This window comes from Triturus cristatus, chromosome 9, assembly GCF_964204655.1.
Source record: "Triturus cristatus chromosome 9, aTriCri1.1, whole genome shotgun sequence".
Lineage (NCBI taxonomy): Eukaryota > Metazoa > Chordata > Amphibia > Caudata > Salamandridae > Triturus > Triturus cristatus.
This window is the reverse complement of record NC_140592.1, coordinates 833,668,268-833,740,356: the sequence shown is the minus strand read 5'-3', so window position 1 is coordinate 833,740,356 and position 72,089 is coordinate 833,668,268.

Genomic DNA, 72,089 nt, shown 5'->3' with positions numbered 1-72,089 from the left:
GTGAATGACTGTCTCAATAGTGTCTTTATGAGTAACTACATATGTTTTAAACTAGTATATGTGACTATTGGTGTATGTAAGTGAGTATATGTGAGAGTGAGAGATTGGAAGAGTTCCTGTATGAATAAGTATGTGTTTCTATAAGTGATTGTTTAAAATGTGTAAGTTTCTGTATAAGTAAGTGTGGTGGTGTGTGTATAACTGTATATGCAAGTAAATGGATGTTTGATTCTTTAGTAGCATGAGTGACTATGTGTGTGAGTAACTCTTTGGATGAGTGGCGTTGTGTAACAGGATGTATAGGTGTATGAGTACATATGATGAGTGAGTACATGTATGAGTGACTGTATAGGACTGTTGGTGAATGAGTGGATGTGTATGTGGATCTTAGAATTACTGAATAGGTTGTTGTATCTGGTATTTGTATGTCCATTGCTTTGAAAATTTTAGTTTCTATTTTTGAATGTGTGTATCAAAGGTTATATTAGGGTGAGAGGAGGTCTGCCACTCTATCACAAGGATGATGTCATCAGTGATGTCATTTGAGATGACATCAGTGATGTCATGAGTGATGTCACTGACCATGTCATGAGTGATGTAATATGTGACGTCATCAGCAGTGCATTGCGGGCGCGCGAGTTATAGTTAGCTGTACGAGTGAAAAGTCCAGCTAACTTTAACGCCCCTAAAACATATGGTTTTTCTCAGTGAATTTCTAAGGTTTTTTAAATGCTAATTCCTAAATATAACGTGCCTGAAACCTGTGGCTTTGTCAGTGAATTTCAAAGGCTTTTTAAATGCTAATTTCTAACAATGCCTACAGAGATAGGACATGTGAAGAAAGAAGAAAAAACGCACAGAAAGAAAAAAAAGAAATGCAGAAAGAAACAACAGAAGTCCTCAAAGACGAAGAAAAGTGCAGGAAGAAGGATAACGTGCAGAAGAACAACCAGAAGAGCAGAAAGAAGCCTTGTTGCAAAATCATCCTGTACCCTCAACTTTTTCAGACGGATAATGGTGGTAACTGAGTCTGACTAACCGGTCCTAGAGCCAGTGCTATGTTAAAAGACACTTAGAATACAGTGAAACACCTACATACACTAGGGAACACTATGCGTTTGGGTCCCCCTGTGATTAGCAGGACCTCCTCTGTAAGCCCCTAGTATATAATAGGGCAGGGGGATTAAAACTATATCTTAAAATGCGCCACAGGGCGTGTTTGCACACGTCACCTCAGGCCCCGTCCCCTCCCTTCCCCACTGTGTAAACACGCCGTGGCCGTTTTAAGTTGGCAGAATAAGTCCCCTTGAATCCTGAGGATCCCTAGGGTCCAACTAGCCCACTAGATACCTCCAGAAAGCACCACAAAGCTGCGTTGCAGAGAGATGTAAAAAGGGGCATGGCCTAGACCACCTCTCTGCAGCGCAGTGGCACTTACTGGAAGCACCTGGTGGGCTAGTTGGCCCCCAGGGTCCCTCAGGATTGAAGGTGAATTATTTCCCCAACTTAAAACGCGCCACAGGGCATGTTTGCACACATTAACTCAGGCCCCGTCCCCTCCCTTCACCACTGTGTAAACACCCTCTGTGGCCGTTTTTAGTTGGGAGATTAAGTTCATTTGAATCCTGAGGGTCCCTAGGGTCCAACTAGCCCACTAGGTACCTCCAGTAAGCACCACAGAGCTGCGTTGCAGGGAGGTGTAAAAAGTGGCATGGCCTGGACCACCTCTCTGCAACGCAGCGCACTGGCGCTTACTGGAAGCACCTGGTGGGCTAGTTAGCCCCCAGGGGCCCTTAGGATTGAAGGGGAATTATTTCCCCAACTTAAAACGCGCCATAGGGCGTGTTTGCACACTTCACCTCAGGCCCCGTCCCCTCCCTTCCCCACTGTGTAAACATGCCCTGTGGCCTTATTAGCATGAGTGACTATGTGTGTGAGTATCTCTTTGGATGAGTGGCGTTGTGTAACAGGATGTATAGGTGTATGAGTACATATGATGAGTGAGTACATGTATGAGTGACTGTATAGGACTGTTGGTGAATGAGTGGATGTGTATGTGGATCTTAGAATTACTGAATAGGTTGTTGTATCTGGTATTTGTATGTCCATTGCTTTGAACATTTTAGTTTCTATTTTTGAATGTGTGTATCAAAGGTTATATTAGGGTGAGAGGAGGTCTGCCACTCTATCACAAGGATGATGTCATCAGTGATGTCATTTGCGATGTCATCAGTGATGTCATGAGTGATGTCACTGACCATGTCATGAGTGATGTAATATGTGACGTCATCAGCAGTGCATTGCGGGCGCGCGAGTTATAGTTAGCTGAACTAACTATAACGGGGGAATTTCAATGGTTTTGTACGAGTGAAAAGTCCAGCTAACTTTAACGCCCCTGAAACCTATGGTTTTTCTCAGTGAATTTCAAAGGCTTTTTAAATGCTAATTTCTAACAATGCCTACAGAGATAGGACATGTGAAGAAAGAAGAAAAAACGCACAGAAAGAAAAAAAAGAAATGCAGAAAGAAACAACAGAAGTCCTCAAAGACGAAGAAAAGTGCAGGAAGAAGGATAACGTGCAGAAGAACAACCAGAAGAGCAGAAAGAAGCCTTGTTGCAAAATCATCCTGTATCCTCAACTTTTTCAGACGGATAATGGTGGTAACTGAGTCTGACTAACCGGTCCTAGAGCCAGTGCTATGTTAAAAGACACTTAGAATACAGTGAAACACCTACATACACTAGGGAACACTATGCGTTTGGGTCCCCCTGTGATTAGCATGACCTCCTCTGTAAGCCCCTAGTATATAATAGGGCAGGGGGATTAAAACTATATCTTTAAATGCGCCACAGGGCGTGTTTGCACACGTCACCTCAGGCCCCGTCCCCTCCCTTCCCCACTGTGTAAACACGCCCGTGGCCGTTTTAAGTTGGCAGATTAAGTCGCCTTGAATCCTGAGGGTCCCTAGGGTCCAACTAGCCCACTAGATACCTCCAGTAAGCACCACAAAGCTGCGTTGCAGAGAGATGTAAAAAGGGGCACGGCCTAGACCACCTCTCTGCAGCGCAGTGGCACTTACTGGAAGCACCTGGTGGGCTAGTTGGCCCCCAGGGTCCCACAGGATTGAAGGTGAAATATTTCCCCAACTTAAAACGCGCCACAGGGCATGTTTGCACACATTAACTCAGGCTTCGTCCCCTCCCTTCACTACTGTGTAAACACCCTCTGTGGCCATTTTTAGTTGGGAGAGTAAGTTCATTTGAATCCTGAGGGTCCCTAGGGTCCAACTAGCCCACTAGGTACCTCCAGTAAGCACCACAGAGCTGCGTTGCAGGGAGGTGTAAAAAGTGGCATGGCCTGGACCACCTCTCTGCAACGCAGTGCAGTGGCGCTTACTGGAAGCACCTGGTGGGCTAGTTAGCCCCCAGGGGCCCTTAGGATTGAAGGGGAATTATTTCCCCAACTTAAAACGCGCCATAGGGCGTGTTTGCACACTTCACCTCAGGCCCCGTCCCCTCCCTTCCCCACTGTGTAAACATGCCCTGTGGCCTTATTAGCATGAGTGACTATGTGTGTGAGTAACTCTTTGGATGAGTGGCGTTGTGTAACAGGATGTATAGGTGGATGAGTACATATGATGAGTGAGTACATGTATGAGTGACTGTATAGGACTGTTGGTGAATGAGTGGATGTGTATGTGGATCTTAGAATTACTGAATAGGTTGTTGTATCTGGTATTTGTATGTCCATTGCTTTGAAAATTTTAGTTTCTATTTTTGAATGTGTGTATCAAAGGTTATATTAGGGTGAGAGGAGGTCTGCCACTCTATCACAAGGATGATGTCATCACTGATGTCATTTGAGATGTCATCAGTGATGTCATGAGTGATGTCACTGACCATGTCATGAGTGATGTAATATGTGACGTCATCAGCAGTGCATTGCGGGCGTGCGAGTTATAGTTAGCTGAACTAACTATAACGGGGGAATTTCAATGGTTTTGTACGAGTGAAAAGTCCAGCTAACTTTAACGCCCCTGAAACCTATGGTTTTTCTCAGTGAATTTCTAAGGTTTTTTAAATACTAATTCCTAACTATAACGTGCCTGAAACCTATTGTTTTTTCAGTGAATTTCAAAGGCTTTTTAAATGCTAATTTCTAACAATGCCTACAGAGATAGGACATGTGAAGAAAGAAGAAAAAACGCACAGAAAGAAAAAAAAGAAATGCAGAAAGAAACAACAGAAGTCCTCAAAGACGAAGAAAAGTGCAGGAAGAAGGATAACGTGCAGAAGAACAACCAGAAGAGCAGAAAGAAGCGTTGTTGCAAAATCATCCTGTACCCTCAACTTTTTCAGACGGATACTGGTGGTAACTGAGTCTGACTAACCAGTCCTAGAGCCAGTGCTATGTTAAAAGACACTTAGAATACAGTGAAACACCTACATACACTAGGGAACACTATGCGTTTGGGTCCCCCTGTGATTAGCATGACCTTCTCTGTAAGCCCCTAGTATATAATAGGGCAGGGGGATTAAAACTATATCTTAAAATGCACCACAGGGCGTGTTTGCAAACTTCACCTCAGGCCCCGTCCCCTCCCTTCCCCACTGTGTAAACACGCCCCTGTGGCCGTTTTAAGTTGGCAGATTAAGTCCCCTTGAATCCTGAGGGTCCCTAGGGTCCAACTAGCACACTAGATACAACCAGTAAGCACCACAAAGCTGCGTTGCAGAGAGATGTAAAAAGGGGCACGGCCTAGACCACCTCTCTGCAGCGCAGTGGTGCTTACTGGAAGCACCTGGTGGGCTAGTTGGCCCCCAGGGTCCCTCAGGATTGAAGGTGAATTATTTCCCCAATTTAAAACGCGCCACAGGGCATGTTTGCACACGTTACCTCAGGCCCCGTCCCCTCCCTTCACCACTGTGTAAACACGCTCTGTGGCCGTTTTTAGTTGGGAGATTAAGTTCATTTGAATCCTGAGGGTCCCTAGGGTCCAACTAGCCCACTAGGTACCTCCAGTAAGCACCACAGAGCTGCGTTGCAGGGAGGTGTAAAAAGTGGCATGGCCTGGACCACCTCTCTGCAACGCAGCGCATTGGCGCTTACTGGAAGCACCTTTTGGGCTAGTTAGCCCCCAGGGGCCCTTAGGATTGAAGGGGAATTATTTCCCCAACTTAAAACGCGCCATAGGGCGTGTTTGCACACTTCACCTCAGGCCCTGTCCCCTCCCTTCCCCACTGTGTAAACACACCCTGTGGCCATTTAAAGTTGGGAGATTAAGTCCCCTTGAATCCTGAGGGTCCCTAGGGGCAAAATAGCCAACCAGGTACGTCCAGTAAGCGCCATTGCAGAGAGGTGTAAAAAGGGGCACAGCCTGCACCGCCTCTCTGCAACGCAGCGCAGTGGCGCTTACTGGAAGCACCTGGTGGGCTAGTTGGCCCCCAGGGTCCCTCAGGATTGAAAGGGAATTATTTCCCCAATTTAAAACGCGCCACAGGGCGTGTTTGCACACATCACCTCTGGCCCCGTCCCCTTGAATCCTAAGGGTCCCTAGGGTCAAACTAGCCCACTAGGTACCTCCAGTAAGTGCCACAGAGCTGCGTTGCAGAGAGGTGTAAAAAGGGGCGTGGCCTCAGAACACCTGTCTGCAACGCAGCTCCCTGGCACATACTGGAGATACCTGTTGGGCTAGTTGGCCCTCAGGGACCCTCAGTATTGAAGGGGAATTAATTCCCCAACTTACAACTCGCCAGGGGGCACATTTGCAGAGTGCTGCAAGGAGGGGGCGTGGCCTCCGGCGCAATGCCGGTCTTTTATTTATTATTTTTTTAAGAAGGGGGGCTTTGTGGCCCCCCTTCTTTTTCCCATCCCCCGGGGCCGGCCATCTTTTTCATTATTTAAAAAAAAATATATTTATAGAAACACCTAGGACATGCTGGATAAACCGTATGTACCTATCACCATGATGATTTGCGTGATATTCATTAAAAGGCGACTATGCATCCAATGAATCCACGTGGAATGTATTTACACCGCTAGTGAAGCTGTGACGTGTCTGACGCCCTACCGTGCCTAATCCCGGCGCCCCCGCCGGTGGGTACTCTCCAAGTAGACACCCTTGTCGTTTATTTATACAGGAGGGCTGTGTGGCCCCCCTTCTTTTTCTAATTTACTGGCCCTGGGGACCCCATCACCCTGGGCCTTCACCCTAATTTTTTTGGTTGAAAAAAATAAATTTGGCCCTCCCAAGGACTTAATCGGCCCGGGGACCCCAACCACCGGGTCATGGCCTTTTTAAAAAAAAAATTCTTTAAGAGGGGGCTGCGTTGCCCCCCTCCTCAGGCCACTTATGGCCCCGGGGACCCGATCCCCCGGGGCCGGCCTTTGTTTTTTAATAATATATTTTTTAATATATTTATAGAAACACCTAGGACATGCTGGACAAACCGTATGTACCTATCACCATGACTTCCCGGCGCGGTCTGTTGTGAGGCCCCTTCCCCTGAACTCTCTTGTCTGTGCCCAGGTCCTGACCCTCGCTCCCTTCTATCCTCCATGGTCCTTTGTGCATGCCCCTGCTCCCTCCTTCTTGCCCATCATAGCCATTGTGCTGCCACTAACCCTCCCGCTTGCCATGCATGGTCTTCTGTGCTGCCATGGCCCCTCCCACCTTCCCTGTGTGGTCAGCTAGCTCCCCCTGACCCCCTACCACTTTCCCTCCATGGTCTGTGTGTATGCCATCATAGTCTCACTGTTGCTCTCCATGGTGTGTCTTGTTTCTAGTACCCATCCTGCCTGACCTCCATGGTTATCTTGCTGCTCCTGCCCTGACCCCTTGCCCCCAGCCCTCTGTTTCCATGTGCAGACACCTATTCCCTCCCTCCTGGCTTGTCTGTTCCATTGTTATGCCCCTGATCCGTCCCTCCTGCCCTTTATGGTCTGTTATGCTGCAGCTTTCTCTCCTGTCTGTCGATTATGGTCAGCTAGCTACCATTGCCTCTTTCCCCTCTGTTCTCTGTTGTCCATGTGCATGGTCCTGTCCCCTCCATATTGCTTTATATGGATTGTTGTGCTGCATGCCCTGTGTGGTGTATTGTGTTCTGCAAACCCTGATGTCTGCCCTGTAGGGTCAGTTTGGTGCACCTCTCCATGTCCCCCCTGTCCTATGTTATCCGAGTCCATGTCCCTACCCCAATTCCTCCTGCCTACCATGATCCAATGTACCATACTTGCGAACATTTTGAACTTGGTAAGAGGGAGATTTTGAAAAAAAACTGGGGTATTGATTATTTGTAATCTTTATGTTTTTTTATCCAGTTGACCACTTGATTAAATGTTGCACTTAGGGGAGAGGTTGTGGTGTTACTTCCAGAGCTGCAGACTTTGCAACTGGGGAACCAGGTTGGAGTTTCTGCTTCAGCTCAACATTCTGTGATTCTGGTCAAATCACTTAATCTCCCCATGTCTACAACCAAAATTAATTTGATCTTGTGTGATGTAACCAATGTTCATGTAAAGCACTCCAATACCTGACAAGTCTGCACTATATAAAACTGCAAATACACAAAGAATAAGTGTTTTGCACACTTCTGTCATTGGGCTACATGTGGGCTACATCTGGGTGATATTTGTGGAGCATTTGGGCTCTTTTGGCTCTGGTGGCCATCTTGGGAGATTTATTTGTTATGAAGTTTCCTAATTTCCTCATTTACTGCAGTCTCCTCAGTAGGAAATGCTTTCAGTTTTTTACTTTGATTCCATCAAGAAGGTATTGAGATATGTCACACATTTGCCATAAATTCTGAATGTTAGCACTCGAGTTGCTCATTAGATCACTGTAGTAAAGCTACTGCTCACCAGGGAAGTCTGCTGCTGGTATTGAAAGTGAATGTTTCAGTCTGCATGTCAGAATTTTTTAATGAAATAGAAGAGGATTTGAGAAGTCACTCAAAATGTGCCCTAATTTTTCTTTCTGCAGCACTAATCATACTTTCTATGGCAAAATGAACCCCCTCATTTTGTTCCTTTTTAAATTAAATGTTTTAAGAGTTACCACTTTATTCCAATCAAGATGGCTTCAGGTGTGAAATACGTCTGTCATAAGTAGGACTGTTAGCGCTCTAGTTGTTCTTTAGAATACTCTGGGAAGCTGCAATAGAACACAAAGGAATCAACTGACAGTCTCTGCTCTTGTTGGATGTACATGTTTTACTGAGACTTTCAGACTTCATTCTCACATGACTGAGAAAGATAATGTGAATTTACAGAAAATATGCTCTCAAACATGATTCATGATATCGCAGCAGAAGGCTTTTTCACATGGTAAAATCACCTTAGAACACACCACAATTCCTAAAATGAGTATGGTACCATCAGCAAATGATTTATAATGTAACTAAAGTCTTAAAACCTTCTATTAACTGCAATGCTTTTTAATGAGGTGCTATCATGTATATTGGTCCCAAGATGGCTGCCAACACTTCTTGGATAAAGTACTGACATCCAATCAGATCTCACGATGAGATGTGTGGTTCGGCTCCGCCCAGATCTATCTATCTTTTTAACTGTAATTTTCTCAGGAACTACTGAACAGATTGACACCATATATGCAAAAGGCACATGCCTGACCTGAGGACTACCTCTTTGCCAAATTTCAATTAATTCTGTTCAGCCGTTCGGGCTGTACCTTCGACTAAAGGTCCTATGGGAAAATGCATGGGTAAAACGCGTTTTGGGACCCCCCCTTTTTTCTTAGCCCCCGATTGACAAATCACTGTGAAATTTTCAGGATAGGAGCGGACCGGAGCTGGCCAAAAGTTTGGTAAATTTCGCGAAGATTCGTCAATCGGCGCCAACGTTATTGCAAATAGAGTGTTGCAGATTTCCTATGGAAAATAGGTCCTAACTATAACTACCTACTTGCGACTGCCAGTAGGTTTTATATATATATATATATATATATATATATATATATATATATATATATATATATATATATATATATATATATATATATATATATATATATCACAGCAACTCGTGATATTCACCCGCTTGCGCGCGGAAATCACCAGCGTAGACCAACTTTGTGCAGCATTATTTTATTTCCTCTGTGTCAGGACACGTTTCGGCCGTCCAAGCGGCCTTGATCACCTATATTATATACTGGCGGTCGCCAGTAGATAGTTATAGTTAGGACCGTGTTTCCATAGGAAATCTGAAAATTCTATTTTTAATAACTTTGGCGCCGGTTGACGGATCCTCGTGAAATTTTCAAAACTAATGGGGCGCTCCGCTCAGCTCCTACCCTGAAAGTGTCGGGGTGATTCGTCAAGCGGGGGCTGAGAAAAAAGGGGGGTCCCAAAACACGTTTTCCCCATGCTTTTTCCCATAGGACCTTTAGTCAAAGGTATAGCCCGAACGGCTGAACAGAATTACTTGAAATTTGGCAAAGAGGTAGTCCTCAGGTCAGGCATGTGCCTTTTGCATATATGGTGTCAATCTGTTCAGTAGTTCCTGAGAAAATGACAGTTAAAAGTACATAAATATCTATAAGCGCGCACCGTGCGCGCACCGTGCGTGCACGGTGCCGTGCGCGAGCGTAATTCTGATTGGTGGTTACATGTCAGTCAACATTCGAATCGGTCGAAATCAGGAAGTGTCGGCCGCCATTTTGTGTGTTGTGTGTGTGACAGGGAAAAAGAAAGGTGGAGAACGTGAAAAGGGGGCAGGGTAGAGAGCTCCTGACCCCCTAGCCTTTGTCAGGGGGTCCCTGAAGGACCCCAAAGGGTGAAAAAAACATTTTCTTTTTTTTCGAAAAATCGCAGGGTGCGCGCACTGTGCGCGCACCCCTAGCCGCCATTTTAAGTTTTAAAGGCAGAAGAGAGTTAAAAACACAAGTGGAGAGCGTTAAAAGGGGGCAGGGTAGAGAGTTCCTGACCCCCTAGGCCTTCTCAGGGGGACCATGAAAGACCCCTTAGGTCCCAAAAAAAAAAAAAATTTAAATATCGCGGAGTGCGCGCACGGTGCGCGCACGGCGGCAATAAATTCATAAAAAAAATAGAATTAAAAATCAAATTTAGGTGTTTAGATGTTGGTTGGCTCGAAAAAGAGCCGTTGTGTTCATTGAGTGTTTTTTTGTACCTACAAGTAAGTACCGATGCAGAGTCTAAAGTTCAAGAAGAAGACTCTGTTGCCTTCATCTGTGAAATGTACACCGTCTCCTCTATAAATGCCTTGCATGTTGTAACGCAAGTTGTTGTGGTATATAGAACCCATACCATAGTCTCTGAGGAAAGCAGAAACAGACTTATTGGTGTGCTTTCTTCCTTTGTCAATCTGCGGACAATATTGGTTGGACCAGTTCCACTTTTGCCTTTGGCATATATTAGAATATACAAAGGTAGTTTGTGGAAAAAGTGACATCAATTGCACAAAGGTGTCCTTAACAAGCATTTCCAGACCTACCCCAGTTAAAGTGCCTAGGTCATTTCCACCACAGTGTACAATTATAAGGTCAGGCTGTGGGAGATGTAGAAAGGATTTCACCAAAGGCATTAATTGGTGCCACTTTAACCCTCTCTGACCAATCCATTTAATGTCTACATTTGGCAAAGCAAGGTCTTTCACAATACCCCTTTTTTATGCATACTTTTCACTCCAGAAGACCTACAATCCACACTGTGAACATCTTTCAAGGAGATCTGGATGCACTCAGAAGTTGTCTTTCAGTAGAATGGCAATATGAAAAGAAAGATAGTTGTAAAATGGAGGCTTACATATTTTTTTTAATAAAAAGAAATCTTTGGCTGTTTCAGACCATTCAACACTAAAAACTAGGCTGTATGTTTAAATTTTTAAAAGCATGTTTTTTATTGGTTCAGAAAAATGTGTTCCCCCAGAACATTACTGTTAGGTTTGAAAAGTCAAGCACTCTTGCTCTTTGGATTAGAAACATTGTGTGCTGAACTTCTGACCTCTCTGCTCACACCAGTGTTTCATGACCTGTTGACCTATGGTAGCAGGCAGAAGTCATGTTGGGGGTAGGGGTCATTTGGAAAGGGTTGAAATTTGCAACCAATAGAAATGTGTGTTTCCATTTGAAAAAATGTGGGAAGTACTGTGATTTGAAGTTAACATGTATATTTGTGAAAAAAGAGAGGGAAAGTTTGCCATTTACTGGTTCTGGTGAGAGGTGTACAGCTCATAGATTCTGGCTCTGATAATCTGCTGTGTGAGTGCCACATTTCTTTCTCAACTAACTACTTTTAAAGGTGAGTTATGAATTTAAGAGGGGATGTATGTGGTGCATTTTGATATAAATAATAGAAATGTGATTCTTCTTTTAAAGTTGTGTTTTACATTTTATGTTTTGGAAGATATTTAACTGCCTTGAACTTGTAAGATAGTATGGAGTATGTCTTCACCATAATTTAAGGTGTACTGGTATCACCCAGGAATACTGTTTTCTGCCTAAAATCACACCATGAGTCTGTGTGCACAAAGGAATTGTTGTCAGAGATTTAATTTGTGTTAGTCTGGTTCTGTAAGACTTGCATTCGTAGGAAAGGGGCAGCTTGTTTTTTTGAAGTGTGATGGCTAGCATTCAGCACAAATCAAAATGAGAGGCAAATGCTAACACATTTGAAATCAACATGGTAGATTCTCCTTACAGTCCTGCAATGGGTGAGGTAGATCCTACATGTTCAAAACTCCAATTAACCCTTACCACACATGTACTCTTACATACATCTCTGCAGTCTTCATGCAGTTGTGCAAGCGTCCATGCAGATCTCTCTTGCATCTGACAATACACAGTCTCCAGAAGTACGCTCTTAGCACACAGCCAGCTGCTTCTCCTGCACTCTCATGCTTACTATTCAGCACTGTGTGGTATTTCAGATGGCAGTGGGTAACTTTAACACATTCAACGTCACCAAAGCTCATTTCCTTTGCTGTAGTCTAATCACTCACCCAGGTTACACATGCTCATAGTCTCAAGTAGCTGGTAGGACATGTGCTCTTTTCTGCTTCTCTAAACTATAAGGAAAATGTGTCAGGCTGTTACAGTAATTATCACTTGCAAAACCACAGTAGTAAATGTGCTTTCAAATTGCCAATCAAAAATCGTTTTCTGTCTAGAATCACACCATGAGTCTGTGTGCACAAAGGAATTGTTGTCAGAGATTTAATTTGTGTTGGTCTGGTTCTGTAAGACTCGCATTCGTAGGAAAGGGGCAGCTTGTTTTCTCGAACTGTGATGGCTAGCATTCAGCACAAATCAATATCTCACAAATGAGAGGCAAATGCTAACACATTTGAAATCAACATGGTAGATTTTCCTTACAGTCCTGCAATGGGTGAGGTAGATCCTACATGTTCAAAACTCCAATTAACCCTTACCACACATGTACTCTTACAAACATCTCTGCAGTCTTCATGCAGTTGTGCAAGCGTCCATGCAGATCTCTCTTGCAACTGACAATACACTGTCTCCAGAAGCACACTCTTAGCACACAGCCAGCTGCTTCTCCTGCACTCTTATGCTTACTATTTAGTACTGTGTGGTATTTCAGATAGCAGTGAGTAACGCTAACACATTCAACATCACCAAGGCTCATTTCCTTTGGTGTAGTCTAATCACTCACCCAGGTTACACATGCTCATGGTCTCAAGTAGCTGTTAGGACATGTGTTCTTTTCTGCCTCTCTAAACTATAAGGAAAATGTGTCAGGCTGTTACAGTAATTATCACTTGCAAAACCACAGTAGAAAATGTGCTTTCAAATTGCCAATCAAATATCGTTTTGTGCCTAGACTCACACCATGAGTCTGTGTGCACAAAGGAATTGTTGTCAGAGATTTAATTCGTGTTGGTCTGGTTCTGTAAGACTTGCATTCGTAGGAAAGGGGCAGCTTGTTTTCTTGAACTGTGATGGCTAGCATTCAGCACAAATCAATATCTCACAAATGAGAGGCAAATGCTAACACATTTGAAATCAACATGGTAGATTTTCCTTACAGTCCTGCAATGGGTGAGGTAGATCCTACATGTTCAAAACTCCAATTAACCCTTACCACACATGTACTCTTACATACATCGCTGCAGTCTTCATGCTGTTGTGCAAGCGTCCATGCAGATCTCTCTTGCACCTGACAATACACAGTCTCCAGAAGTACACTCTTAGCACACAGCCAGCTGCTTCTCCTGCACTCTCATGCTTACTATTCAGCACTGTGTGGTATTTCAGATAGCAGTGAGTAACGCTAACACATTCAACATCACAAAGGCTCATTTCCTTTGCTCTAGTCTAATCACTCACCCAGGTTCCACATGCTCATGGTCTCAAGTAGCTGTTAGGACATGTGCTCTTTTCTGCCTCTCTAAACTATAAGGAAAATGTGTCAAGCTGTTACAGTAATTATCACTTGCTCTACCACAGTAGTAAATGTGCTTTGAAATTGCCAATCAAATATCGTTTTCTGCCTAGAATCACACCATGAGTCTGTGTGCACACAGGAATTGTTGTCAGAGATTTAATTTGTGTTGCTCTTGTTCTGTAAGACTTGCACTTGTAGGAAAAGGGCAGCTTGTTTTCTTGAACTGTGATGGTTAGCATACAGCACACATCACCATCTCACAGATGCGAGGCAAATGCTAACACATTTGAAAACAACAGGGTAGATTTTCCTTCCACTCCTGCAATGGGTGAGGTACTTCCAACATGTTCAAAAGCCGAATTAACCCTTACCACATGTACTCTTACATATATCTCTGCAGTCTTCATGCAGTTGTGCAAGCGTCCATGCAGATCTCTCTTGCATCTGACAATACACAGTCTCCAGAAACACACTCTTAGCACATAGGCAGCTGCTTCTCCTGCACTCCCATGCCTACTATTCAGCACTGTGTGGTATTTCAGATAGCAGTGTGTACCGCTAACACATTCAACATCACCAAGGATCATTTCCTTTGCTCTAGTCTAATCACCCACCCAGGTTCCACATGCTCATGGTCTCAAGTAGCTGTTAGGACATGTGCTCTTTTCTGCCTCTGTAAACTATAAGGAAAATGTGTCAGGCTGTTACAGTAATTATCACTTGCTCTACCACAGTAGTAAATGTGCTTTGAAATTGCCAATCAAATATCGTTTTCTGCGTAGAATCACACCATGAGTCTGTGTGCACACAGGAATTGTTGTCAGACATTTAATTCGTGTTGCTCTTGTTCTGTAACACTTGTACTCGTAGGAAAGGGGCAGCTCATATAATAGGATTTGAAAAGCTCAAAAAAAATATAGTAATATATTTAAATTACATGAAGGTATATTTTTTTAGTTTCTTTTAGGTATTGGTGAACAACACTGAAATAAATTAAACATGCCTATAAAATCAAGAAAGAGAAAAGAACAGCAAAAACACCTATATTTGAAGACAACTGGACAACAAAAATTAGTTGAAGATCCTCATGTTGGAAAAAAGAAAAAGTCTTCTGGTAAGCAGACTAGGGATTTTTTTAAAAATATCTTCAAACATGGAAAAAATTTAAAATATAGCTATCTACTGCAAATAGTGTTTCAAGTAGAAAACAACAAGACAATCGACAGAAAATACTAAATGCTGTGATGTTCAATTTGCTAAAGGATGTGAAAAAATATAGGAAGAAAGCAACATTTTATAAGAAAAAGAAACATATTGAATCAATTGTTGCAAAGGCTTTGGATTTAAAAAGAAAACTATTCATTTTAATTTTGAACAGGATCCGTACATTAGATAAAATAATCAATACAATGAAGTCAAAAAGCAAAAGGAAAAGAGTAGTGAAAAAAACTAACTTTTGTAAAGTGTTCTTAGGAGAATGGAAGCATAGTTCAAGTACTGAACCAATTTTTAATGAAGAGAGTTATCTTCAAAGTAATAGTTTGTTGCATGCAGTTGACACCAGTGGTTGAGCTTATGAAGTTAAGGATGGTTGTGTAATAGAAAAGGAGAAAATGGTTCCAAGAAAAGAGGAAGAAGTGTTAGCTGATGAGGTTATGGGGAAACGTCCTAAAGCCCCAGTGTACACTGGGAATTGTAGTAGTATTTGTACTGTACGACAAGAATCTATTGATAAATTACGTGACTTTCTAAGAGAATATAGTAAAAAAAAGTGTTAAACAGAAGATTAAGGTGCTTCAAAGACTAGATCCATGCAGAGTGAGAAAGAATACTGGTTTGCAAGGACATTCTCTGGCTTGTCTTTCTAGGAAAGTTTGTCAAAGTGTTTTTCACCATTTTAGGATGCTGGCAGTTCATCATACTGAAATGAGAAAGTTTGTGAGAAGATTGTATTTTGCTAAAAGTCCAGCACTTAAGTTACATGAGTTGAATAGTGCTCTGTTCCGTGGATCTGTATCAGATGTGAAGAAGGTTTGTGAGGATATTGAGTTTTGTTACTTTGGTCCAGAGCAAGAAAGTGCAGGAAATGACACAGTTATTGAAGAAAATGTGGAAGAGAATGTAGAACCCACTGTTAGTAAAACATTTGAAGATCAAATGACAGAATTTACTATCATCTCTAATGAAAGACCAAATATTACTTGTATTTGTTGCCGGAGAGGCCAATATAAAACACAAACAAGGAATGTTGATCTCTATAAAAAAAGTGAAAAAGAAAATAATTATGAGTGGAAGAATTTTGCTACATATTTGTTTCTGGAAAATTGTTTTGATTTGGGTGAAGATCAGCGTGTTTGTAAATACTGTTATAACAAGTTAGAAGAAAATAAAATGCCAGCTAGAGCTGTACATAATAATTTAGAATTGGTTGATATTCCTGCAGAACTTAGTGATTTAAATACGTATGAGTCTATACTCATTCAGTGTGTCCATCCGTTTCAGACTATAGTTCGTATGGAGCCCAAAACAGGTAAATTACCTCCTTCAGATTTACAAAGAGGTTTAAAAGGAAGAGTTGTCTATTTGCCATTAGATTTAAAAAAAAAAATATTGAAACAATTGATGCAGATAGTTTGGAAACTGAACCATTAGTTATTCTGGTTAATGGTGTACCTACAAAGAATAAGAAAATTTGGCTGGAGCTAGTAGATGTACGAAAAGTACAAAGAGCAAATTTATATTTGTAAAGAAATAATAAGTACTATGAATCAATATATATGGATGAAGATGAAGAAGTTTTACTAACAGACACAGGAATACCAACTGGGCAAATTGAAAAAGTGGATAAGTCAAAAGAAGAAGAAAATTATGAACATTTCAGCATACATCCTCTTCATTCTAAAGAAGTTATGGGAAACACTGTTGATCTGTTTCAGATGAAAAAAGCAAAAGGAACTCCGGTGAGTGTATGGGAGGAGAGCTTGGAAGCTCGTTGTTTTCCCCAGCTGTTTCCTACAGGAAAAGGTGGACGATATGATGAACGTCCAGTACAGATTCCTGCTTCTGAGTATCGGACTACAAGATTATATGCAGAAGATCCAAGATTTCGTCAAAGTATTCCTTATTTGTTCCATCTTTTATTTGAAAGTGACTTGTCTGCACTATCTTATGCAGTAAATCACATTTTAAAAACTGGAGTACATCTACATAATGTGTCTGCAAAGGATTTTATGAACAAAGTGCAACAGCGAGATGATCATTTGGAATCTCAATTGATTAATCTGATGGCTTGTCAGCATGGAACTAATGAATATTGGTACCGACACCATGGAGAATTGAAATGTATGTTATGTAATTTAGGAACTCCTACATGGTTCCTTACCCTAAACTGTGCTGAGTACGCTTGGGATGATTTACTGAATTTTCTTTGAGAGGCAAATTCAAATATTGAAAACATCCAATACAAGACAGCAGGAGAATTGTGCTCATTGGATCCGGTTAATGTTTGCAGATATTTCAATCATAGATTTGAGGCTATGATGTCCTTCATCTGCAATAAAAAAAATCCACCTCTTGGAGAAGTTGTGGATTTCTTTTGGAGAAAAGAGTACCAAGCAAGAGGTGCTCCTCATATTCATATGCTGTTGTGGATCAAGGATGCCCCAAAATTTGGAACAGATTCTGATGATGCAGTTTTATCTTTCATTGAAGAATATGCAATATGTGCTATACCTAAAAGCACAGAAGAAAAAAACTTAAAAGAGCAAGTTTTACGTTTCCAAAGTCATCGGTGTGGAAAATACTGTCGACGAAAGTACAAGAGTAAAGATAAATTCTACACAAAATGTCGATTTGGATTTCCATGGCCTGTTCTTTCAAAAAGAAGAGTAAACAGTTTTATGTCAGCTGTGCGACATACCATTACAAGAAAATCTCCGAAAAATACCTACAACCTAAGAAGAAAAGAAGAGTCAAAATATATAAATGACTACAACCCAGTCATTTTATCCATGTGGAATGCTAACATGGATATTCAGTATGTATCTGACAATTCTATTGCTGTTGCTCGGTATGTCACATCTTACATCACTAAATCTGAGAAAACGGAATTGAAAGAAATGTGGGAAGAGATTTCTCACGAGAAGACTGTCAGTAAAAAGCTATACAGTTTCAGTTTAAAGATGTTATTGCATCGAGAAATTGGCTCTTACGAATGCTCAGATAGGTTATCATCTGCAAGTCTGTACTCCAAATCCAGAAGAATAATTTGGGTAAGTTTAGGCCTTGCAGGAATGCGAAATCGGGTACTGAAATCTATTCGAGAAATTGAATATTTAGCAGAGAAAGAACAAGAAAGTACAGACATTTTGAAAACAAATATGTTGGACACATATTACCCAAACAGAAGTCATCATCTTGAGAACATGTGTCTCTATGAAGTGCTGCAGAACTACATTTTTAAACAGAATGCCACAGAAGACATCAACAATGGAAAATATAAAGTCATTGGTGAGGAAGGATGTTTGGTGAAACAAACAAAAGGAAGTTTGATTAATCACAGGAAGCTGAGTTGCGACACTACTGAAAAAAAGGAATTTTACTACTTAGCACTTTTACAGCTGTTTAAACCATGGCGTTCAGAGGATGAATTACTTGGAGATTTTCAGAGCTATGAAGATTCCTTTAATGCATGCAAAGATAACATAGAATGCAGTACTTTCTCAAATTATGTACAAATGTTAAATGAAGAAATTGAACAAGAAGCTACAATTGCAGCTGAAGTAGCTAGAGACAGTTCTCAAGACAGTCAAAGTTCTGGTACGCTCAGTCAAGATCCCCTAGGACAACCAATCGTAGAAAATGAAGCTGCAATAGCCATGACTGAAGTGGAAACAGCTATGAATCAAGCTCAGGAAGATTTAATAGACTTACCAAATTTGGAACAACAACTGAATGATGAACAACAACAAATTTATGAAGAGGTCACAAAAAAATTGATCATGGATTACTACATGAAAATAAAGAGTGCTCATGCACAGCATTTGAACCAATCAGAATGTATGTGAGTGGACAAGCTGAAACTGGAAAAAGTTTCTTGATTAAAGTAATTAGAAGCTACCTACAGAAAAAAACGTATTCAACTTTGTCTGGTGTTGTTACTGCTCCAACTGGGTTAGCAGCATATAACATAAAAGGAATTACCTTACATGGTTTGCTAATGTTACCAGTAGAGCATGAGAACAAAATAGAATACCACAAGCTAACAGGAGAAGCATGTTTTGAAGTTTCGAGACTGTTGAAGAAAATAAAAGTTCTCATTATTGATGAGGTAAGCATGGTATCAAACTTAATGCTTGCCTTTGTGCATTTAAGAATGCAGCAAATTCTAAAGACAGACTATGACGTGTTATTTGGAGGAAAACATGTTATAGTTTTTGGGGATCTACTGCAGCTCACTCCAATTAAAGGACAACCAGTATTTAATACTGTTACACATGAAGACACGAAAAAGTCATTAGGAAGTATAGGTAATGTTTGGACATACTTTGAGTACAAAGAACTCATTACCAATATGCGGCAAGCAAATGATGATGATTATGCAAGTATTCTCAAAGATATCAGAATTGGACTACTCACAGAACATGGCAGAAAAGCTTTACAGAGTCGATTGCTATGTAATTTGTTTCCAACAGAACAAATAGTTCCAGAGAAAATATACAAGAAAATTGCAGAAAAAAATACTGTAATCTGCTTAATGCCAACACTACATGAATGCTCTATATTTAATGAAGAACTTTTGAAATTGGAAAATCAAGAGATTATGAAAATGGAAGCAGTGGACAAAATACAGCATGAAGGAATAACTATTACTTTGACAGGCAAATTGAAAACTAAATTGGATTCTCTAGAGAAAAACATATCGAAAACAGCTGGTTTAGAAAAGAATCTTTATGTATGTATGAACTGTCGAGTAATTTTAAGACGTAATTTGAATGTAGAAAAAGGTTTAGTGAATGGAGCTATGGGTAAAGTTGTGGGTTTTGTTAATTACCAGAAAAAAGATGGAATTGAATTTTTTAAAATAAAATTTGATCAGATTGAAGAGGTTAAAGACATTAGCCGTTGTTCAGTTCGTTTTTTGCTTTTGAAAGACTTATATGTACGGAGGACGCAGTTTCCGTTTTCACTAGCATATGCTGTAACTATTCACAAATCTCAAGGATTAACTGTAGATAGTGCTTTTGTAAACATTGGACCTAGTGTGTTTAAAGAAGGTATGGCATATGTTGCTTCGTCATGAGTGAAAACATTATCTGGTTTATTCATGATAGACTTTGATGACTCAAAAGTGAGTGCTGATACAAATTGTCTAAAGGAGGATAATAGATTAAGAAGAAGCTATGCTCCTCATTTAGGTCAGTATCCTGTGTTTGAAAAACGTGTTGTTTGTCGGAAAAGGAGAATTGAGAATATCTGTAATGAGGATGTACAGAACAGAAATCAAAAGGAGAGTGATGTGATTGCAAGCAAAAAGAAAAAGAACAATGTTGAAGAGGTTGTTGGTTGTCATTTTGAAAATAGCTCTAGTGTCAACTGCTACGCTAATGTAGTGCTGAATGTTGTATTTTATCTTGAAAGTTTGCAAGAGCAGATAATACTAAATCATGAAAAAAGATTTTGTTCTCTGCTGAGTTTCCTTTATGAAAAGTTGAGTAATGATAAAACTAAAATAGAAAGTGCTACTGATGTTAGAAATCTTTTAGATGTATGTTCTGGATGTACACAGTTTACACAAAATGTCCAGCAAGATGCACAGGAATTCTAAATGTATATGCTTATGGTACTGGAAGATGAAGGGGTAGAAATAGAAAATATGTTTGGTCTCTCTTATAAATGGGAACATTGTTGTGAAAACTGTTTGAACACATGCAGCTCTAATGTTGATTCTGAAAGGTTCATATATTTAACATTACCAGAGAGTAAATCACAACATGGAATGTTCTCAATGTAAATCAGAAATGTTATCAACATTATTTTTAAAGAAATATGGACAGCATATAATTTTAATGATGCAACGTTGTAGAGCTGATGGAACAAAATTGGACACTTTAATGAAGAAGTTTACAGGAAATCAATTATCAATATCAGGAAAGACTTTTGTTGCAGTTGCAATAATTTTCCATGATGGACCTTCTATAACTTCTGGTCATTACACAGTTTATCTAAAATGTGCAAAAGGCTGGACACTGTGTAATGATTCACAATTGATTTTCAAGCAACGTTTGCCTGCAGAATTACCAAATTCCTACTTAATTTCTCTAAAACCCACATTTTAGATACAAATTGCAGCATCTGAAGAAACCATTATTTCGATTTTATTGGATTACCATTGGATATTTCACCAAAAAAGAATTTAAACATTACCATTTGGCCTCATGGAAAGGTAACTGTTTCTATTGTGGACTTCTTTGACAGATATTATTTTGGTGTATGTGCTTAAGCAACAAGATTTACAGATGTTATTTATTGCAAATAGTTATTGTTCTCAGAAGATATTTTTAATATATATGTTGCATTTCTATCAAGGTATGTTTTCCTGAGGATAGATTCAGGGCTTTTTTTAAACAATCTTTCAGATTGTTAATTTTTTTGCCCGCTGTTAAGTGAAGAATGCAATTGATATCGCTATTTTCAGTGAAATTCAATATATTCTGAAAACAGCAAAAAAAAGGGCAAAAAATTACTTTGTTAAATATGAAAATATGTGTACTGTATTCTAAAATGTATTGATAAATATTACTACTTTTTTTCTTTTTTTCCAGATCGAGAAAGAAAATTTAGAAAATTGTATCCATTTTTCTTGTAATTAAAAAAAAATATTTATTTCGAATTAAGTTATTTTGTTGGTCAGGTAAGTTTAAAATATCTGTATTTCTCACCCCTTCACTTTCATGTTCCCTTTTCTTCACTTCTCCTCACTCTGCTTTTCTCATTCCCCTTCCCTCTCTCTTCTACCTCTACTGCTCTTTCGTAACTCCCTCACTCCTTCTCTACTACTCCCCTAGGTTTACTGCCTCCATCACTATTTTTTCAACCATGTTTCTCTCCCTGTTTCCATATGTATTTTATTGTGCTGTATAAATATTTATAAAGCGCAAAAAGACTGTGACCCTATGGGTATCCAGGCGCTCAGACAAGACGGGATCTTTTAATACTGAGGGGGGCAGATCAGGGGACATCATGCTGCTGGAAAGAGCCAGGTCTTAAGGCTCCTCCTGAATTCCATCAACGGCTGCGTCTGTCTAAGCTCGTGTGGGAGCTCGTTCCAGATTCGAGCTCCAACCACACTGAAGGCCCTCCCACCCAGCCTTGCCCGTTTAAACCTGGGCTGTGCCAGCAAGTTGGCATTGGAGGATTGCAGTTGCCTTACGGGGGAGTACCTTAGGAATCTTTCCTGGAGGGGAACCGGACCCATCCCATGGATTGCTTTGTGAACCAAGCAGAGGGACTTGAAGAGGACCTTTTCTCTAACAGGCAACCAATGTAATTCTCGTAGTGCCTGAGTAGAGGAAGAGTCGAACTTACGGTTTAATGCCAACTTCGCTGCAGCTGACTGAACTCTCTGTAGCCCCTGCAGAATGTATTGGGGGGCTCCTAGGAACAGCGAGTTGCAGTAATCCAATCTGCTTAGCACCGTACTCCTAACGACCGTACTACGAGAGTCCGCGGGCAGCAATGGAAGAATACGATGTAGGAGCCGCAATAGTCCAAAGCAAGCGCTAGATGTTTTTTTCGCCTGCGAGTCCAGCTGGAGATTGCTATCGAATAGAATCCCGAGATTCCGTACTGTGCTAACTGGGACTAGTGGGGCCGCGTCTGGAGCAAGCCTGATGTCCACTGGTAGATGTTGAATCCGCCTTATCGGCGCGTAGCACAGCAGTTCGGTTTAATCTCCATTGAACTGCAGACAGTTTCTCTGTAGCCAGTCAGTGGTCTGCCTCATGCAGCATTGAAACTGCTCCAGGGGAACTGCCTGTTTACCTTCCAGGGAGAAGGCCAGTTGTGTGTCATCTGCGTAGTTGATCAGCTCTACCCCGAACGCCTTGATGATTGAGAATAATGGCTGCAGATATATGTTGAACAGAATGGGGCTGATACTTGAACCTTGTGGAACTCCAAAGTCTACAGGGGTATTATCTGAGGAGAAGGAGCCCAGAATCACCATTTGGTGTCTCCCTGCTAGATAAGAGCGGAGCCACTGTAATGCCTGGCCTCCCACCCCAAACTCCTTCATCCGCCCCAGCAGGATTTTATGACTTACGGTATCGAATGCGGCTGACAAATCCAGGAGCACCAGAACAGCGGTGTTCCCGGTGTCAGCCTGCAAGCGCATCGAGTCCAGCATGGTGACTAATGCTGACTCTGTTCCGTGACAGGGGCGGAAGCCAAACTGATCCTTGTCCAGCAGAAGGTTTACCTCTAAATAGTCCGAAAGGGACCTGCTCACAGCCTTCTCTAAGATTTTGAGGAAGTAGAGAGATAGGCCGGAAACTAGCAGGAACGGTTGGATCCAGAGTTGGTTTTTTGATGAGGGGAGAGACTACTGCCTGTTTCCAGCCCTCTGGAACCAGGCCCTCTTCCAACGACTGGTTGCAGATCTGACGCAGCCAGGGGAAGGTCAGGTGGCCATATAGCTTCCAAGCCCTCTGAAGCAGGGGGTCAAGGGGAGAGCCAGAAGAGATACTATGTGCCGTAGTAACAAACGACGCTTCCGTAAAGAGCGGAAGAGTGGTCAAAGAGCAGAGACTACCCAATCTCTCATTGGTCATCTCCCTCTCAGGATCTTCGTCTACTGTATCAGTGCCCCTAAAGAGATTGGTTATCTTTGTCACCTTATCCTTAAAATAGGTGGCAATCTCATCACACAGCCTTTTTGAAGGTACGACTTTATTCTCTAGGCAGCGCGGGGTCGATAGGGATTTGACGATTTTAAACAATTCCTTAGCCCCATTTGGGGCTTGCACTATGGAGTCAGCATAAAAGCTAGCTTTGCGCTCCATAATGAGCTGCTTGTACCTGCTCTGTGCAGATCTTAACGTTATCTTGTCGCTGTCGAGGAATCCCTTCCTCCACTTTCTTTCGGCCCGCCTACAGAGCTGTCTTGACAGTCGCAAATCATCATCGTACCAAGGCGAAGATGGTTTAATCCTAACTCTTGTCTTTTTTATCGGAATTAGAAAGTCCAGCTTGTGAGTGATGAACTTGTGGTACGCATTATAATTCGCCTCCACCGGCCTGGAGGCCTGGAAGAGGCTGACTGTGGGAGGGATTAGCAGAGAGCCCATTTTAGGCAGTTTGGTCCAGTTTCTGCTTTCTCTAAACAATGCTGTGGTTTTAGCTTGGGTTAGAGTATCCGCTAAAAGTAGACCAAACTGAATAAAGTAATGATCTGTCCAGATTTGTGGCAGGACATTTAAGAATTCAGCCTCAGCCTTGTTGGCGAAAAGAAGATCAAGAATATGACCACCTTGATGAGTGGGAGAGGTGACCAATCGATGAAGGCCAAGGCCATTACAGGTAGACGTCAAGTCCCGCAGCTGGCTCTTCATGCTGACGTTCTCCCACCAATTAAAGTCACCCAGAAAAACCATTTTAGAGTGTGTGAGTGCCAGATTGATAATAGTGTTCAGGAAGGGCTGCAGTGGGGTGTTACTGGGGGTGGTAGCAGAGCAAGCCTGTAAATAGATTGCCTCTATCGCCGTGTAGCGAGAAGGCCGTGGCTTCAATTCCCTCCAGCTCGTCCATTTGTAACAAAATGGGCCAAAGTTCCTCCCTGTAGATTAAACCCACCCCTCCTCCTTTGCCCTCCTGTCTGGGTTTGTGTATAAGTTTAAAGCCCTCGGGGCAGGCAGAGCCAACCTCCACTACTGCATCTGCCCTTATCCAAGTTTCTGTAAGAAATAGCGCATCAAGCGACAGATCTTCAATCAGCAGTGCAATTTCTTTGTGGTGCTTGACTAGAGATCTACAATTCAGTAACCCACAGTTAAGAGTACTCGACTCCGTTGTGCGCCTGTTCCCTGCCCTCGCTTCCAAGTTTGAGGATTTTTTAACAAACTTACTCTGGCTGGTTACGGCAGAATCCACCCTGCCCCCTATCTCTAGCAGCTGTGATCTAGAGTACGAACGGCGTACCTTAGTGCCAAACAAAGAGTCGTGAGTCAGCCTGTGCTCGTCCGAGGTGCGGACGGGTGCAGACAGGCTTGCCTCTAGCGTGCCTCCGGCACGCCAGCGGCGCGGCCACTGCACGCGCGCGCTGTGCGCCTGCATTATGGCCTCTTTTATACCCGGTCCCCCTGTGGTTCGGGCGCCCCTACCAATATGGCGCCTGTCAAGCACCTCCGAGCCCAACCCAAGATGGTGCTGGTACAACGAGGAGACGGAGGAGGTCCCGCTCGAGTAGCAGGTGAGAGCAAATGATTTTTATGGTGCGGGTATGCGGATTAGTGAAACCAATGTCAGTGCAGCATAAAAACACATAAAAAGCGAACAAGGTCTAGCGTCAAAAACAGCTCAAAAGACCATAGTCCAACAACACAATTAGCAGCGATAAAAAATATTAAAAAGATTCAGCGAGAACAGCATCGACCCCTGAGCCAGCCACTCAGCTGCTCTGCAGGAGTACGTTTTGTCAGATTAGTCATTCTAACTGCCTTACTCCTTCTCAGTTCCTTGCTCTCTGTCTCTGTTTCTGTCTCTATCCCTTTGTCTGTCTTACCCTTAATTTCCTTAACATCTCTGGGGCAGATTTAGAAGCCCCCTGTGCCAACACTACGTCACTTTTCATGCTTCGAAACTAACAAAGCACGGCCCAGCAAAATTACTTGCTGCACCGTGCTGCGTCAGTTTGTTATAAATCTGCCCCTCTGTTTCTACCACTCCTCCTCTCTCCATCACTCATTTTCCATATATGTTAATTTTTTAACCTTCTCCGTCATTCTCCTTCCCTAACTGTCACTATCCTTTACTCATAGTCACTCCTATTCTCCTACTTCATTTCCTCCTGTCTGTATCTAACACCTCTTCACCTTTTCGCATTCTTTCCTTCACTCTCCCTCACTCTACTTTGCTCATTGAAATCCTGACTCCCTTTCTCTCACTCCAGTTTCCTAAATCCCTCCATCCCCTCACTCCCCATCTCTCACTTTCCCTTACCACCTTTTCTAATCCTCATACCCCTTATCTCACCATCATTCCACTTCTCTTACTTTCAATCCCTTTACCCTGCTGTACTTCAGCCGCTTCGTCTGTTACTCCCTTTTCCTATCTCCGTCCCTTACTTCCCTTTTCTCACTCCTCCTCCCTCACTCTCCATTATTCACTGCCATTCTCTTACTCATTCACTTTTCTTACCTGTATCCTCTAACCTTTGTCCTTTTGTTGCAGTCAGTCTCTCACTTTCCTTTCATGACTGATCATACTTTCCTTTTCACTCTCATTCTGTCAGTCCTTTCCTCCTGTTCACTCAGTCATTTCATTCATTTCAATCATTCATGTATACACTACACATTCATTCAATTAATTTACAACACAGTATATATATTAAGAATATAGCTCTTCTTGGAGAAGTGAAGTGAGTTCTGAAAAGAACTTTTTTTTGTTTTGTATTTCTTTTTTTATTTTAAACAATTTTGTATTTTTTTGTGGATTTTTTTAGAGCAACAAAAAAAACTGTTCAACAGGAACAAAAAATGTTTTTTCAAAAAAATTAATGGGGGGAGCAAGTGTGCTGCTGGCTCTTCTGTTCTATAAGATTGATGCTGGTCTCTCCGTAACATAGTGTGACATTGCACATGTTGCAATGAATGTGGACGTTTTTGAAGACGGGACGGATGTCCAGAGATCTGGAGCATGGTGATTCTGCAGCCGCAGATGAAGTGCTCGGCTGAGCAGATTCAGTATTCTCCCTCATGGCCCGTGTTGACTCCTTAGCATATGCTATAGGGTGCATTTTTTTAAAGTGACGAATCATCGAAAAAATACTGAAAGAGTATTTTTTGGTTGGGTCTCCACGTGATAAGACTGTCCCACATACAGTGCAAGTTACTTTTGGTGCATTTACCTTCTTTTGTCCATCAGGAAATGTAAAAAATTTGCAAATGAAGGAGTGTTTCTGTTTCTTTTTTCTTGCTAGTTCAAAAAAGGTCTCTTCCTCACTTTCTGAAGTGGAGTGGTGCTCTGCCATTTTCAATTGCAGTTTTTGCTTGAAAAGGTTGTTTTGCTCCTTCTCCCAGGAAATTAGTAGAAAAAGTGAGGAGAGTGGGTGTGGTGTTTGAAGATTCTGAAACAGAAACTAATATGAACCAATGAAAAGTGTTGTTTTGTAATCACATGACTTGCCGTGCACGCACGGTGCGCGCACCGTACGCGTACCGTGCGCACATGGAGCATGCACGGAGCACGCACACATGCGCACTCGGAGCACGCACGGAGCACGCATGCATGCGCACTCGGAGCACGCATGGTGTGCGCACCGTACGCGCACGGTGCATGCACGCATGTGCATACGGAGCACACGCGCACGGAGCATGCACGACGTATGCATGCGCACGTGGAGCGCGCACCATGCGCGCTCGGTGCGCGCACGGTCAAAAACCCTTATAAAAAAAATTTTTTTTTTAAGTGTTTAGAAGTTTATAGAAGATATTAACTATGCTGTTCAGCTTTATCCAAATTAAAAAAAAAATAGAGCTCAGCCATTCAATATTACAGCATATAGTCAATCTATAACTATATACATAGGTAGTTTATTGTAAAATAAATATATAAAAAATATAATAATACATACATAAATTAGCATTTAAAAAACCTTACAAATTCACTAAAAAAAACATAGGTTTCACACATGTTATGGTTAGGAATTAGCATTTAAAAATCCTTGCAAATTCACTAAAAAAAACATAGGTTTCACACACGTTATAGTTAGGAATTAGCATTTAAAAAACCTTGCAAATTCACTGAAAAAACCATAGGTTTCACACACGTTATAGTTAGGAATTAGCATTTAAAAAACCTTGCAAATTCACCGAAAAAAACATAGGTTTCACACATGTTATAGTTAGCTGGACATTTCACTCGTACAAAACCATTGAAATTCCCCCGTTATAGTTAGTTCAGCTAACTATAACTCGCGCGCCCGCAATCCACTGCTGATGACGTCACATATTACATCACTCATGACATGGTCAGTGACATCACTCATGACATCACTGATGACATCTAAAATGACATCACTGATGACATCATTGATGACATCATCCAGTGAATATGTGTCTTTCTGAAAAATAAATATTTTTTATATATGTATATCTAAAGGTTTATGGACGAATAAATGGGTAAATAAGTGTCTAAATGGATGTTCTTTTTTGTAAAAATTAATTGTATAACTGACTTATTAACAGTATCTTAGTGAATACAAGTATTAGTGAGTAATGTTTAAATATTTAAATATCTGTATCAGTGTCTCACTTTGTGTATACGTGGCTGCATGGGTTGGTGAGTAGCTACATGAGTGTGTATATGGGTTATTAGTTCGTTTTTAGAGTATCACTATGAGTGTTTGTATGTTTCAGTGGGGGATGTTACTTAGCGTATAGATGCATGAATGAGTGACTCACTATTTATATGTGTTTTGAAGACAGTATGTGAGCAGGACAGTATGGGTGAATGAGTGTGTGTATGGGTGAGTAAGAGAGTGAATGACTGTCTCAATAGTGTCTTTATGAGTAAGTCTATATGTTTTAAACTAGTATATGTGAGTATTGATGTATATAAGCAAGGATATATGAGAGTGAGAGATTGGAAGAGTTTCTGTATAAATAAGTATGTGTTTCTATAAGTGATTGTTTAAGAGAGTAAGTATGTGTATGTTTCTTTAGAAGTAATTTTAGTGGTGTGTGTATAGCTGTATATGCAAGTAAATGGATGTTTATTTGCATGTGTGAGTATGTGTGTGAGTAACTCTATGTATGAGTGTAGGTGTGTAACAGGATGTATAGGTGTATGAGTAGATATGATGACTGAGTACATGTATGAGTGACTATATATAAGTGTTGATGAATGAGTGGATGCGTATGTAGATTTTTGAATTACTGAATTCTAACTGGTATTTGTATCTCTATAGATTTCAAAACTTTAGTTTGTATTTTTCAATGTGTGTATCAAAGTTTATATAAGGATAAGAGGAGGTGTGCAACTCTTACACAAGGATGATGTCATCAGTGATGTCATCAGTGATGTCATTTGAGATGTCATGATTGATGTCACTGACCATGTCATGAGTGATGTAATATGTGACGTCATCAGCAGTGGATTGCGGGCGCGCGAGTTATAGTTAGCTGAACTAACTATAACGGGGGAATTTCAATGGTTTTGTACGAGTGAAATGTCCAACTAACTATAACATGTGTGAAACCTATGTTTTTTTCAGTGAATATATATATATATATATATACATATATATATACATAAAAGCAAATCTCCAACTTTGTGAAAGTCTCTAGTTGCACGAAGCTTTCAAGCAGGAAACGGACACCCATTTATTGGTGCTATTTTTGTTTATTCAGTGCAAAATGGCGCCATGACGCGTTTCTGCCAAAACGCCCTTGATCACACATATATATAGATATATGTATATAGAAATTTGTATACATAAGATTGTGTATTTATATTTATATGTTTATAGGTTTCCCTGTTTTGCCCCAGTCCTGATAAGGCCCAAGACACCGGCTGAAACGTGTCAACTCCACCAATTGGAGAAGCATCATACAATTTGAAATTATGTTGAAAGAAATTAGTACATATATTGTTTGAAACAGAAGAGCGTATAGACTTCCCCTCAATCTATACTTTATTTTGGTAGGGCTATCTCCACAAAATGGAATGCTAGTGATAAATAAACTGTTTAGCATCCGCGACATAGAGTAAAAAGGAAAGTGTTATATGTACAGATTTGTTATAGTTTTTTGTTTATATTTATGTATATTTGTGTATATATGTATGTATATTGTTTGTTTAAAAATCTCATACAAACAGATATATAAAAAAACTTTTTGAACTACTATTTGGTGTTGATTTCACAAATTTATATAAAATATTTTTGGATAAGATATATAAATCCAGAAGTGGGATTTATTGCTTTTTTCCTTCCTTAGAGTTTAATGATTTTGAGTATTTATTATATTACCCCCTTTATATTGGTACTACAAATCCCTCCACAACACCGGCCCCTAATACCTCAACAAAATAATTTTTTTCTACACACCCAAGAGATACCTCTGGTCCATCGACCTTGCCCTGCCATAATCCCTCGCATCCGCAGAGCATGAGTGGGAGAAAGAGCATTCTACTAAATTGCGGCCAAGAACTGTAACGAACTCCCCCTCAGCATCATACGAAACCCCACGCTGCAAGACCTGGCTCTTCGGCTGAGACAGACCTGCGCAACCCCCTCTGCCCCCCAGCACCTTGAAGCCCTCACGGGTGAGTAGTGCGCTTCACAAATTCCCTATTGATTGATTGAGTGTTGCCTCTTGTCCTGGTTGTGTTGGGTAAGTGGTCGGATCTTTATCATTATCCAAAGTGTCTTCCTAAAGTTCAAGTGGTTGGCCTTTTCTAATTTCTATGTTATGCAGCATAGCACGGTTAACTAATATCTCACAGGTGACTTCTGGTGTGTATTCCAATGTCCCTCCACTATTTAGTAGGCAAGGAAACCTCCCATTAAATATTCCCAAATGCTTTCTATTACAGATCCTGGTTTGCCTACGTGTGCTGTTATATCTGTTCTATTTTTGACTATGTTCATTAATTTATGGAGTTCAGAATTCATGGGTGAATTGAAAATTCACTGTCACCTACATAAAACAAAGTCACCATAGAGTAAGGTAACAGGTATCCTGTGCCTATTTTAGAAAACATTATATGAATTTACTAAACAGATGTTCATTTACAAGCTCTCCCCTTGCCATCCAGTTGTAAAGGGCTGACTGACAAACATGAAGTAGTCATGTGTGCCCCCCGTATGGCTGGCAACTAAACCAGTGACAGTTAAATGAGCAGTTACTTGTGGAAACTGACATATTGCATAAAATCAACCTTAGTAGCATTACGGTGAGCAAAGCTGGTAGGAAAAGACATGTTCAAGATGATTTTTGCTAACATAAAACCTAAATACTTAGAAACAATCCTTGAAAGATCATTTTTTATATCCCCTGCTGCCGCTCTTATTCCCTGGAAGTTACTTGAGGCTAGGAGGTGTAGGGAACATAACACCTGTGTGTATGCCGGTATGGCCTGGCTATGGTGTGTTTGCCTTGCTAAAATGGGATTAAGTCAATAATAAACTGCATGCTTAACCTGTATTTAGTATATACCTCTTCCTTTTTCTACTCAAATAAAGTAATAAAGTAACAAACTACAGGAGGTAGCCATAAACCCGGTAGAGACCAGGGCAAAGGTGTGTAACATGCAACAGTGTCTCAGAGGGTATTATTTGTCAGACAATTTCTACAGGAGCACAAGTAATTGCTATGAGAATGGAAGGGGAAAACAGGAGACATTAATTTGTAAAGACAAAGATAGATTTTTCTATAAATTTTCATCATATATTTAAAGGCAAGAAAAGCACTGTGTTCCATTAAATGACATGTAACTTGTATTATACTGTGCACAAGTGCTCGTGAAATAGTAAACGGCGCAAGTGACATGTGAAGAAGTATGTACAGCGGGCAAGGGGAGCGAACAAAACAAATTATATACAAGGTGTATTCATAGTAGTACCCATACAATAAATGCAAATAAATACAAGGTGATTTAAATGGGCAAACACAAAAAAGGCGGCCTAAATTTCGCTGTAAAATTCGACGGCATTTCGGCCTATATGAAATGTTAGTCCATCATCAGGACCAGATTACAGGTAGTTACAAAACAGTGCTGTGGGGGAGAATAAAAACATTCAATTGTGGACCAAGGTAGTGAATACCACGAGAAAATAAGTTTTTTTATGCCTCCCGACTGCCATTTTCCAGTCATAGCGAGATTCATTTCAGCAACCTTGTGACCCTCCCGGGTCACATTCCGAAATCCCTACCCCTTGCCGCCACCTTCACTCCTTCTCCCCTTCTCTTTGAGCCTAGACATGTGTTATTCCTTCTGTTATTGCATCCCCCAGCTCATGCGCAATTGGTTTAGCTGCCGCGTCTTATCTGTCATAGACCTCCCACTTTCGTTCACTTCATTGCCATCATGGCCTTTCCCTTTTCTCGTGGTATCCACTACCCTGGTCCACAACTGATTGTTTTTATTTTCCCCCACAGCACTGTTTTGTAACTACCTGTAACCTGGTCCTGATGATGGCCTTACATTTCATATAGACCGAAACGCAGTCAACTTTTACAGTGAAATTTACTATGCTTTTTTCGTGTTTGCCCATTTAAATCACCTTGTATTTATTTGCATTTACTGTATAGGCACTACTATGAATACACCTTGTATAGAATTTGTTTTGTTTGTGCCCCTTGCCCACTGTACATGCTTCCTCGTGTGTCACTTGCGCCGTTCACTATTTCACGAGCACTTGTGCACAGTATATCACAGGTTATGTCATTTAATGTAACACAGTGCTTTTATCGCCTTTAAATATATGATGGAAAAATATACAAAAATGAATCTTTGTATTTACAAATGATTGTCTCCCTGTTTTCCCCTTCCATGCTAGTAGCAATTACTTGTGCTCCCTCAGAAATTGTCTGACAAATAATACTTTCTTAGACACTGTTGTATGTTACACAAATAAAGTAATAGGCACCCTAAAAAAGTTTGCCCTTCTCTGCCTTCTCACCTGTTGTTCAGTCAGGATTTGTCTTCGCCTCACCAGAACATAAAGCACAGCTATTATGAAAGCTAAAAATGTTTTTTCCACCCCTTTTATATTGTGCACCGATGTACCTCTCAGTTTCTATTGATGGCACTTTGAGTGTGAAATGTCGTTGTTTTGCAATCATTTGTAATTTGCAATTGCATAATACATAGAAATAACAATTTGCTATTTGTTGATAGGCAATAAGAAATTATAAAACAAGTAAAAAATTATCCATTTATTAAAAATTTAGTTCACTGCACAATTATTAGAATCCATTATTGGGGCACTGTAGTACATTTCAATTTGCGACCGATTACAGAATCATATTCTTTCATGCATCAAACCTGAGATTTTAACTAAGGGATACCCTAAGATATAGTCTACGAATCCCTCAAGTTCAGCTTTAAAAAAGCAACAAGTCTTTAGGCAAAATCCTAATACACAGTTCAACTTAGTGTGCCCAACGATGATGTGAGTTTTGGTACAGTTCAGTATGGAACCCAGTGATTTGACATTTAGCATGACAGAGGACATGGTTCTGTTATCTCATGGAATGGAAAACCAGTTTGACCTGATGTTCTGGAAAGGGCAACAGCAAGATGAGGAACTTGATTTATTGGGAGATGAATTTAACATGATGTTCTAAAATCAAATTGCTATGATCTGTCAAGCATTCCGGCAACACAACTCAGGGGTGTGGTTCAAAGATGTTAATCAAGGCTCGTCTTACTCTTCAGATTGCAGCCATCAGTTTGTGACTCCCTTACATAGGTGCCGAATCCGATCCTGGAAAAATTTTCCCTGTACGAATCGTATCCAGATTTTTTTCCGTACGAATCTTACAAGTACCGTACAAACTGGCAAGTACGATTCGTATGGGAAAAAGTCCATACGAATCGCAGTGGGAAAATATCCCCACACATCCTCGGGTCGGAAAAAGTGTCCGACACGTCCCCGGACGATTATCCGTACGAATCGGAAAACTGAAGTCCGAGCGCGCAAGTACGATCCGTCCCGTGCATCCAATTGTACAACCGTATGGAAAAAACACCATAAGGAGCGAACTGCTATAGCAACCATGGAGACATGTGCCCGCATACACGCCGTACCCCCCCCCAGCCCCCGTAAGTACGCGCCGTACCCCCACCCGACCCGTGTATGTACGGAGTGTACCCCCAACCATGTATGTACGGAGCGTACCCCCACCCGTGTATGTACGGAGCGCACCCCCACCCGTGCATGTGCGGAGCGTACCCCCACCCGTGTATGTACGGAGCGTACCCCCACCCGTGTATGTACGGAGCATACCCCCACCCGTGTATGTACAGAGCGTACCCCCACCCGTGCATGTACGGAGCATACCCCCACCCATGTATGTATGGAGCGTACCCCCACTCGTGCATGTACGGAGCGTACCCCCACCCGTGTATGTACGGTGCGTACCCCCACCCGTGTATGTACGGTGCGTACCCCCACCCGTGCATGTACACTGGGGGTCCGCACCGTACATACACGGGTGGGGGTACGCTCCGTACATGCACGAGTGGGGGTACGCTCCATACATACATGGGTGGGGGTATGCTCCGTACATGCACGGGTGGGGGTATGCTCTGTACATACACGGGTGGGGGTATGCTCCGTACATACACGGGTGGGGGTACGCTCCGTACATACATGGGTGGGGGTATGCTCCGTACATGCACGGGTGGGGGTACGCTCCGTACGGCGTGTACTTTCGGGGGCTGGGGGGGGTACGGCGCGTACTTATGGGGGCTGGGGGGGTACGGCACGTACTTACGGGTGCTGGGGGGGTACGGCGCGTACTTACGGGGGCTGGGGGGTACGGCGCATACTTATGGGTGCTGGGGGGGTTACGGTGCGTACTTACGGGGGCTGGGGGGGTACAGCGCGTACCGGGCCCTCAATTCTGCTCGCATCGCGACGTACTTCGCTTTTCCGGCACTTTTTGGGTGCCGTAAAAATATTGCTGTCCGGACTGCTGTCGGTACGATTCGTACTTCCTGGTTCGTGAAACGCAGCCTGAATGCGTCCCGACGTCACGTCGGCGCTGTCCCGGATCACATTTGTATGTATATTTTCGTCGGTCGGTGTTTTTTCCGATTCGTACGGAAATGGTGTTTCCGTACGAATCGTACTTGCAAGTTAGTAGGGTTTTTTTACCGGGTATGAGTCGGACGGAGAAAACGCTCCGACCGACGGTTCGTACCCGGTTTTTCCAGGATCGGAATCGGCACCATAATAGTTGATTTAAGATCCAATGTTATGTTATCTCAATATGTATCAAACAGTGCACAGATAATTAAACAGAAGATGTTCATAATTACATCCTTTCCTCATTTCCTTTCATTTTATGACAACAACAGAATTAAACCCTTGCAAATAAAAAACCCACCTATATTTCATCACTATTCTATTCTCTTCAGTTTAATTATGCAAGAATGTATTAGTCATTTTCAACTAGATTGAAACGTTTAGTCTAGCATGGCCCACATTGGGGAGCTTTGCAAGCATCCAGTGGCGGCTGAGGGGGAAGGCAAACAAAAGGAAAAAAGAAAGAAAAAAGAAAAACACCTACCGGATCATTTCTGATTACGTCCTTATCACTGCGACTTCTTCTGCTGGGACTGCAGTGCAGGTTCTAGCAAACTCCTTCAACCAATCCTGGCCTGCTCTTGAGCTGTTAACTACCATGTGAGCAGTGCCCTGATTGGTGGGAGCGGCCTCTCTCGGAACTCCCGAGGGGACTGGATGCCTGCACTTTCTCACAACCTAGCTATCTTAAGACAGCTGGTTTGAGAGGTTTAAAGGGCGTATTTGTGGCTGGCCATCTCAAGATGGCCAGCCAAAGAGACATGTCCACTTTAAATAGTGCAAAGTGTGACCTCTGCCCACCAATCCTCCCTGCTGACACTCAACAGGCCTGGCACCGTCCTGCCGCTCGATTCAGGACGGGACATTGAAAAATAAAATGGGAATTAATTATAATTTTATTTTTCATCTCTGGGGCTTTGGGGGCACTTAAGTGGGGCAACGCTCCTCCCCTCCAATGGAGGAGCACCCTTGTAAGCATCGTACTTTGTAACAGCATGCTAAAAAATGGTTACTTATTGTTTCGTTCCATGTTGGTGAGTAACTTTGCCAAGGAAGGACCATTTTCATTGAAATCCGGTTCTGGTCTTACCTCCATGTCATGCCTATCCACACAGAATGTACTTTGTTTTTAGGAAAAACAAAGTAAGGGTTATTTCTGAAAAACCCAAAAAAATCTCTTTGTCCATCAAATGGGAGAGGGATCATTTTTGCCTACAAACCTCACATAGCGATCCTGGGCAGTAAAAAACAGTAATGGAAACTGTGCCCAAAATTGGTCAGTCTTTTTGAAACAGTTGAACCAGCTGACTTGCAGCGGCTAGACGCCGACAATGCGTTCTCAATGACATAACTAGCTGAGATCCTCCCATTAGAGACCAAGAGGTTCCCTACCTCTAAATAAAGCACGGGAATTGAGAGGTTGATGGATAGTGCACCCATCCATTTTAGATCCTAATTTCGATGGTGTTATGGCTCTGTGCATGGATGACACTGCCATTCAGTGCCATAGTGTGTGTATTTTTTCTCTACAGTAAAACTGAGTTCACCAAATTTGGTTATTTAAATGTCCAGTAATGCCATTGTTTGTAAAGAAAGCTCTCCCATGGTCTGGAAGTTAAAAGTCATATGTGGGCTGCCCTGTGTATTTTCACCACCCACATAAATGACAAAATAGTAGGACTTCAGAAAGCACTATTGTATATTAGCCAGGCTGCTATTTAAAAGCACTGCAGTGACATGTGGCAAATAAAAGTGACTTTGCCATGTAGGAAAACCTGCTTTTATGTATTAGCAAAGTCATCCCTAAGGTGTTCATAACGTATGCCTTGTAGCTGCGAGGGTTGGGTACCAGAAATTGGAAAAGGTATGCCCCCACAGTGAATATTCACAAAAAAAACGTTTTCACTGTGTAGGTAAAGGTGATTTTTCCATGAACAGGCCTCTATGAAGAAGGTAAACGTGGTGTTAACAGTGACCAATATTATAGGAATTAGCCAGCTTGTGAACAGAGACAGCTGGCAACACATGGACAGCAGTTGGGGTAGGCACAGTATGCAACATAAAAGGCAGCTTTTACAGTTCTTCTTTTAAAGTTGAATTCTCAGCTGGGGCTGTTAGGAACTGCAGCCATTGATTCCTAAGGCCACCCTAGTCTTTGTGTCTGTTTCCAGTAGGAAGGAAGACGAGTTTTAGCACTCATAGAAGGGAGGACCCTTCATCTCTGTAATGGAGTGGGTAGAAGGAGCGGCAAGGTTTCTGCATCTAGGGGAAGGCTAGAACCATTTTGGTTGGGGGATTCTGGGAAGATTTGCAATTAACTTGCAAAGGAAGTGCTGCAAAACAATGTGGGAATTCTGTGAGATAGTATCCAGAATTGTTTTTCCAACCAATGGCTAACGCACGGGAAAATACTGGCACCTCAAAATCAACCTAGCACAACATTCCCAGACCTAAAAAGAAAACCTCAAGGAGAGAATACTCTACCTGACATCCGCGAATAACAAGACCTAACGGCTACTGACTCGAGGGACTAAAAGTGTTCTCCGAGGGTCAAGTGGCTGGCTTCTTGTTACCTGCTACAGGGCACAACAAGCAGAAGGACTCTTGATTCCAAGAAGTTTCAGTTGGTCACTGTGGACAGGCCACTGCAGAAGCCTTGGCCAGGCAGAGAGTTGCTGCCTAGAACCTGCCCTGATGACCAGAGGGCTGCAGATGTGACCAGAGAACTTTCTCAGCAGTGGAAGAAATTTGAGACGTAGGAGCTTATTTAGAATTTGGTGGGCAGAGTGCTCAGCCACAAGCATCGAAGTGTACTCAAACGTATGGTCCACCCGATCTATTTAGGAGGAAATGACAATTTAGCAGGCCAGTGGATGAAGACGGGTGCCTCAAAGTCCTGTTTTGTACTTTTTTCTAAATTAGTTTTTATCACTTCATGATACTCGTGATCAAACTAAAGCCTGTCTCTAGGACATACCTAAACGACACTGACCCAGGAGCAATCTTTGGAGATGGCATGATGGCTGTGGCTGTGGGGGTTGCACCTCCCCACCTCAGCTGCAAAGCTGGCCAGCTATAAGGGCTTATTACGACTTTGTTGCTGCTGCGCCGGCCCGCTGCCACCGCGTCAGCACCAAAGCAGCGCAACACACTAAGCCTGATTACGAGTTTAACTCATGTAGGTGGACGATCCTTTTACCGTTCCCGCGGTGGTGCCCTGAAAAAGGGCACCGCAATTGGAACGACAAAAATGTTCCGGCACGTCATGGACTGTGAAGTCCATGCCATGCTGGAAATGGGGGTGCAAGTCGACAGGGGGGCACATGTTGTGCCCCCCTGAATGCATCCCATGGCAGAGAGGTCATGGGGGGGCCCTATTTGTTTCCCCACCACCAACTTTTTTCCCCATGAAAAGGCTGCCGGTGGAGCATCTCAAAACATGCTCGGTGGAACTGTGGCAATCCCGCTCAGCATATTGCATTGCCCCTCTGCTACGCCACCGTCAGGGAAAGGCAGTTCCATAGCGCAGCTGATGGTCCACCGCTGGAACTACGCAAAAAGTCATAATCCGGCGGTCTGATCACCATCACCTCTAGTCTGGGGGTTCATGGACCACCAGACTCTCAATCAGTCTCTAGGACTTTGGTAGTAAATGAAAATATTTTCTGGAAAAAGTCATATATAGGGGTTAGAATCCATCAGATGAGTTTCTCTGCTATGATGTCTCAATAATGGAGGAAGTTCAGCCGATCAGCTCTCCCCTGTATTTGCCATTTCCAGCAAAATTGGAAGATTTTTTGTTACAAATAAAAACCAAATGAGCCCCTAAAGGTCATTTGTTTCCCTGCTTGCTGTTTTAGAAGTCATTTCCACTCCTGTTGCGGACTCCGTATTAATAATCCGTACAATTATCATTGCCTAGCTTTAAAACTGTCCTAGAAAAACCCTGCTGACAGACCAAATAGAAGCCTAGGCAGCAGCAAATCATTTGGAAATCCATAATAACCTTGCTATGACTTGCGGTGGCACTCCAAAGGCTGAACAGTGTCCTTCTCTATTACACGCTGCACTTTCTTTCTCATTTTAGTAAAACGAAATAATTGTGTATTGATCAAAAATTCACACATTATTTTTTAAATGACACAAGGAAACTTTTATGAAATATTAACTTTAATATCAGCGAGAAAAAGAGGTTAAGTATTAGGGATGTTTGTAATGCACAATACTTTCTTTTTGCAAAGCGAGCAAAATGCTATGCCGATATTAGCGTAGCAGAGCCGCATTAAAAATGGCAAGAGGTCTTATTTTTTTATTAGAACGTCTGGTAAAAAATCTGATCTCAAGCAGATGAGATTTTACTAAAGTGAATCTTTAACCAACTTCAGCTCTTCAGATCTTGCAATTGAAGTGCTGCTCATACATGATTCAATGATCTGGCTGCCATATTTCTATAATGCATATTTATTATTCATAACAAAGAACAAGGCCTGTCAGGAGAAAATGACTTTCAGGAAGGTCCCCAGTGTAAAGATATTCAGTGCCAGTGTTTCATTTCGTTTCCCCCACAGTACATGATGATGGGCAGACACAGATCAAAGTCATTCCAATGATATGGATGAATCAACAATGCCTCTGGCCATTGGGTGGGAAGTCTCCTGCCATCTCAAAAACACAAATGTGATTAATAAACATCTCCTATTGCTTGTTTTTTGGATTTTGGATAAAAAGGTAAATGAAATAAATTCTGTTCAAATATGCCACCCCACTGAGTTGTTGTAACCTCTTAGTTCACCATTCCCTGTGACTTAACAAGATAATTGCAGATTGGACACCAGCAGTTTATAAAATGAGGGGCAGGTTTTATAATCATATGCAGATTAGTGTTTGAAGTGATGTTGTTTAGTTGCAGCCTCAAAGGCAACCTACACGGGGAATTATGTCTAGACCAGTGATCTCACCAGATGCTACAGTTTCCAAAAAGGCAGACTTGTGGTGAAGCACTGTGCATGCGTTGCCTGTTCATTTTAGCAGAATGGAGGTAGCCTATGTGGTTTTGTGTTCCCATTGAACCTTGCATACATTCCTTGTGTACACACAAATGTCCTCCCTGAACCAAGTGGAGCTATCATCATCATGGGTTAATTCAGACAACCTTTCAGACTCTGAGGTGCAAATCTTCATATCACGTGTTAGTCAGTGGCGCATGTACTCTATTCCTCATTATTTGATCTGACGGAATTTATTGCTCAGATTTCCTCAGCAAACCAATAATATAAGCATGTGGGAGCGTATAGTATGAACCTCCATAACTTAAATTGTTCTTGTGTAGGTATTTTCGATAACATTGTTTTTTGTAGAGTTGAAGCCTACAGTGTACAGAAATGATCCATTGCTCCCATTCTTGTCTGCTGGGCAGTGCTTTGGTGAGTAGATGCAGACAGTTTGAAGGCTTCTCCACTGACATTGTATAAATGCTAAAAGAAATATATGAGTTAACCAGTCTCTTGAGTATACCAGGTCACTTGGAGGACTGGGCAGTGCCAATGACTGTGCATAATGTTCCACAAGATATTATTTAGGGCTGTGGGATAGGACAATTCTACCAGAGAAGTTATGCAAAGATGACTTCATGAAGTTGTGAAGATTATTATTATCACAAAACTATGTGTGAAATTTCCTGTAAAAAAACTATGAGCCTGATTACGAAGGGAGCGTCACTGTCAGCCCGTCGGTGGCAGTCCCACCACCATCGGGACACGTAAAACCGCCTGCCACATTAGGATGGTACGCGGATGGATGGGGGCGGAAAGACTGTCTGACACTAATCCGACATGCTCAAGGAGCCCGTCGGACGGTCCGTAATGCCTACAATGGTGGTGGGGCCTTCTCAGGCACTACTGTGGGCATTACAATGTCAGTTTCCGCCAGCCGGGTTAACCGCCATGAGAATGTTTGCGGAAAGGGACTTTGGGGGCCCCTAGCAGGCCCCTCTTCCACCCTGGGCCTCCGGAATGTGACCTGGGGGGTACATATCCCTGCACCATGAGGCTGGCACAGCATGGTGCCTGCCACATAGTGCAGGGATATGCAGATTGTGTATTTTTTGTACTGAGGCATGTGCTGCAGCCAGGGGCACATGCCTTTATACAAAAGTCACACATTGCGACCGCCTTGAAGACGGTCGCATTGTGATTCTAATGGCGGGACCTATTTTTGGCAAAGATTGTTTTCTTTAAAATCTTTTTTGCTGGAGAATTCAACAAGTTTGAGGAACCATACCTTTTCCAGAAATTGCAACGTACTGTGTTTTCCAAAATATTTACTAAGGGCCTGGTTTATAAAAATGGTGCCAGGGCAGCACCGCAAGTCTTTTTGCTGTGCTAGCGTACACCAAATTGAAAGGGCAGGAATGCATTGTATTTACGAGATACAGTGCATTCCTGACCTTTCAGCCAGTGACAGCTCATAATTTGTTTCCTAGTCCCAACGCAGGCACGCCATGGAGGGCAACAGTGAGACTATAATTGCATACACACAGACAACAGAGGGAAGGTAGGAGAGGGTCAGTGTCAGCAGGCTGACCACACAGGCCAGGTGGGAGGGGCTGTGGCAGCACAGAAGACCATGCATGACAAGCAAGAAGGTTAGTCGTGGCACATCGGTCATTGTGGGAAAGAGGGAGGGGGCAGGGGCATTCACATAGGACCCTGGAGGAAAGAAGGGAGGGGTACGATCTAGACACAGACAAGAGAAGGCAGGGGAAAAAATTCATAACAGACAGGGCAGGCAGGAGGAGCAGCTTCAGCACAACATAGCATGGAGGGCAGAAGTGAGTGGCAGCAAAATAGACCAAAGGGGACAGGGGGGAGCGGATGGGGGCATGGAACTTGGACAGAGAGGGTAGAAATGGCAGGGATAAACAGCAGCTTTCTAACCATGCTAGGCAGGTAGGAGGGGCAGAGAAAGCTTAACAGAACACTCAGAGTAGGTAGGTGGGGTAGTGGCAGGTCCGTGGAACATGGTGGTCAAAAAGGACAGAGCGGGGGCATGTAAACACATCAGATGTCAGGGGGAAGGAGGGTAGGTCAGCAAGTTAAGCACAGAGGCTAAGTAGGAGGGCAATGATAGGGTATAGAATTTGACAACAGAGGGCAGGAGGTGTGGGCAAGTACAACAAGATAAATGGAGGGCGGTGGCAGCACATCGGACCCGGCAGGGCAGAAGGGAGTGGTCTGGTGCTTGGACTCAGACAACAGAGGGTAGGAAGGAGGTGGATGGGACAGCAAGCTAACTGTTTAGGGCAGACAGGAACGCAGTGGCAGAGCAACGGCCACACTGGGCGGTAGTGAGGGAGCAGGGCATGGACTTGGACAATGGATGGACAGGAGGAGGGGCGCAGGAGCAACAAGCTTGGGTGGGGGCAGCACAATGCCAGGCCCTGCGTCTAAACCCCTCCACCGTGCATTGTGATTGGCATCTTACTGAACATGAAAAAAAACCTAGAAATTCATTGAAAAAACGAAAGGTTACAGGAATGTTATAGCTAGGAAATAGAATTTTGAAAAAAACTTAGAAATTCACAAAAAAACAAAGAGTACAGGGATGTTATAATTAGGTTCATCTGAGAGAGAGGTTGCAAAAGAGAGGCCAGGCACTCCCCATACACCTTTGTACACACACCCATCATCTGGGAGAGAGGTCTTGAATTAGAAGCCAGTCCATCCACACACTCTACTATGCACACTCATCATTTGAGAGAGATGTGTGAAAGAAGAGGGCAGTCCTGCCCCACTCATGACTATGCACACTTGTCATTTGAGAGATAAGTCTCAAGGAAGAGGTCAGTCCATCCACACAGCCTATTATGCATACCTGTCATGTGAGAGAGCAGTGTCAGAGTACAGGTCAGTCACTCTAAATACACCTTTCTATGCACACGTGTCATCTGAAAGGGATGTCGCAAAGGAGTCTACGGGTCGCAATGTAGCATTAAATGTCAACATCACTCATACAGTCAAAATACTGTAACTCAACATATTTTTTGCGAATATAAAAGAAAGAAATAGCAGCTGCATATCAGAATATATATAATTGCATAATTAGTATATATTTAACGAAGATGTTATTTAATGGTCTAAACATGCACTTGATGAGCTCTAGTTGTTTGACTGAATGAGAGACATCGTCATTTGAGGTTATATTGTTGATCATAGTTAAAACCGTACAAATAATGTTTAAATGAAAGAATGTAAAAATTATGATAACTAAAGTATTTCTGATAGTTATGTAGTTTAAATGTGTTGTGTAATATTGTTGTGATGTAATAACCCCAGACTATAACTAAGGGCCTTATTACAATGTCGGCCGGAGTTTCCTCCTACCAACACCGACTCGGAATTGGGACCGACCGACTCCCGGTTGGGGGTTCCCCCGACCGATAACAATGTGACCGAACACTGTTTGGTCTGATTCCCATTGACTCCTATGGGAGCCCGTGTTCCAAGCGACAACACAGGCTCCTATAGGGAAATGGGGTGTGTGCGGAAATCTCAGCAACCTGTCACAGGCCCCCCATGGTGCCTGGCACAGAGTGCAGGGTTTTACAGGGGGGTCCCTTAGGTACCCACTCAGCCCCCAACCGGAGGCCACAGGATGAAGGGTGCCCTGCTAGGGGCCCCAAAAGTCACTTTCTGACAGCCTTTTTGTGTCAGACATCTGACTCTGAAAGGCTGTTGGAAACTGATATCGTAATCGCTTGGTCGAGAACAGAGTCTGTAGAGCTGTACGATGCAGGACTGACCGACTCAAATTCTCCGAAAGCCGGTCGGAACTGATTCAGAAAGATCGTGCAGTTTGCGAACCGACCGCGAACATCGTAATCGGTCGGTCGGATTGTAAACCGACTGAGTCGTTCAGAAGGGTTCCAACACAGTCTAGGAGATTCCGACTGTTGGTAGGAGACTTTCCGCCCAACATCGTAATCAGCCCCCATGTTGTAACCTTTGTTTTTTTTGTGTGAATTTCATTGGTTTTCATAAGTATGAAGTTTGTTAACTTGTTTCCATATGTAAATTAATGGTTTAAAAAAATTAAGGTAACATTTTAAATTTATTTTACCATTTGTTTTATAGAATTGGGCTTCAAGTTTGTACCCCAATGTAGTTTATGTATGCATGTATTTAAAATAATTAATAAGTATATTAATGTAAGTATTTGTACCTAAAATATTGGACTTGTAACAAGGGTATATGTTCTAAAGTACCAATATGCAGCATTAATGTAATTTGTTGGGAGATTTTGCCGGTACCAATGTACTACCTCGGGAGTACCATGGTACTTTGAGATAATAACAAAGATTCTGATAGACTGGAATCATTTCTTTTTCAGCCAATAGGAATCTGGATTCTATTTTTGCTTATTACAGTTCTGCTTTTGACGTGAAGTGAAACAGGCCTGCTGCTGCTTTTGCTGTTTTTGTGGAGATTTTGGGGACATGACTCAAGGATGGAAACCCACTATTGTTGCCCATGCTGCATTGGAGGAGGAAGAGGAGCACATTGCTATAGAGGAACAGGCATAGAACGGGGAAAGCAACTGAAGGAGTTGGTGGACTAGCAATTCTTCACTATTCCACCAGAGGAGAAGAAAGTCAATGGCCTGGAGATGACTTGTTCCTTATGCCAAAAAGTTATCTTACGTGGAATAGGACAGAAATACTCCTTAGGGACAATCGGAATGAAGAAGCACCTACACGCTATGAATTGAACTTGTTAGGCTCGTGCAGAAAGGTGGTGAGAATTGATTTTGGCCCAACTCAAGGAGGGAACCTCTGCTGGAGCAGGGGATGTTCCACCTACTGCTGTACCTTCCCCTTTCAGCATGGTCACCCAAGTATGGCCACAATCTCACCCTTCTGCCCACTCACCATTCCACCACCTGGCCCTTAACCTGCAGTGAACAACCTTCACCAACAGCGCAACATTGTAGAGCAGCATGTGGGGACTGTGACATACTATTTATACTGCCAAACAGTTAGTGTCGCAGGGAAGAGTCAAGTCAAGTCAGAGAATCTTATATAGCGCACATATCACCGGTAGGTCTTGTGGCGCTTGCGGGGATTTCAAAGACTGAAGGTCATGTCCAATTGCGTTATTTCTGGTCAAACAGCCACGTTTTCAATTCTTTGCGGAAACGCTGGTTGTCCGCAATAGAGAGAAGATGAAACGGCAGCTTGTTCCAGAGATGAGGGGCAAGAAAAGAGAAGGATCTATCCCCATTGCGTACGGTGCAGACTCGCAGTGGGGTAAGAAGAGATTTTGAACTGGAACTTAATATTCTTTCTCGCTGGTATCTTTTAAGTTTTTTCGCTAAATAACCAGGCCCAGTGCCATAAATGCTTTTATGAGTAAGGCACAGAATTTTAAAGTGACCTCTCTTCCTAACTGGGAGCCAGTGGAGGGACCTCAGACTTGAGACTGAGGGAGGTCTTGGGGGTAAATTTAAGATCAGTCTGGCCGCAGTATTCTGCAGAATTTGCAGTTTAGACAAGAGCTCTTCATTTAGGGAGGCTAACAGATCATTCCCATAATCCATAAGGCTTACAATTAAGCCCTGGACCAAAGGCTTCCTGGCTTCAATAGGTAGCCATTTAAAGATTTTGCATAGCTTCCGTAGGATCCCGTAACAGGTACCCAGCACAAGATTGACATGATTTTTCATGGATAACTTGTTGTCGATCATTATTCCAAGGTTACAGACTACTTGTTTTGGGGACGGGCATGGGCCCAATACCTGGGGCCACCAGCTGCTAGACCAGTACTCTTCAGCCCTGCTGAACAGAATGATCTTGGTTTTACTACAGTTAAGCTGTAATTTGTCGTTGCTCATCCAGCTGTTGATGTGGGTCAGACAGTTTTTAAACCGGATCATTGCGTCTGTAGGGTCAGATGACTGCCATCAGCATATGACACAACCTCAAACCCATAAGACCTGATTATCCTGGCCAGGCCAGAGGTGTTACATAAAGATTAAAAAGCATAGGGCTCAGGATTGACACCTGGGGAACTCCAATGCTTACCGGTCTGCTACATGAGGCCAGGGTATCTACATGCACAGTAGTGGAGTGGTCTTTTAGATAGTTTTTAAACTAGTCCAGAGCCTTCCCTCGGACCCCCACCTTCCAGAGCCATTGTTCTAAAAAGTCATGGGAGATGGTGTCAAAAGCGGCTGATGGGTCCAAAAGAACCAGCATAGCTGATACTCTTTTATCCAAAGCCAGCCTGTTGTTATCAACCATCTTTACTACTGCCGTTTCGGTGCTATGTGCCGACCGGAATCCTGATTGCGATGGATCAAGAAGTCCATAACTTTCCAGATGGACAGTAAGTTGTTTACTCACCAAGGATTTGAGCGCCTTCCCGAAGTAAGGCAGTAGGAGATGGGACAGTAATTACCTGGTTCTCTGGGATCTAGGGTTGGCTTTTTTAGAATAGGTCTGACTTGGGTTGTTTTCCATCTTATGGGCACTGTCGCTCGGTCTAGTGACATAATAAAAATCTCTGTTAAATTTATTATCAACAGGGGTGCTAATTGCATGAAAAAGCGAGAGGGAAGAGGATCTGCTGGGGAGCCTGATTTTATTTTAGCAATAACTTCAGATACCTGTTCACAGGTCACAGTTTTAACTTCAACCAGCAGAGGCAACAATGGTTGGCTATTCGCAGCTGGGTGCAAGTCAATGTTGTTGACATTGTCTTGGGGGAAGGATCTATAAATAGCTTTAACCTTTTCGTCAAAAAAGTAGGATACTCTATCGACCCATTCTTGTGTGGGGGGGAAGGGTACGCTGTTTGGCCTGAGGAGTGGTAAACTCCTTCAGAATTTTATATAACTCTTTACTGGAGTTAGTGGCATTGTTAATCCTCGATGTTAAATAGGACTTTTTGGCCAGTTTAATATTATTTAAATAGGTACGGTGGATCAGTTTATATCTGAATTGATCTTCTATAGTTTTTGTTTTCCTCCAGTGCCGTTTGGCAGTTCTGCTGGACAGTTTCTCAGTTTTTAATGCTGATGTAAACCATGGAGATGCTTTGCCTTTAATCTTGACCCTTGACATGGGTGCTACTGTGTTCAAGGCAAATATAATGGCCTCTTCAAAGGCCGTAGTTGCTTGATCTACTTTGTCTGTATGTAGTATGGCTTCAGCATTAAAATAAGTGGAGAAAGATGTAGGGGTGACTTTACGCCAGGGCCTGATTAAGGCACAGTCATTATCCTGATGGATTATTGGAGCATCCATACGAATGCCAAATTTTAGCAGATGATGATCCGACCAGAGTAGAGGTTGGGGTTGCTCAACTATGAATTTAGTTGAGTTAGTAAATAGTAAATCGGAAGCCTGACCGGCCTAATGGGTAGGACCGTTTACCAGCTGCACCAGTCCTAATGTCTGTAGTGAAGGTATCAATTGGTCGGTATCGCGGTCATGTGATAAATCCGCATGATAATCGAAATCCCCTATGAGAATAAAATTGTTTGCGGCAGGAACATAAGGTGCAATGAGTTCCAAGAGAATATTTACAAAATTAGTTTTGTGCCCTGGGGGTCTATAAATTACAGCACCGGTCCATGTTTCAGATGATTGGGTCAAAAGTGTAAAAATAAGTATTTCCGCTTTGTCCGCATTGCAGGAATCTAGCGTGATGATTTCTAATTTTTCCTCGTTGGCCACTGCTATTCCCCCCCTCTCCCAACCGCTCTATCTAATCTAATTAGCCGATTCGCAGCAACAGTGCAACATTGTAGAGCAGCATGTGGGGACTGTGACATACTATTTATACTGCCAAACAGTTAGTGTCGCAGGGAAGAGTGACCTCAATATTCATTGCAAACTTGTGATAGCTCGCCACTGGCCTCCACAAAATGCATAGGGTGCTTTTTTTGCAGCAGCAGATTTTAAAGTGCCCTGTTGTGTTTCTTATTGTAAATTTTGTCCGATTAACCGTTAGTTTCTGGAGAAAAAAAAGCAAAAAAACCACAAAATAAACGTAGAGAAAAAAAGTTCTTGTTAGAACTATTCTCAGATTCATTATAATAAAGAGCTGAGTATTACTGCACATTTTTAATTTATAGGTCCTGGTACTAATATATACAAAAGACACAAACGCTGAAGGATTTCCCTGCCCACACTGTTTGACCTTTAATTTAGGCCTCTGGTTGGGGTGCGACTATATCCCCCAACCTCCCCTGGAACAAAGCGCTTGAACACTCCCTCAGCGCAGGACATGAACGCTAAAGGATTTCTCTGCCCACACTGTTTGATGTTTAATTTGGTCTGTTTGATATCTGTAGTCACTACTCAGGTCCTGTCAAGTAAAAGGTTGCCAATTTTTGAGAATTTTTGTTTTTGTCCTTACATTGCATTAATTTATAGTCTGATAATGGGGAACCGTAAGGCCAATGACCAGGTGGCGTTTGCAAAAATAAACCTATCCCTAGTAGCATTGTCTCTAACTGCTCCAATAGAGCTATTGACATACTACTTGAGGAAGTTGAGCTTCTTTTATCTGATATATCAACACCTCGTTTGCCAGCTATCTGTGTATAATCTGTCAACCATGAACAGCAGAACTTTAATATTTTTGGCAGACTGCAACAATGTAACAAGGGGTCTGTAGGTCTGTAGACACAGCCAATGTCTAAATTAGCCAAAAAGGCAAGCAAAGGACAAAAAGGCCAGAGTTTGTCGGGTCGTACTTTTAAAGGCATTGAGCCTTTGACTTAAAATGGAGCAAAAAATTCATTGGAAAGCCAACTAACCAAACAGAGATAGACCTAGAGCAACCATACCATCATCCCTGCCTTCTGCGAGTGCTGCCACATGTTGTGGTAGTAGCTAGGGCAAAGGCCTAGAATGAACTCTGTGCCCCATTTGAGCCTTCCTTCCCAAAGCCACTCCTTTTGTCCTAGTGCCTATGAATGTTCCAAAGCCTACACTGTTTGAGTCACAAGCCTCTCTAAAAAACAACAGTGTCCACCAACTTGGGCATTATATAAAGGATGTAACGACCCTCACGACCCCACCTGAATAGCCTGCACTGGACATACATCAAAATACTGTCAAGGAGATTGCGTGATTATAAACTTCCATTCACCAGATTTTGTGTATTTTATGTTATCATCTTACTATGCTAAAGTTTCTCAACATGAAAGACTCCAACTTGTGCCACTTGGCTATTTTTACAAATCAAAATTAGATTGTAATTTATCACCTGTATATGCACATTCAATGATGAGTGGACCTTCTGTAGGGCACCCTGCCTTTGCTATTCCTTTCGCTAATTGTTTCCAACTTTAAATGACTCTGGAGGCGAGAGACTGACTTGTGCCACCATCCTGGGTTGTGTCATTCAAAGGGGCCATGGGAGGGGTGCAGCAGGTTATTCCTTCTCATTGTGGCCATCAAACAAGGCATGATTCTTTTTAAATCTAGGATCAATCAAATCAGGGCCTCTAGCACTATCCCTTTGTTACCTAAGTCCAACAAGGACAACAGCGTAACTCCTCTTGGGTGGGCCACCAAGTCTTGTGTGATCTATCTAATCAAATACTGGTAGCAAAGCCTACTGTTGGTCCAGGGTAGAAAAGATCACTGGGAGATCTTCTTAGATGAATTAGACATATATAACACTTATTTCTCCCTTATTTTTAATGCTAGTTTAGTGCATGGTCTTCAATCCTTGTCACTCCAGTAGAGTCAACCCTAAGTTGAAACAGACTCCACTGGAGCAGGTGCACAATCTTGACTATCTAGGGATTACACTAACCGAGCCACTTGATTGGCCTACCCATATTGCAGGGTTAAAAATTGAACAACTAACAGAGGGAATAGAAAAAATGCATTGAGGTTCCCAATTTCAGCCTATTTTCCCAGCAATTAAAATGTATAACCATCAAGCCCTAGGAGCTACCATCTATGGCGCAGAGTTGTGGGGTCATAGGGATGTTACTGCCCTGGTGGCAGTTGGAAATAGATTTATGTGCCTATTGACTGGTTTCACTGCCAGCAGATCTTTGCTCCCCTTTTAATTAGATCTAGGGCTTAGACAAATCTCTGATAGGATAGGAGTGAGGCCTATCTTATACTGAAGAAGGATCTGGGCCACTCCCGAACTGTGTTCCTACCACCAGGGTCTAGAAGAAATATTACATATTCCAGGGTCATGTAATCTACCCTGGATTAGTTATATAAAAATGTCCCTTATACAGATTGGGAATAAGAGTTTACGGTCTAATATGGGGAAGTCTAGTATCACCTCAAAGCTATCTATCAGGTCCAACTTTTGGCAACACATATTGGGAATCCTATATGGGCAGTCCAGTCTTGGCTCTCTAAATGACGCCTTCTTTATAATAAAGGGTGATTTTGTGGAGAAAGTTTTCTTGGATGAGATAGAACCCATAGCTGCTACGATTTTTTAATTTTTTTAATGTTGTATTTCCCCTATGTGACACTCCTTCACTGCCAACTGGGTACGAGGTCCTAAGGTGGTCGACTGGCAATGCACTTGTTGTGAAGAGATCAAAGAAACATTTGAGCATGACATATTTTTCTGCCCAGTTTACTTGAGTAGCAGGAAGAAATGGATACTACTGCTATACCATAATTTGGGTACCAGGGACCACAGAGAGGCACTAAAAATCTTAAAATCAGACACAAGGTAATCTATTGTCTTTGCAGTTTCCCGTTTTCTGATTTCTATGTGGAGAGTGAGACAGCAATTGAGTATTCTTTTAGAAACACAAGGCAGTGATGAATATTTAAAATTGCATCCCTTTATATACTAAAGGGAATTCCTTTAATTTATGAATGAGTTAGGATACATAACATGGTTTTATAGGACTGCCATGAACTACTTATATCTGGCTTAAATGTTATACCACCTTTTAATTAAGCCTGGGCAAAGCACTACGCTACGCTCGCGTAGTTTGCGAAGTTCGCGCTACTTCGCACTACGCGAATTGCACATAGCACAGTGTGAACACGCGTAGCGTAGTGTTGCGTAGTGCTGCGGTAATTTTTTGCTTGCTCGCGGTCCTCAACGTCAAGTTGGCGACCGCGAGCAAGCAAAATGACATCCCGGCGAGACTTTTTCCTTGTTCGCGATCAGCAACATCAAGTTGGCGATCGCAAGCATGGAAAATAAACCTCCCGGCGAGATTCCCAACGCGAGGAGGTCAGGTTTCTCATTGCGAGTGGTCGCGTATGCTCGCGACCGCTCGCGATGAGAAACTACCAGTTCGCGTTGAGAAAGGTGCCGCTCCAGTAAAAATCTACTCGAGCAGCAGAAAACTACAGCTCGCACTGTGCAAGATGCCATTTTCAATGATTGCACAGTGCCGGTTGCTTGTCCGCACTGTGCAATCATTGAAAATGACATCTGGCACAGTGCGAACAAGGTACTACGCAGTTCGCGAAGTGCTACGCGTAGCTCGCGTAGTGCGAAGTGCACTTTGCGTAGCTTCGCGAAGTGCTACTTCGCGAACTACGCCCAGGGTTACTTTTAATCAAATGGAAATGTTTATAGATCAGCTTGATGGCTTTTTATCTACATGCACTGATAATATAATTATTTTATATATGAATGTGACTTTTTATGTGGTTTTATGGCTATATAACTGAAATAAAGATTTTAATGAATATATACAAAAAAAGAGGAAAGAGAAGGTAAGTGAACTGTAAGTCTCATTAGGTAGGTACATATAGTTAATATATACTATTGTTACTTTCTAAGTTACACATGTGATTCATTTATTTTGTTAATGTTAAACACTGCATTAAATTACATTTTGTCACAACTAAAGGGCTGATTCAATTGTCGTTCGGAAAAGCTCTGAACGGCATTCGATCTGTTCGAATCCGATTTGGGAACCGAACGAGCGGTTAGGATGTCAGATTTGGACAGCCATTCCAAGTTGGTTGTTCCGACATGGATTGGCTGCCAGAAGCTGACTTTGGGGGCACGTGGCCGTGGCAGGCCCCCCTTCATCCGGGGGCCTCCGAATCTGGCTCGTGGCAGTATCTATGGGTCCCCTCTTTCCAACCATTCACAGTTTGGCAGGCACCTTGCGTTGCCCGCCACAGGGTGCACTATTTTCCCCAACCACCCCTTTCTTCAATGGGAGCCTGTGTATTCAGTCACAACACAGGCTCTCATTGAAGTCAATGGGAGTCGGACCGAACAGTGTTCGGAACCATCGTAATCGGTCGGACGGACTCCCCGAAAAAGATTCAGTCGGAAACTATTCCGAAACCGATTCGGTCAGAATGGTTCCCAAACGACATTGTAATCGACCCCAAAACGTTTTTCTTTAATGTTGTTCAGATGGTAGTAACAATTAAGTTACTAATGTATGCTATCATTTACCACCCACAGTGTCCGTATTCACACTATATTTTGTTTATCATCCAACACTGCAGAGAAAATGCAAATCAAACGCATTGTGAAAAAAAAAATATTTTAATATTGTGAATGTTGAACTGTGATTTGCACTTTCGTTTGTAAAGCGATTCCTAATAACTAGGTACTCTTCATACCTAAACCAGTAGATGTCTTCACAAGTTCCATCTATACTAGGCCACATAATGACTCATCTACTGTAGGTTGTATGTAGTATATGTATTTCATAATTTACAAATGCTGAATTTTTCACCAACATTTATGTTTTAGGAGTTAGTAGGTGAAGGTAACAGTTTATTACATATTTTGGCAATCTGTATTTAAGGTTAATTTACTGTCATCACATTCAGCCCATCCTGAATTGTTCCTTAAATATATGGTGAAATACCCAGAAATAGTATTTTGTTCATGATGGAAAACAAGTAAAAGTGAGTCCAGATATGGAAATTTGATGAGCAGTAAAATCAGTCATTACTGTATCAATTTTTATATTATCTGGAACACTTCTTTGTATCATTACACATAAATAATTATTCATCATAGTTAAATAAAGTGTCGAGACAACCTTAGATCCACAGTTTGAACAAACGTTACAGTGCACAACTTGATAGATTAATTTGTTTAATGATATTGATTTACAATGGGGGAGTGGCAAGCAGGGGCAAGATGGTGGATGCGTTCTTCTAACCCCGCTCTGCAGCCCATCCCCATTATCTGATAAATTACCGAGCTACAGAGCACCATTCAGACGTGCACGACATGCCAACCGTTCACCCAAACCCCCCTGACTACTTCCGTGAACACGGAAGCTACAAGAGGTCACACTGGAGAATGTGCTTGTGATGTTTTCCCCGGATTATAACCTAAGGGTACAACACCAATGCAGCTAATTTTTAGCAGTGAAGCAGCAACTCCTTCAGCTGGATATCCAATACTAGTTGCTAATCCCTGCAAGGCTGCATGTGGTGACTGGTGGCAAGTCAAGTTTCTTTGATGCGCCGCAAGATACCTAGAATTGGCTAGGGGCCACTGGGTATTTCTCAGGTCCTCGACCAAGTGGCACGGGAGGAGAGGGGAGTGCTGTCGGGAACACACTTGGATCATGTCAGCAGGGGGGAAAAAGACCCCACTAATGGCTCCGATAAACATGCAGCATCTGCTCGATCTCCCGGAGATGAGGAATCTTCAGTAGCTTGCCCATCAAACACTAAGTCGCTGATTTTGCCAGACATTACACCACAGATGTCAGATGATCTTATCTGACATGTAACTTGCCTTCAACTATTATCTGCTCTTTGCTTCACTTATAATTTCCTATCTGCATTCATCCTGGAATTGGTACACTGCTTTTATGTTTGGGCTGGGCTGTTATGAGGTGAGTGATTGTGTGACTTCCCTGGCCCCTGAGAAGAGGGAATTTGTGGGGAGATAGTCTTTTGATCCATGTCTGGAGTGGCATCACATTTACTTACCAATTTTGGGGGATGTTGCCTGTGAGTGCTCTGTGGGGAAACACACCCTCTTACCAGCACATGCTGGGGGTCCACCTTGTTTGACAAAGCTTGAGTGTTGGTTTGGGCAGCCCTTCCTTTTGTAAGGACTGCTCTTTTGGTATTGCTAAATTGCCATGTTAGCACTCAGTTTTAAGATTAGATTGCTTAGGTTCTGCTGTATGTGCTCCTTGCAGACTCTAGCCGTCGTATTCCGACTTAGCCACATGTACGTTTTTGGTCTCTGGTACTTCACATTCTACCATACAGGCAAAACATGACAACTCAACGTATTATCACCTGGAATGTTCGGGGTCTGCATACCCCCTCCCGCCTATACACAGTGTACTCATACCACAAAAGACATAATGCTCAAATCGTTTTACTGCAAGAATCTCACCTGATACATTTAGAAGCATCTAAGCTGCAATGTAGATGGATGGTGCAAGTATTTGCCACACATTTTTCCTCATATGCTTGAGGCGTGTTAATTTGGACCCGCCCGGGCACCCCTTTCTTGACAGAAGAGGTGGTGGTGAATACCGACTTCTTCCTTAGGGGCAGACTTGATAGTCGTCACCTCCTGCTGGGTATCATCTATGTCCCCAATGTGAGGCAGGGCTCCTTCTTGCTGTCATTATCACAGACACTCTAAAGGGGTGCGACCTACCATAGTTGTTAGGCGGAAATTTTAATAGTGTCCTGGACACAGACTAAGTTCACTCCTCTCCCCATGAGGCAAGTGTATTCCTTTTACTCTTCCCCGCATGCATTACATATCTATCTAGATAGGGTTTTAAGCACACCCAATTTATTACCCTCTATCACACATATTGATTACTTGGGCCGCACCCACTCAGACCATAATCTGGTTCCCACCTGGCGTCTACAGCCTGCCATGCTGGAGAACCCCCTCATCCACAGATCTACTATTACTGTCATAACAGTGTATTTTGAGCATAAGATGGGTACGGCTGCATCGGCCTTGGTGGAATGGTATGCACTAAAGGTGACACTGAGGGGAGAGTGTCTGGGTCTGGGTTGTGATATGCGGAAGCAAGTGGAGAATGAATTGTTAAAGGTGGAGCAGACCCTTATGACGCTTAAGACGCGCTCTGCCGCTGTCTCTTCTAGTGCTGCGGAACTAGTGGATATGAAGAAAATGCATGCGACACTGCTCGAGCGGCTGAGATGCCTGAACTACAAGCACACTCAGCCAGGATACATGTGACAGCTGACCGTTTGGGAACCCTTTTTGCCTGGCTGATCCGCCAGGAACAGCCGGTACGACCTATTACTGCACTGATGTCTTCTGATGGCGTGATGCGCTATACACAACATGAAATACATGAGGAGATGGTGCTCCATTTCACAACACGATACCAATCAACATTAGAGGCGTTTGATTCGAAATAGGTTCTTTCTTACAAGGTCCTCCTTTTCCTAAGCTGACCACAGATCAACACTTATAGCTGGACACCCTCATTACAACTGCTGAGATTCAGGGTGTGATGCCCGCCCTTGCTTCTGGGAAGGTGACGGGCCCGGACGGCTTTCCATCTAAATTATTTTTAAGCGTATGAGGACATTCTGGCCCCTAGCTACAATGAGTGTATGATGAGGCACTTCACTCCTCGCATCTAACGGACTCCGTCTGTGAGGCCATGCTAGTCAGTTTACCGAAGCTCAATAGAGACCCTAACTAACTGGTGTCCTACCGTCCGTTGGTGCTGCTAAATGCATATTACAAGATTTTGGCTGGGGTATTAGCAGAAAGATTGGTCCCACTGGTACCCTATTTGATACATAGCGATCAGAACGGGTTTTGTCAGGCGCTCACTACCTCTTTCAATCTGCGCCAACTTTTCTGTATAATGCGAGACGCTCCTCGCGCCTGACTATGATCTTGGTGCTTAGTGTTTGATCTGGAAAAGGCGTTCGATACCATTGAGTGGCCCTTCCTTTTCAATGTCTTACCGAGATATGGCATTGGACCTCATTTCATCCATTTGGCCAAGCTTCTATACGACAGATCGACCATATGGGTCCAGATTGGAAGCTTTGTCTCGAAACCCGTTAAAGTGTGTAGGGCACTAGACAAGGTTGCCCTCTCTCTATCCTTCTCTTCTAATTGGCAATTGAGCCCTTAGCCTTCGCCATCAGTGCCTCTGTAGGACTATGGGGTATGAAGAACCAGAACATTTTGGGCCTGGCGGCGCAGGGTACGCCTTAATCTCCTGGGTTCTCCTGCTCAGCTACACAGAGACACGGGACACTCTGTTAGGCGTTAGAAGATCAGATTTATTAGCTGCAGCTAGTACAGTTATCCCAGAAGTACACAGGGTAGGTTCTTTGGAGACTGCCGCTTCACTCCGTGGCGCACAATCTTAGGTGACATATACATTAACCAAATACACACCCAGAACATATAAGAAAGAGCCAATAAGAAAAGTTGGAAAACAGGACAGAACCAATAGAAAAGGTTTGAAAACAAAGTGTCAGATGACTCGAAGAAACCTCTCCTCCAACTGTGTTTGTCACCCCTCCCTCAAACTAATTCATTAACAGATTCGTAACTAACTTGCAGGTGGTGAGATACGTTTGTGTGTGTTGGAGGACAGTTGTGAAACAAGAGAATGCTAGCAGAGGACAGTGAAGGCCAGACGATAAGATAAAGTCAGAAAAGAATAGTGTGAACCAACAGATAATAGAGACGGGGGTTAGAAAAACCAGACAGGGATTAGTGTACTCGGCCAGTTCTAACACCAGCTTTGCAAATAGAGGCAGAAGGGTTATTTCGACACGAAGCTGCAGAAAAAGCAGAATAGACTTTGTTCGCCGTGCTGCCTGAGTGAAGGCAACACAAAATGGCGGCGGAGCACAAAATGGCGGGTCGATTTGATCACGATCGGAAATCGAGTTTTCTCAGACCCCCATTTTGCCAGAACTCAGGCAAGATAGACTCATGTTAATCTGAGTCAACGTCGATGGCCATGAGGTCATCGAGCTGTTGCTGTAACATCATTCCTATGTTCTCTGCTCTTTGTGATTTGGGTTTAGGGATGCACATAGTAGCACAAAGGTTACAGATGGCGGGACTACAGTGCATACAAAGGCAACAAGAGAAAATAATGGTCAAAACTATTCCAAGGAATGTCAATGCTTTCCAACCCCATTTGGACAGTAGTCCCCAAAACCACTTCAAAAAGGACCAATTTCCTTCGTCCTGATGAATCGACTCAGAGATTATATGCAACTTGGAGATATCTTGGTATACTGTTGGAGCGTCATTAGGTATGAAAATACAGCAACTTGACCCGATCAATTTGCACACTCCACCACGATCCGCAAGAACAAAATCTAAGGCAACTCGGTTTTGTACGGTCATAAGACGGTCCGCCTGTAGTTCTGCCGTGATATTACTTAAGGCTCCTACAGTGATGTCTATTGTGGTCTCTACAACACGAATCAGTTGCCTTATATTTCTGCTGTTGGCCATTGGACCCCAAAAAGGAAGAAATCCTTTGAGGAAATCTCCTCCCTCTTGTCCTGCTGTGTCTTTTGAATCAATAATCCCTCTGCCATATCTGTTTCGATGATAGTTTGCAGAAGCGGTGTATGTAGGGGGAAGAAGGAAAGCTATATAGCAGGTACCAGAAAAACCCGTTGGTAACCACGTGTAAGCCCTATTGTGGCAGATAAAATACATGCCTTGAGATGGCACTAGAGGAGGCGAGTTCTGAGAGGAGTAGACGTATGTGTGGGAACAGTTGTTTCTTTGTATGGTGTCAGAAGACCGATCATTTATTTGCAGACAGAAATTTCCCTGATGAGGAATAGTCCAAATTGGTGGAGATTTTCTTTGTTTAACCTTATCACTAAGGCTAGTGACATAATGGGTGACGTTCCAGTTTGTATACGCTTTCCTTTCGTCAACGGAAATCTTACTATTTTCCATGATTTTAGCCATAGCTACCATTCCCTTGATCAATGAGCTATGACTAAAATCTGGACCACCAATATATGAATTAACGGATCGTTTGAATGTGCTTTGGTAGGCATTGGAGAAAATAACAAAATAGGCCCAAGCAGAACCCTCATAAGAAAACGGGAGAACTAAATATGGCATTCCTTTTTCTGCGGTATGTGGCATAAGTCCACACACCCAATAATCAGTCGCATTGACCACTAATAGGTGTTGATGTAATAACTGGGCAAAGGAATTGTTATAATATTCAGTTCTTCTAATGAGTTCATGTTGAGGAAGGTTATGAAATAGATGTGGAGAGACAGTAGAAGAAGACGAAGAGGAAGAAGGAGAGACAACTTTTTGCTGCAGAGCATAAATAATCCAACCTATAAACGCAAAAAGGATACACAATAATATAATAATACATAAGGTTATATTGAAACGACTATACATTAATTTACAGGATTCTTTCTTTATTTCATCCTTTCTCTTTCTTTTGCCTAGTGTAGTTTCCATCTTTCTAATGGATGCTCACGGCAATCTTCCTCGATCACTTAATTATGATTATCTGCCGTCCTATGACACTGCAAGTCCTGCAGGCCTATTGCCACTACTCAGGTCACAACCAAGACTCCTACCGTGACCCTGCAACCGGGATAGAATACTACACAGGAGAGAGAAAAATCTTAAGTGTTCTTTAGTCTAGGTCTCAAATTATAATGTTCTTTATCAGGTACGGTTTGGTCTCGGAACAATGTTCGTGGATTTGTCGTATCCAAGCGACGATGTGGTGTTATCGCTTCCTGCAGAATGTCGTCGTCCTCTTTTTCAGACAGTGTCCCATTCAGGCGTGCATCGCTAAAAGGTATGAATCATGGAACCTTCTCACTCTCAGAGTCACCAATGCCCCTACGGACCCATTGATCGAAAGGTAAAGGCAAAGGCACTTTCTTACAATGCACGCCGTGAATCCAATATTTCTTTCCTTCGACTTTGACTGCTGTTCTCGTTGTCAAAAGCACTAAACAAGGCTCCTTCCACCTGGGCTCCAAATTTCTCGTCCTTTGGAAATTCTTTGTGCAGACCCAGACACCTGGTCGGATGGAATGACCTGGATCTGTGGAAGCCTCCGGAAAAACACTCTGAACCTGTTGATGGAGAACACGCAATTTAGTTGTAAGTTCATGCAAGTAGTCAATCAATATTGGAAATGGCAAGTCTGAGTAATTCCTAGGGCGAGGGACTCCCCATACATTAGCTTGACGCCCAAAGACCACTTCGTAAGGGCTAAGTCCCAAACGAGAGTGCACATCAGTTGTGGTGGACAGTAGAGCCAGTGGCAAAGCATCGGGCCAGTTAAGTCCTGTACTAGCCTGGACTTTCGCTAGTTTAAGCTTCAAGGTTCCGTTATAACATTCCACTAAACCTGCTGACTGTGGATGGTTTGCTGCATGGAACTTTTGCTTGATACCAAGTGCCGCACAAACTTTTTGCATGACTTGGCCAACAAATTCGCTCCCATTGTCACTCCAGACAATGCACGGCAAACCAAACCTAGGGAAAAATTCATTCTGTAAAATTTTGGCTGTGGATAAGGCTGTATTGTCTTTTAGAGGGTATGCTTCTATCCATCTAGAGAAGGCGCATACTACCACCAGAACGTATTTGAGATTGTTGCATCGTTCCATGTGTATGTAATCGATCTGCAACACCTCAAATGGATATGTCGGAGGAGCGAAGTGACCCGCTGGAGTTGGGATTCCCTTTCCCGGATTGTACATTAAACAAACAATACAATGTTTCACTACATTGCGCATTTTGGGATTCCTTTGTTTTGCCACACTGGAGCCAAAAGCTTGCATATACCTTTTGCACTTAAGTGGGCTGCCATAGTAACCACTGGGAGTACATAGGCATCTGGTAACAGCCAACGTTGGTGTTCAGATATTTCACCCAACAACCCATCTCATCTAACATTCCTGTACTTTCTTTCCACCTACTCAATTCTTTCTTTGTAGCCTCTTTCTGAATCGATTTTACACTTTCTACTGTATTCTCATACATTCCTCTCTCTCTGACCCAATTCGCAGGACCTGCCATATACATTCGACTTGTAGCGTCTCTTGCTGTCTTTTTCGCTACTTCATCTGCAAACGCATTTCCTCGGCCAACATCATCTGTAATCTTTTTGAGCGCACTACACTTCACAATTGCTATTTGGGTGGGCAAAGCAAGTGACTCAAGAAGATCAGTCACCAACTGACCATGTTGTATTTTAGTGCCATGTGAAGTGAGGAATCCCCTCTCCTTCCAAAGACGCCCAAAATTGAACGCTACACCAAAGGCGTATTGACTGTCGGTGTACATGTTTACTCTTTTCCCTTTTGACAACACACATGCTCTCGTTAAAGCTATCACTTCTGCTGCTTGAGCTAAATTGTGTCTGATACGTGCCGTTTCCACAATTGTATGTAAAGTAGTTACAGCATAGAAACTGTATCTCCATTAGGCATTTTAAAACAAGAACCATCTACCCATAGAGTTCCATCCGGATTCTCTAGCGGCGTCAATTCTTCCTTTTGTCTCTTCCTCAGTATGGAAGAAACAATCATGTTGTTCCTCAACACCTTTCTCATCTGGAAGGGGCAACAGAGTAGCTGGATTTAGGGTATTACATCGTTTGATGTGTACGTGACTAGAGAAAAGCGTCAGCTCGTATCCAGTTAGACAAGCACTCGTAAGATGCTGCGTTTTCGTTCTGTTTAGTAAAGTATCCACCGCATGTGGTACCATGACAATGAGAGTGTTATCCAACACCACTCCAGCAGACTGTCGAATAGAAATTGCTGCTGCTGCTGTCGCTTTGAGACAACTAGACAATGCTTTAGCTACGGGATCTAGGGTAGCCGAAAAATAGGCACATGGCCGCTGTTTGTCTCCAAATTGCTGTGTTAAAACTGACAATGCACAACCCTCTCTCTCATGAACATAGAGCGTTAAAGGCTTACTGTAATCAGGAGTACCCAGTACAGGAGCAGAACACAGAGCAGTACGTAAGTCAGTAAAACTCCTTTGACACTCGTCAGTCCAAGGAAGGGGCTGAGGCGTATCTTTCAAAGTAAGTGCCAAAAAAGGCTTGGCCAACAGAGAGAAGTTAGGGATCCACTGCCTACAGTAGGAAGTAATACCTAGAAAGGCACGTACCTCCCTTTGTGTGGATGGCACAGACATTTGCGTAATCGCCTGAATTCGTTCTGGTGTTAATCGTCGTCCCTCCTTTGATAGGAGATGACCCAAATAGGTAACCTCTCGACGGACATATTGTAGTTTGGAAGGTGAAACCTTATGATTCAGATTAAACAAATGGCGTAACAATGCAACAGTGACATTTTTGCAAATATCTTCTGAATCAGCAGCGATCAACAAGTCATCTATGTATTGTATAAGAGCAGCACCAGACGGCAAATGAAAAGTATCAAGATGACATTTTAAAGCTTGGCTGTAAATGGAGTTACTTTCACAATAGCCTTGAGGTGCGCGCTTAAACCGGAAGCTTCGGCCTCCAAGAGAGAAGCCAAAAATGTCCCTACTCTCTTCTGCAATGGGAATACTAAAGAAGGCATTCTTTAGATCAATAACAGAAAACCAAGTCGCTGTGGAAGGTATCATTGTCAACAGAGCAGTGATATCTGGAATGACAGGATATTGTGGTACAACAATTTTGTTTACTTCCCGAAGATCAATTACGAAACGATATACAGGTGGCTGAGAAGGATCAGTGCGTTTGAGAACAGGAAGAATAGGACTATTGCATGTGTTTCATCCCATTTCTTCAACCACACCCTTCTGAATCAAATCATGGATGATTTCCAAAAGCGCTTTTTCGCACTCAGTGGAAATTCTATACTGAGGAATACGCGGCAATTCAACATTAGGCTTGAGAGTGACAACATAAGGTGGAATCTCAAGACAGCCTACATCGTTCGGACCCATGGCCCAAAGCGTTGCCGGAAGAGAAAGCAATTCAGGTGGAAACTGATCTTTGGACAAATACATTGGAGAAATCAGTTTCTGTCCTAAAGTAAGATGTACACCAGAAGGAGAACAATATATCGTAGCATGCATTCTTTTCAATAAGTCCAAACCCAACAGATTCTCACCGCAACCATTCGTCAAAAGAAGTGGAGCTTCCAAATCATAAGGGCCAATTGAAATAGGCAGAGGGCAAGAAACCGGATTACGAACAGGGGCGCCAGAAAATCCTACTGATACATTCGTTAAGCCAGACAAAGGTGCCCCAGGGAGTTTAGAATGAATGATAGAACTTCTCATCGCCCCAGTATCTAGAAGAAATGGCTCTACAACACCCATTGGAGTGATGTTAACATAAGGTCCACTCTGATCTACTGGAACCGACACAACTCCCTTACTTTGTCCATGGCTGTCCTAGTTAGCATGAAGACTTTCATTTCTGTTTTCAATATAATGGTCTTCATTGTAGTACTGTGTAGACCTAAGATTTTGCTGATCAAAGTTATTCATGGAATTGGGAGGAGGAAGAGCACGCTGTTCTTGAGTCAATACACCTCGACCTCTACCTCTGTTTGCTGACTGGAGGCCAGCACGACCTCGTGGAGCAGACAATGCTCCATTGCGCTGCAATAAAACCGGACAATTATTTTTAAAATGACCTTCTTCTCTACAATAGGCACATTGATTAGGTCCTAACAAAGGTCGCGGAATATATGGCTCAGGTTTTTGACACAACCTCTGAAACTGCGGAGGCTGTTGAAACTGAGGCTGAGCATAGCGAGGAGGATAAGCTTGTTGCAAGAGAACCTTCGTTTTTAATTCTTTCGTCTTTTTCTCTTGCTTTTCTTTTTCTTCTTTATCTCTGTTCTCATAATATTGTGCAGTAGCCAATATCTGGGCAGAAGAAGAAACAGCCCATGAACTTTCTGAATCTTTCAATTTGTGTGACAACTCGGGAAGCAAATTAAATACGAATTTGTCCACAAATAATCGCTGTCCACCCTCTGTAGCCATATCTTGACCACTGTGATCAATAAATGTCTCCTCGAAACGAGTGAAGACACTTTCATCTTTCTTTTGTTTGCATGCCGCTAATTTATCCCAATTAACTCTCAATGCAGGCATCATCGTTTTCATTAATGTAATAATCCTACCAGGGAGTTCTGAAATCAAAGCGTCAGGCTTTGCACCACCCACTTGGTCTCTATCTGTGGCAGTTATAACATCCCAATTAGCACCTAATTCCTGTGCGTGATTCTCCTTACGAATCTTAGCCCATATTGTCTGTGGAACTACATTTCCCATCAACATATCGATATCAGCTAAATTCATGATGCAAGCGTCAACTGTCTGTGATAATTCTTTATAATAACCCGCAGGGTTTTTACGAGGATCCGGTAGAGTCTGTTTAAGGGCCAAAACTTCAGATCTCTTCCAGGGGACATGTACCCATATACGCTGAAAATGAGCGGGAATAGCTGGATTAGCACCTACTGCTGCAACCTCTTCCTTCCATACTGGAGGAACCTCTCTCATGGGATAATTTTTCAGTGTCAGTTTAACCGACGGATCAGAATCAAGGAAAGTCTGAGAGGATAATACGTTTCTAAAGGAAATAAGTGTCCTTACAGCATTTTCAACTTTGGAACCCACAATAAGTCCTTTATCAAAGTCAGCCTGAATATCTAACAGACCCTGTGGAACTGAATTTAAATTCACATCCTCCCATTCTTTAATGAGAGTATCACACATTACATCGAAAACATATCTTTGCGTGGGTGCATTCCATTGTGAGAAGGTAGGCATGATATCAAGTACACTGTATTGGGGACCCTTTTTGATCCATCTATGTGCGAGAGATTCCAACCTCTCTCGTTCTTCAGAATCTGGGAACTGACTACGAGATTGTCTTCGAGCAAAAGCCGGAGACACATTTAAAGCTTCAAAGAAAGGAGATAGAATACCAGTGACAGTGTTCGTGAGTCGCTTACGCATAGACGGAGAATTGGACATGAGAATAGGAGACAAAGTATTAGGCGAGCTAACGGAAGGAGAACCGATAATTGCAGGAGGTGCAGAAGGCAAAGGAGATTGAAGATCAGGAGATGAGGGCAAAGAAGTCGAAGTTAATATTAAAACTGGCAGAGGCGGTAATGCTGGAGGAGTCAAATGCGGAAGAGCCGGAACAGGCGGAGGTACCGCTAGCGGCTGAACAAGCTGTAACAACTGGGGTGCATTGGCACCTTGAGCATAGGGCGGAGGCAATCTCAATAAATGAGACATTAGGGGATCTTCTTCTAAATCTCTCTTGTTTTCGGAAGGGGAAACAGGCAACACCGGGTAGCATTTATCTATCGCCATACGATGCTGTCTCTCTGAGATTTCTGTCGCATTATCAATTTCGTCGTCTTTAAATCGTTGGGCAGCCTGTATAATTGTCATACCCTGTGCTTTTCTATCTCATTTTGCTTGCTTAATTTCTTTCTGTTTGGCTTCCTTACGCCAAAGGCGGAAAGAGTCAAACATTGCCGGCCGGGCTTTTCTTTTGAATAAGACTGCTTCTAAATTGTCTAACACATCAGGCTCAAAGCTACCTGTTTTCTGGCCATTTTAGAACACCATCTTTCTTTGTTTATCGGGTCCATGCCTCGTTAAAGGCAATGGGGCCAATACCATGTTTTGAATAGAGCTCATATGTGGGAGTTCCAACCGAAGTAATCGGACAAGAGTCCTCAAGCCGGGAATCCCTATTACAACCAAAGCAACAAAGTTTTCCAAACTTAGTCAGACCAGGCATCTCGTGATTTCACCGGACTGTTCACAAACTTCAAGGGGGTAAAACTCAGTTTACGCAGCACAAATGCACTTACCCCTCGGCTTCGGCTATTGCAATAGTCAAATCTAAGAACCAACGGATCAAAGCAACCAAGAAACAAAATTGTGGGAGCGACACACCAAATACTTAACTAAGGACGTCTTCTCACGCCAACAGAGGCCCGTCTATCGTCTCGCCTTGCCATATATCACCAAAGGAAGGGCCAAGGCAGGGCGGCAGTCAGCGCAGCGGTCGGCAGTAGCCGTCAGGAAGGAGTAACCACGCTGCAAAAGACCTTCGGACCACTTTCGACATACAGGGGTCGCTTGACGTGGCTCGCGAATCCTCCGGAATTTTCTTGCGGGGTTCCTCACAACCTTCAGGCAGAACCGGTACCACTGAAGCCGCCCCACGTGGGCGCCAGTTGAAGAACCAGAACCTTTTGGGCCTGGCGGTGCAGGGTACGCCTTAATCTCCTGGGTTCTCCTGCTCAGCTACACAGAGACACGGGACACTCTGTTAGGCGTTAGAAGATCAGATTTATTAGCTGCAACTAGTACAGTTATCCCAGAAGTACACAAGGTAGGTTCTTAGGAGACTGCCACTTCACTCCGTGGCGCACAATCTTTTATACCACATAGGTGACATATACATTAACCAAATACACACTCAGAACATATAAGAAAGAGCCAATAAGAAAAGTTGGAAAACAGGACAAAACCAATAGAAAAGGTTTAAAAACAAAGTGTCAGATGACTCGAAGAAACCTCTCCTCCAACTGTGTTTGTCACCCCTACCTCAAACTAATTCATTAACAGATTCGTAACTAACTTGCAGGTGGCGAGATATGTTTGTGTGTGTTGGAGGACAGTTGTGAAACAAGATAATGCTAGCAGAAGACAGTGAAGGCCAGACGATAAGATAAAGTTAGAAAAGAATAGTGTGAACCAACAGATAGTTGAGACAGGGATTAGAAAAACCAGACAGGGATTAGTGTACTCGGCCAGTCCTAACACCAGCTTTGCAAATAGAGGCAGAAGGGTTATTTCGACACAAAGCTGCAGAAAAAGCAGAATAGACTTTGTTCGCCGTGCTGCCTGAGTGAAGGCAACACAAAATGGCGGCGGAGCACAAAATGGCGGGTCGATTCGATCACGATCGGAAATCGAGTTTTCTCAGGTATACCATTAGATGAGGACACACACTCAATATCGTGGTATGCAAATCATCTGTTGTTGTACATCAAAGATGTCGGGTCCATCCCGGACAGCATACCTAACCTACTTATTCTTTTTGCATGTCTGTCTAGATTACATGCCAACTGGGGAAAATCATGCCTGTTTCTTTTTTTCCCCCATACACCGGATCCGGTACTCATTGTTTGTGATATCCCAGTTACTTGGCAGCTGACTATGTTTAGATACCTGGTTGCCGATATTTATCATCATAACCAAGACCTACTAGATGGGAACCTCACTAGAGCACTCCCCTCTTTGAAATCACAGATTGCATTCTGGAAGATGCTTGCTCTTTCAGTGGCAGGCAGGGTTGCGCTTACCAAAATGGTGGTACTTTGCGGCTTTTGTATTATTTTACTAATCTACGGCTGTACCTGCTACCCTCCTTTTTCCGCCTCATTGAGCATATGCTCATTGATCTAATATGGAGCACATCACGCTGTACAGTGGCGCTCGTGAAGCAGTATTTACTGTCAGCTCAGGTAGGATTAGCAGTGCCCAACCTAGAACATTTCTATATAGCATCCCAAATACAGTGGGTTGCCCATTAGGCGGTGGGGTTACACTTGTCAGACACAGCAATGAATGTCCCTCTGTATACACTAGATGCTCTTCGTAACCTGTTCTACCCCAGCACGAAAACATCCAGGCCTCTTCCTTTGCTATTGCTGGTGGCCTACCACTGTTTTTGCGGCTGTTTATTTCTTACCAAACATATCACGTCATATGCTCCAGCAATCCCATTGTTAGGGATGCCTAGAGGGAACAGGAAAAAGCTGACGTCTGAACTCACAGTCTGGCATACGGCTCGCATTCACACATTAGGTGAGCTTTATCAGGATGGCACACTTATGTCCTACAGCACCATAACGCAAGAGGAAGGAATGCCACTGGGATATTTCCTTAGCCACGCCCCTTGGATTGGTACATTGCAACACCAAAGGGGAGATATTATGCAAGTGCTATACACATATTTCACACTTCAGTAGATACACATCATGGGAGAGGGGCGTCATCTCACTCGTTGGTTTGCAGACGCACTTGGCCTGCAGATTGCAATGCATTTGACTTACCTCTGAAACCACTGGGAGACAGACCTGGATCATTAAAGCACACCTGGGAAGTGGAATATGACAATGGTGAGCCGTACATATGACCCCCGTAATGCCAGATTTCTATTAACTTAGTATTGCATAATACTTAGGGCATATCTCACCCCGGCAAAAGTTAATCACTACTTTCACAGGCAGGATGTGAGTTGTCCATGATGCTGACATTTTACATATGGTTGGTCCCAAACTGTAACATTACTGGGTGGGGTAAGGCAACATCTGTTCAAATGTACTGATAGACAACTTTCAAGTTCATGGGAAGTCTGCATATTGGGTGTATTCACAAGAGAAAAGGAACAAAGAGCCATAACTTGATTCCTAGACGTAGGCTTCATTGTGGCTAAACGCCTCATTACAAGATGCTGGAAATTTAGTGAACCACCATCCTTACTGGCCTTGTCACATTCCATTCTCAATTGGGCTGAGCAGAAGAAGTGTCTCTCCGCAGAGAGGATACCCTGGGCTTGCGCAAATATCCTATTTCGTCAAGTTGGAACCCGATCCCAAGGGAACTCCAAATAGCATTGTTCCCTGAAGAGGAAACAGATGATAGTTCTGATGCATAATCAGCACCTGGACAAGAACATATCCACAGGCCATGACGGGGCATCAAGCTCCACACTCGCACCAGCAGTTCAGGTACAATTGCCATGCCCAAGTGGATGGGTTGCCATTTTTAAATTCGAGACACCACAGATGGGGCTAGAAGTATTTTGATGTGGCATTAGCTGAACATGGATACACCCTAGACCAATAACAACCACCAATAAAAAGCCCAGTGCAGAGAAGCGCTCCAGTAAAACAATAGTTCATCATAACTCTGCCCACACGGGGAACTCCACGGAGCACGGAAGATTTGTTAGGGGACTTCGCGGAGCTCTGCGTAATGGCACTCTACGAACTCCACCCAGGCTTAGTATATTTCTGTGTTAAATGATTATATTTGCATGCAAAAGAAGTGTCTGCATTAATTTTTGTGTCATCTACAGCTATGATATATATTCCTCGTAATGTTTACCTGTAGCATAAAGTGGCATATGCCCCACCCTCTTTAAGAACTTTTGAGCCAATTCCAATAGAAGCCCAAGTTTGATGTGCAGGACATCTAACCTGGAATTCTATAACGCATATTATCAAGCCCATTAGCGTCGTTTTAGCGGCAGTTTCCTGCCGCTAAAACGGTGATAATTTTATCGCCGGTGTTGCTAAAATTCCCCATAATTTCACTGGTTTTTTCACTGCAACATCTTTCAAATTATTGTTAGCTTCAAGTAAGAAAGTGTATAAATCATCCCACAGGTATTCCGTACAACTCAAAGTAATAAACCAAGTTGGTGGTCCCAAATTCCTCAACATACATCTTAGTTCTCCATCTCTTCATAACCAAGTTGATTTGCAGCTCGCTGACATGCCATAATATTTATTATGTTATATTCTTTACCTGTTAAGTTATCATAACCAGTTCTACTTCACAGCACATGCGCAACAGCATGAGACGTAATGGATAATTCACTTTCATATAGTAAAGTGAATTAGTCCTGTAGAGCAATATCCCAATGAAGAAATTGGAATAGGTTGATTATCATATTGCCCTCCTTTTCCAGTTGGATAAGAAATGGATAACATCAAGTCTCTAAAGTTTTTTCCCAAATTCTAACAGGATCTCTTGTAGCCTCTCCCATTTGATACAGTTCTAAGGCATCACCTATTGAATCTTTGGAATGCACTGGGTGTATGACAAAGTGCTCATATATTTCCTCTGAGTGTTCTTTAGTAATTTTTTTGAATTGACCTCTGCTACTTTCATCTGAAACTGGTAGGTCAGTGTTAACCATGAAGTCATTCAGTTTGAAATTCTTGTAGTGTATGCTGTTTTCTAACATGTACAAAATAGTATCTTGTATTTTGGAAATGCTTACTAATTCTTGCAATTTATGTAAATCTTTTGTGGGCACTTCATTAACTAATATATCTAAAGGTTCTTCTAATTTGCACTGTAGCCTCACAGTTTTAATGTTTTTATTTAAATCTAAGGGGAGAAAAACAACCTTTCCTTTTAGTGCACACATTGAGGGGCCTATTATGATCTTGGTCATAAAGCCTCAGACCTTAGGTCGGAATTAAAACCATCCGGTCATTACGGATTACGATGCATGGTTTCCAGCAGGCTTTCCATGTCGGGCTTCCCAACATGGAGGCCCCTATTAAGGCCCCCCTTTCCTTGCAGCTCAGATTGTTGGTTGAGAGGTCACCTATGGTGCCCCCCCCCTGTTAATCCATGCACCTTGTGGCAGGCACCTTGAGCATGGGGAGCAGGGATTAACACAATCTCCCATTTACTGCCGTGACACATGCTCCCAAAGGGTAATATGGGAATGCGACTGCACCATGTATGGTCGCATCGTAATTAGGCAGTCAGGGCCACCAACCAAAGGACGGTTGGTCCTGTTTCCGCCACGGTGTCGGTTGAAGGAAACCCCGACCGACATTGTAATAAGTCCCTAATTCTTGAGCTTGAAATTTCCAAAATTCAGGTTACATTCTACTAATTATTTGAAAAGTATGTAAAGTTTGAATGAATATACCTTCATATAAATGCACATGTTGTAATTCATCAGGTATAGGGTACATTTCTAAATTATTCCAAATTACACGTGAGTGCATAAAGTCATAGTCAAGTTTGCAAAAGCAATAATACAATACAGTTTGATCAGAGCAAAAATCATATCTGTTTTCCACAATAAGATAAATAGCAAGTTTTCTCCAAGTTACTCTGTCTTCTTTTTCTATTAAATCAATATATTTAGTTTGTTTTCCATAATGTGTGTGCCTACAACAAATGCACACTTTAGTTGGAATTTTAGAAACAGTTTAGCGGAATTGCAAAATATCCAAAATTATAGTGTTGAAAGTCCATAAATGGAATTTCCGTTGCACTTTCTGGGAATATAATATTTGGACACACCTGATATTCAGACACATCACAAAAGTACCTTGATTGCACATACATTGTAATTGATAGAAACTTCTCAGGATTGCAGTGTAAGAAAGCATCATTTATTACCTCCAATTCTACTGCAGGTCCTATAACAAAGTACGAAGTTCGTACAAGTTTTTTCATATTTCAATGATGAATTAAAAGCATTTGAATGTAATGAAAATGTGGAATTACACATAACATTTTTAAGGCAGCCTAAACTACGGCCTTGTCACTGTGTAATATTTCAAAATGAGCAGTTGTCCAGTAAGTGCAAATCTTTAACTCTACCTTGCCAATGTTTTTTTTAAATTGTGATAAACTTTTGCAGTTTTTCCATAGATTTTGTCGCAATCTTATATATTGAAGTGCAGTTCTATTGGTAAACAGGATGTTTAGTTGATGTTGCCTCAAAATCCAATTTTAAGTACTCTGTTACATTTTCCACATTTTTTCTAACCTCACGAAAGAGCCATGCATAACTTCATAACAATATCCTTCACTGTTTACAGATAGCACTCAATTAGTTTATGAATGGTAACATTCTTCCTGAAAATATGGTTGAGTACTGGACTTGCATCTCCAGAAGCTTCCAAATATGGTAAAAAAGTTTAACCGGTTCAATTTTTTTTTCTGAAATGAAAGAATTTATATGTTAAAATTAAATGTGCCAATGTTTTCATGCGATACATTGTTAAAATAAATAATTTTCTTTTCACAGCTAACACTTTTTACATGATCAAGTGACCATATTATTTACATTTTAGTTTTCCTGCATGGTTTTCGCAAGTGGGATATGTTTTTTGTAAATTTCCAAGTACTATGTTTTTAAACTGTTTATATATCATATTTCCAATGGTCTCCCTCCTTGTATGAGAAGACAACAGAAACAATTCACCTGTTTGTTTTTGTAGGTGTGTTCTCTAGACATATTAGCATCAGTGTGAATTTATTTTCCATGCAGAAGCAAATTATCGGTGCAAACTCCTTTTCTCACTTTGCAAACATGCAGTAATACTCTTACCTTTTTTATTATTAGAATGTCCAGTTTGTCCTATTGTAGGTGTCGGTACTTCTCTTATATATTAACCCCTTCAGTGCCCCGCCCTTTCCCCCTCCTGTGCCGGGCGTTACATTAGCGGGCGGGGTCCATGACGAGATAGTCTCGTCATGGGCACAGCGCAACCGTGCTCCATGACGAGACTATCTCGTCATGGGCATAGAAGAGGTTAAGAGTACATTTACATTTTCATTTTTTTCTGGTAACATTTTAAAGGAATGATGTTAATTGTAGCTCTACCTGGGTATTAAACTAGAAAACATAGCAACAGTACTATTAATTATAGTGAAGTATAACTGACACATTACCTGTACATGTAACAAGCTTTGTTTATAAAATATTATGCAACTTTATTTGTATTTACCTTTCATATAAGTAAATGGTGTTATTCTTTTCCTAGCAGACAGCACTATCAAATCAATAGGTGAATCTCTAAGCTTTAGTTGAACTACAGCTCTAGTACAGCCACTCAAGTAAAATAAATAGTGTTAGCATAAGTCTTGCAGTATTGGGCTAGGTTTGTGGCCTAATGGTAATTGTAATACAATAGCAATTTCTGTTACATCCAAATGGTATTTATAACAAACTATGCTATTGGTATTTTTGCTCACATGATTGTAGTCAGTATGTCTTTCACATCAGTTTTAAACAAATCACAAAGTACATAAAATATAATTGGTGGGTTACCCTTGTAATACTATAGTCTATTAGTTAGCAATGTCTGCACTCTACTATTTTTGAAGTATACAGTCCAGTCTTTTTGGCAATGATGTCCTTGTCTAGTAGTGTTTGGGCCATGTTAGCAAACCCCTTCTCACATATCACCTATCAGCCTATTAATTTCATAAGTACAATATGTTATATACAATGTCATTGGCCGGTAATATAGCCCTGTACATCAGTGTTTTACTTTACTGCATTCAGTCAGTGTTATCTTAAGGTTTTTGATAGTCTTCAAAGAAGATGGTTTGTGTGTGTATATTTGGACACAGCTATATCTTTTGTGTTAGAAAGTAAGCCAAGAAATGAGAATTTGAGCATAATTTAGGTATGGCAAATGTTGAGATCACATGGGTGGCTGAAAGTGGTTTTAGTTGGAATAACATCCTTTCTCTCGTTTAATCCCTTGCTAATTGTCTGCATCCAAATTTTGTAATTATTCATTGTGGAGTTAATATTAGTCACCTCACTTGTGAACGAATTGAAGTAGAGATGAAAGCTACTTTTAAATCTTTAATGACTATTTACTCATACCCATTTTTTATATTCCAATGTCTGTCAAAGGATAAAATGGACGTACTTAGTGGCAAATGCAGGAAAATATGAAAAAAGATAAACACCATGCGTTCCAAATATCACTTCAACATTATGTGTAGCAAACATTGACAAACTTGTGCAGATGCTGTAAATTTTACTGCAAGGGGCAATAATTTATTCATTAATAACATCCGCCAACTCCAACTGAACAATCTCTAAATCAAAACTACACACTTGTAATAAAATGCTCTTTTAAGA